The sequence below is a fragment of the Salmo trutta genome, chromosome 32 (assembly GCF_901001165.1).
Source record: "Salmo trutta chromosome 32, fSalTru1.1, whole genome shotgun sequence".
Taxonomy (NCBI): Eukaryota; Metazoa; Chordata; class Actinopteri; order Salmoniformes; family Salmonidae; genus Salmo; species Salmo trutta.
In genome coordinates this window covers 6,541,642-6,601,719 of record NC_042988.1, presented here as the reverse complement: position 1 = coordinate 6,601,719, position 60,078 = coordinate 6,541,642, and the positions used below count along the sequence as shown (strand labels likewise).

The following is a 60,078-nucleotide window of genomic DNA, read 5'->3' as shown; positions in this document are numbered from 1 at the left end:
GGTTTGTTCATGCGTCGCGCCGACAGAAATAAACATCTCTCTGGGAAGAAGGGCGGGGCTGTATGCTTCATGATTAATGACTCATGGTGTAATCATAACAACATACAGGAACTCAAGTCCTTCTGTTCACCTGACATAGAATTCCTTACAATCAAATGCCGACCATATTATCTCCCAAGAGAATTCTCGTTGGTTATTTTCACAGCTGTGTATATCCCCCTTCATGCAGATACCACGACGGCCCTCACGGAACTTCACTGGACTCTAGGACGCTGCATTGTAGCTGGGGATTTTAACAAAGCAAATTTGAGAGCAAGGCTACCAAAATTATATCAGCATATTGATTGCAGCACTCGATCGGGCAATACACTGGACCACTGCTACTCTAACTTCCGCGATGCATTCAAGGCCCTCCCCCACCCTCCCTTTGGCAAATCCGACCACAACTCCATTTTGCTCCTACCGTCCTATAGGCAGAAACTGAAACAGGATGTACCCGTGACTAGAACCATTCAACGCTGGTCTGACCTATCGGAATCCACGCTTCAAGATTGTTTTGTTCACGCAGACTGGGAAATGTTCCGGGCAACCTCAGAGAATCGCATCGATTTATACGCTGACTCGGTGAGTGAGATTATAAGGGAGTGCATTGGAGATGTTGTACCCACTGTGACTATTAAAACCTACCCTAATCAGAATCCGTGGATAGATGGTGGCATTCGCACAAAACTGAAAGCACGAACTAACACATTTAACCATGGAAAGATGACTGGGAATATGGCCAAATATAAACAGAATAGTTATTCCCTCCACAAGGCAATCAAACAAGAGAAATGTCGGTATAGGGACAAAGTGGAATTGCAATTCAATGGCTCAGACATGAGACGTATGTGGCAGGGTCTACAGGAAATTACGGACTACAAAAAGAAAACCAGCCACGTCACGGACACTGGCGTCTTGCTTCCAGACAAACTAAACACCTTCTTTGCCCGCTTTGAGGATAATACATTGCCACAGACGCGGCCCGCTACCAAGGACTGCGGGCCCCACCTCTCCTTCTCCATGGCCAATGTGAGTAAGACATTTAAACGTGTTAACCCTCACAAGGCTGTTGGCCCAGATGGCATCCCTATCCGTGTCCTCAGAGCATGCGCAGACCAGCTGGCTGGTGTGTTTGCGGACATATTCAATCGCTCCCTATCCCAGTCTGCTATCCCCACTTGCTTCAAGATGGCCACCATTGTTCCTGTACCCATAAAGGCAAATATATTTGATCTAAATGACTATCGCCCCGTAGCACTTACTTCTGTCATCATGAAGTGCTTTGAGAGACTAGTCAAGGATCATATCACCTCCACCTTACCTGCCACCCTAGACCCACTTCAGTTTTCATACCGCCCCAACAGTCCACAGACGACGCAATCGCCATCACACAGCATTATCCCATCTGGACAAGAGGAATACCTATGTAAGAATGGTGTTCATTGACTACATCTCAACATTCAACACCATAGTACCCATCAAGCTCATCATTAAGCTTGGGGCCCTGGGTCTCAACCCCGCCCTGTGCAATTGGGTCCTGGACTTTCTGACGGGCCGCCCCTAGGTGGTGAAGGTAGGAAAGAACATCTCCACATTTAATCCTCAACACTGGGGTCCCACAAGGGTGCGTGCTCAGCCCCCTCCTGTACTCCCTGTTCACCCATGACTGCGTGGCCATGCACGCCTCCAACACAATCATCAAGTTTGCTGATGACACAACAGTAGTGGGCTTGATTACCAACAGCGACGAGACAGCCTACAGGGAGGAGGTGAGGGCACTCGGAGTGTGGTGTCAGGAAACCAACCTCTCACTCAACATCAACAAACAAAGAATATAATCGTGGACTGCAGGAAACAGAAGAGGGAGCACCCCCCTACCAACATCGACGGGACAGTAGTGGAGAAGGTTTTAAGTTCCTCGGCACACACATCACAGACAAAGTGAAATGGTCCACCCACACAGACAGTGTGGTGAAGAAGGTGCAACAGTGCCTCTTCAACCTCAGGAGGCTGAAGAAATTTGGCCTGTCACCTAAAACGCTGAAACTTTTACAGATGCACAATTGAGAGCATCCTGTCGGCCTGTATCACCACCTGGTACGGCAACTGCACCGCCCTCAACCGCAAGGCTCTCCAGAGGGTAGTGCGGTCCGCACAACGCATCCCCGGGGGCAAACTACCTGCCCTCCAGGACACCTACAGCACCCGATGTCACAGGAAGGCCAAAAAGATCATCAGGGACAACAACCGACCGAGCCACTGCCTGTTCACCCCGCTACCATCCAGAAGGTGAGGTCAGTACAGGTCCATCAAAGCTGGGACAGAGAGACTAAATCAGCTAGAAAGATGTCGGCATCGATTAATTGTCTCTGGCCCCCTCCCAGTTAGGGGGAGTGATGAGCTCTACAGCAGAGTCTCACAACTCAATCGCTGGATGAAAACTGTTTTCTGCCCCTCCCAAAAGATAGAATTTGTAGATAACTGGCCCTCTTTCTGGGATTCACCCACAAACAGGACCAAGCCTGGCCTGCTGAGGAGTGACGGACTCCATCCTAGCTGGAGGGGTGCTCTCATCTTATCTACGAACATAGACAGGGCTCTAACTCCTCTAGCTCCACAATGAAATAGGGTGCAGGCCAGGCAGCAGGCTGTTAGCCAGCCTGCCAGCTTAGTGGAGTCTGCCACTAGCACAGTTAGCGTAGTCAGCTCAGCTTTCCCCATTGAGACCGTGTCTGTGCCTCGATCTAGGTTGGGCAAAATTAAAAATGGCGGTGTTCGCTTCAGTAATCTTACTAGTATAAAGACCTCCTCCATTCCTGCCATTATTGAAAGAGATTGTGATACTTCACATCTCAAAATTGGGTTACTTAATGTTAGATCCCTCACTTCCAAGGCAGTTATAGTCAATGAACTAATCACTGATCAGAATCTTGATGTGATTGGCCTGACTGAAACATGGCTTAAGCCTGATGAATTTACTGTGTTAAATGAGGCCTCACCCCCTGGTTACACTAGTGACCATACCCCCCGTGCATCCGGCAAAGGCGGAGGTGTTGCTAACATTTACGATAGCAAATTTCAATTTACAAAAAAAAAAACAATGACGTTTTCGTCTTTTGAGCTTCTAGTCATGAAATCTATGCAGCCTACTCAATCACTTTTTATAGCTACTGTTTACAGGCCTCCTGGGCCATATGCAGTGTTCCTTACTGAGTTCCCTGAATTCCTATCGGATCTTGTAGTCATAGCAGATAATATTCTAATTTTTGGTGACTTTAACATTCACATGGAAAAGTCCACAGACCCACTCCAAAAGGCTTTTGGAGCCATCATCGACTCAGTGGGTTTTGTCCAACATGTCTCTGGACCTACTCACTGCCACAGTCATACTCTGGACCTAGTTTTGTCCCATGGAATAAATGTTGTGGATCTTAATGTTTTTCCTCATAATCCTGGATTATCGGACCACCATTTTATTGCGTTTACAATTGCAACAAATAATCTGCTCAGACCCCAACCAAGGAAGATTAAAAGTCGTGCTATAAATTCTCAGACAACCCAAAGATTCCTTGATGCCCTTCCAGACTCCCTCTGCCTACCCAAGGACGTCAGAGGACAAGAATCAGTTAACCACCTAACCGAGGAACTCAATTCAACCTTGCGCAATACCCTAGATGCAGTTGCACCCCTAAAAATTAAAAACATCTGTCATAAGAAACTAGCTCCCTGGTATACAGAAAATACACGAGCTCTGAAGCAAGCTTCCAGAAAATTGGAACGGAAATGGCGCCACACTAAACTGGAAGTCTTCCGACTAGCTTGGAAAGACAGTACCGCGCAGTATCGAAGAGCCCTCACTGCTGCACGATCATCCTATTTTTCCAACTTAATTGAGGAAAATAAGAACAATCCAAAATTTCTTTTTGACACTGTCGCAAAGCTAACTAAAAAGCAGCATTCGCAAATGGAGGATGGCTTTCACTTCAGCAGTAATACATTTATGAACTTCTTTGAGGAAAAGATCATGATCATTAGAAAGCAAATTACGGACTCCTCTTTAAATCTGGGTATTCCTCCAGGGCTCCATTGTCCAGAGTCTGCACAACTCTGCCAGGACCTAGGATCAAGGGAGATACTAAAGTGTTTTAGTACTATATCTCTTGACATAATGATGAAAATAATCATGGCCTCCAAACCCTCAAGCTGCATACTGGACCCTATTCCAACTAAACTACTGAAAGAGCTGCTTCCTGTGCTTGGCCCTCCTATGTTGAACATAATAAACGGCTCTCTATCCACCGGATGTGTACCAAGCTCACTAAAGTGGCAGTAATAAAGCCTCTCTTGAAAAAGCCGAATCTTGACCCAGAAATGATAAAAAAAACTATCGGCCTATATCGAATCTTCCATTCCTCTCAAAAATTTTTGAAAAAGTTGTTGCGCAGCAACTCACTGCCTTCCTGAAGACAAACAATGTATACGAAACGCTTCAGTCTGGTTTTAGACCCCATCATAGCACTGAGACTGCACTTGTGAAGGTGGTAAATGACCTTTTAATGACGTCAGACCGAGGCTCTGCATCGGTCCTCATGCTCCTAGATCTTAGTGCCGCTTTTGATACCATCGATCACCACATTCTTTTGGAGAGATTGGAAACCCAAATTGGTCTACATGGACAAGTTCTGGCCTGGTTTAGATCTTATCTGTCGGAAAGATATCAGTTTGTCTCTGTGAATGGTTCGTCCTCTGACAAATCAATTGTAAATTTCGGTGTTCCTCAAGGTTCCGTTCTAGGACCACTATTGTTTTCACTATATATTTTACCTCTTGGGGATGTCATTCGAAAACATAATGTTAAATTTCACTGCTATGCGGACGACACACAGCTGTACATTTCAATGAAACATGGTGAAGCCCCAAAATTGCCCTCGCTAGAAGCCTGTGTTTCAGACATAAGGAAGTGGATGGCTGCAAATTTTCTACTTTTAAACTCGGACAAAACAGAGATGCTTGTCCTAGGTCCCAAGAAACAAAGAGATCTTCTGTTGAATCTGACAATTAATCTGGATGGTTGTACAGTCGTCTCAAATAAAACTGTGAAGGACCTCGGCGTTACTCTGGACCCTGATCTCTCTTTTGAAGAACATATGAAGACTGCTTCAAGGACAGCTTTTTTCCATCTACGTAACATTGCAAAAATCAGAAACTTTCTGTCCAAAAATGACGCAGAAAAATTAATCCATGCTTTTGTTACTTCTAGGCTCGACTACTGCAATGCTCTACTTTCCGGCTACCCGGATAAAGCACTAAACAAACTTCAGTTAGTGCTAAATACGGCTGCTAGAATCCTGACTAGAACCAAAAAATTTGATCATATTACTCCAGTGCTAGCCTCCCTACACTGGCTTCCTGTTAAGGCAAGGGCTGATTTCAAGGTTTTACTGCTAACCTACAAAGCATTACATGGGCTTGCTCCTACCTATCTTTCCGATTTGGTCCTGCCGTACATACCTATACGTACGCTACGGTCACAAGACGCAGGCCTCCTAATTGTCCCTAGAATTTCTAAGCAAACGGCTGGAGGTAGGGCTTTCTCCTATAGAGCTCCATTTTTATGGAATGGTCTGCCTACCCATGTGAGAGACGCAGACTCAGTCTCAACCTTTAAGTCTTTACTGAAGACTTATCTCTTCAGTAGGTCCTATGATTAAGTATAGTCTGGCCCAGGAGTGTGAAGGTGAACGGAAAGGCTGGAGCAACGAACCGCCCTTGCTGTCTCTGCCTTGTCGGTTCCCCTCTTCCCACTGGGATTCTCTGCCTCTAACCCTTTTACAGGGGCTGAGTCACTGACTTACTGGTGTTCTTCCATGCCGTCCATGGGAGGGGTGCGTCACTTGAGTAGGTTGAGCCACTGACGTGGTCTTCCTGTCTGGGTTGGCGCCCCCCCCTTGGGTTGTGCCGTGGCGGACATCTTTGTGGGCTATACTCGGCCTTGTCTTCGGACGGTAAGTTGGTGGTTGTAGATATCCCTCTAGTGGTGTGGGGGCTGTGCTTTGGCAAAGTGGGTGGGGTTATATCCTGCCTGTTTGGCCCTGTCCGGGGGTATCATCGGATGGGGCCACAGTGTCTTCTGATCCCTCCTGTCTCAGCCTCCAGTATTTATGCTGCAGTAGTTTATGTGTCGGGGGGCTAGGGTCAGTCTGTTACATCTGGAGTATTCTCTTGTCTTATCCGGTGTCCTGTGTGAATGTAAATATGCTCTCTCTAATTCTCTCTTTCTCTCTTTCTTTCTTTCTCTCGGAGGACCTGAGCCCTAGGACCATGCCTCAGGACTACCTGGCATGATGACTCCTTGCTGTCCCCAGTCCACCTGGCCATGCTGCTGCTCCAGTTTCAACTGTTCTGCCTGCGGATACGGAACCCTGACCTGTTCACCGGACGTGCTTGTTGCACCCTCGACAATTACTATGATTATTATTATTTGACCATGCTGGTCATTTACGAACATTTTAACATCTTGACCATGTTCTGTTATAATATCCACCCGGCACAGCCAGAAGAGGACTGGCCACCCCTCATAGCCTGGTTCCTCTCTAGGTTTCTTCCTAGGTTTTTGGCCTTTCTCAGGAGTTTTTCCTAGGGAGTTTTTCCCAGCCACCGTGCTTCTTTCACATGCATTGCTTGCTGTTTGGGGTTTTAGGCTGGGTTTCTGTACAGCACTTTGAGATTTCAACTGATGTACGAAGGGCTATATAAATAAATTTGATTTGATTTGATTTGACTGAAAAATAGCTTATATCTCAAGACCATCAGACTATGAAACAGCACTGTTGGAACTAGAAGCACAAGCATTTCGCTACACTCGCAATAACATCTGCTAACCATGTGTATGTGACCAATAAAATTGATTTGATGAGAAACCTTGCCATGAGCGGATGGCTGCCAAGTGGACCATTCTGCTCTTCATCGTGGCCTGCTGAAATGGCTGCTGTGTGTGGATGCAGGCCTGCCAGCATTGACCAAAGACCTCAAGAACTGGATCACAGTTTTTATGCCGCAAGATTTTGGAGCAACCCCCTGCTCCCCACACCACTGGCAGAACATGCGCAACCTTGTGCCATAGGTTGGCGTGGTAGATGGGGCCCTGGCACTCTGTAAGATGTTAACAACAGAGAGCTCAAGATCTAAACCAGACCATTTTCGCTGTTTAGTGGCCAGACCCACAGCTCTAGGCGGGAGGGATTTGGATGCCACAATGTGCCCCCCACCTGTGACAATAGGTCCGACCTCCGAGGTATTTCCCATGATGTCCCCGCTAAGAGTGACAGAATGGTGCTTAACCAGTGGCATCTCGGCCATCTCAGGGCAAGTAGAAGGACCTGGTGGCCCGCTTCCCTGATTCTGTCCAAAGTTGCTGGAATCAGCAGGATCAGGGGGGAAGGCGTATAGCCTCTTCCTCAGGGGGGGTTGGATATTGAGAACCAGAGGGGACACTGTGTGTTCCTCTCTTAGGCAAACAGATCCACCTCCACTTCCCTAAAGAATCCTCACATGCAACTCATATTCAGGGATGTAGTCTCTTCTCCCCTTCCGGATGGCCTTTTCTGGACAACATGTCCACCACAGTGTTCAGGATCCCTGGGAGGTGTACAGCTTTTAGTGACGCCAGATTCTTCTGTGACCACAAAATAATTGTATGTGCCATCTCGAGGAGGCGGATGGAACCCAGACCCCCTTGGTGGTTAATGTATGCTACCACTGTGGTGCTGTCTGTCTGTACCAGCACATGTTTGTCCCGCCTTTGTGGGAGAAATTTGAGTAGTGCTAGCCGGACTGCTCAACATCAGCATGTTGATGTGGAGTTTGGACCAGCTGGGGCTCCATGTCCCGCTGCCCACCCTCCCCCTCAATACTGCTCCCCAACCTGTCAAGGAGGCTTCTGTTTGAACCTGTTCCCTCCATTGGACTTTGCCCAGGCGTATCCCGCCCAAAAGTAATTTCAGGGATCGCCATCTTGCCAGTGCACTTGTGCATTCCTTGGACACAGTCAGGCGACAATACCTGTGTTCCTTGGGATGTAAACCCTGAGCATTGAACCACCTCTGCAGGGGTCTCAAGTTTAGAAGGCCCAATGGGGTCAAAATAGAGGCTGAAGAGAGGAGACCCTTCAGTCTCTGACACTGAAGAACAGTCACCTTCTGGTCTTGGACCAAAGGATTGAGGTGAACTACAATTTTCTGGACTCGCTCTTCGGTGAGGTGAGCCCTCATTAGAGACGAGTTGTCCGCATGCCCACAAACATTACACTTTGTGTGGGGACCAGGTGGCTTTTTTGCATGTTCAACCTGAGGCCAATCTTTCAGATGTTCTTCAGGAGAAATGTTATGTCTGCTGCCTGTTCTCGTGACTGAGTGCAGATTAGCCAATCGTCTAGGCAATTTAATACTATCATCCCTTGTGATGTTAGGGTTGCTAGAGTGCCATCCATGCATTTTGTATATGTTCTTGGTTCCAGGGAGAGGCAGAAAGGTAACACTTGGTATGCTATTCCATTGAATGCAAAGCGTAGGAAATTCCTGTGAGCTGGGTGGATTGGTACATGGAAGTAGGCATCTTTTAGCGCAACCGTGGTGAAACACTGGCCACAGATAGCATCTTGAAAGGGAGGGTTTTCAAGCACCGGTTGAGAGGCCTCAAGTCCAGAATGGGGCGAAAGCTGCCATTCCATAGAACCCACTGTGCTATTCTGATGATTCAAGTTTACTGATTTAATTATTCTCAAGCAGGGAGGCAATCTCCAGTTGGAGAGCTTCTCTTTTCATGGAGTAGGCTGTTGTAATCGTCCAAATCCCTCTGATCTGTGGTGTCCAGCATCAGAACTGGAGTTTGTGCCCCTGTAGTTTTGTATCCGGCACCCAGGGGAACTCCACAAGCTCCTCCCACGTTGCCTGATGGATGTGGAAGATGTGGCCGACGCTGGGGCCACACCCATCAGGATGACTGAGGGGGCCCGACCTTCTTCGGAGCAGAGGGACGATGCTTGTTATGCCGCTGCCTGTGCTGGTGGTGGCGCCACTCTGATCCGGAGCCTGTTGACGTGGCTGATCAGGGCATGGCTGGTTTGGGGGAGGGCTCAAGCAGCCTTTCAAGGAAGGGGAGAACTGAGGTCTAGACTGCAATGGTCTCTGGGTAGGGTAACGTGGGGCAGTGTGACTCATGAAAGACTGCAGCTTTGCCGTTTGGCCCAAAATGGCGTCTACACCAGGACCAAAAACTTGACCTGGGGAGATGGGGAGCTCCATAAAGGGTTTCTTCATGGAGGCCTACATATTTGTCTGTGAGAGCCAAAGTGGTTTGCGTGACGAGATAACCATAGACAAGGCTTTGCCATTAGCACGTGACATCTCAGCGTTTTAAGAGGGAGAGGAGTGTGGACACCTGAGTCATTTCAGCCATCAGCTCAGGGTCACCGTCAGTGGACAGACGAGCTATCAGGCCGTGCAGGTATGCCTGCAGCAGAGTGGTCGCATTCATGAGGTGAGGCACCATGGCCAAGGTCAGGAAGGTGTCCTTTAAGTGGTTGTCAGCAGCCCGATGAGGTCCCGGAGGACAGCGGGGAGACCTACCAATGATTTCCTTGTCTGGGAGGACCATGGCTGCAACAATGGGGTACATGATGGGGTACTGGTCCAGTCCCAACTCCTCGGGAAAAGCCATGAAGGTCCAAGGCTTGCACTGGCTTGAGACATGGAACCTTGAGTTCACCTTAGCCCAAGATTGATGCAGTTCATGGGAGAACTTGGGGCACTGAGGAATGTACACTCTGCCCGGCCTGCTGTTTAGGTAGGTGTGGATTGAAATCCAGAGCTTGCAGAACCCTAGAGAGGAGCTCCTGCATATCAGCTGATGAACAGGGCACTTCACTCTCAGCCCTCTCTGATCCGTGGTTCGTTGACCCAGAACCGGCCTCAGAGGTCTCTTCATCTAGGTCATTACCAGCAAGGATGGAGATAGGATCCTGATGCTGTCTTAAGTCTTTAACAGAGCCTGTTGGGGCTGAGAGAGTGGAGCTGAGAGAACAGAGAGGCTGCCTGGGCCTCCAACTCATCCAGAGTAGGTCCGCTGTCCTTCTTGGACTGCTTGGTAGGTAGGCCCACCGCTGAGGAGGGTTGTTTATGCTTGAAGCCGCTCCCAGAACCTCTAGCATTTGTCTCATTCATTATAGCTAATCGTGCTTCATAAAGGCATGAGCCGAGAGTAGCACAATACATGCAGCTGAAGGGGGAATCCACAGCCTGAATGGCATGCTCTAAACCTAGGCACATCATACAGGTAGAATGGGCATCATCCGAAGCCAAGCCAGCATTGCATGTATCGCAGTAGTATGGCATGGATAATCTTCTCCCTGTCTAGACAGAAGCAGAAATACAGATATGTTTTATAGACCAGATAATCTGTATAACACAAACTTGGGTATGATATGCAAACAACAAATGCTGAAAGCAAGGGTACCAAAGAAATGTCTGCAGCATTGAAGGTCACAGTGGCCACCATCATTGTTAAATGGAAGAAGTTTGGAACCACCAAGACTCTTCCTAGAGCTGGCCGCCCAAACTGAGCAATCGGGGGAGAAGGGCCTTGGTCAGGGAGGTGACCAAGAACCCGATGGTCACTCTGACAGAGCAGAGTTCTGCTGTGAAGATGGGAGAACCTTCCAGAGAACCTGCAGCACTCTACCAACCAGGCATTTATGGTGGAGTGGCCATACGGAAGCCACTCCTCAGTAAAAGGAACATGATAGCCCGCTTGGAGTTTGCCAAAGGCACCTAAAGGACTCTCAGACCATTAGAAACAAGATTCTCAGGTCTGATGAAACCAAGACTGAACTCTTTGGCCTACAGTGAAGCATGGTGGTGGTGGCAGCATCATGCTGTGGGGATGTTTTTCAGTGGCAGGGACTGGGAGACTAGTCAGGATCAAGGGAAAGATGAATAGAGAAAAGTACAGAGAGATCCTTGATGAAAACCTTCTCCAGAGCGCTCAGCACCTCAGACTGGGGTGAAGGTTCACCTTCCAACAGGACAACGACCCGAAAAAATGACACTAAGCACACAGCCAAGACAACGCTTCAGGACAAGTCTCTGGATGTCCTTGAGTGGACATGATCCCGATCTAACATCTCTGGAGAGACCTGAAAATACCTGTTCATCAAAATAAAGTTTTTAATGAAAATATGTAAATTATTATTTAACTATGTTGGTAACCCATTGTATTAAAGTGATAATGCCCTCGAAACCAGTGTTTGTAGGATATATATTGCCATGGTATGGCTGCCCCCAGACTATTTCATCCTTCCACAAGATGTAGTGTGGACACAAATCTAGGATTTGGTCGTTCGTTCTATCGGTTCGGTTGCTGGAGACGCAACCGAGTCGTTCAGTCTTTTTGTTCTGTATCTATGGACGAGACCCAGTCGTTCATTCTCAATGTTCCATTGCCATACTGGCTGGCATAATTTTTATCCCTTCCTTGAAAATGTGCTCACTCGTCAGGACACTGTTGTTCAGAGCGAAGGAGCTAGCCAACAACACAGCTAACACAATCTCTTCAAACTGAAGCTGGAAACACTGCAAACTAGCTGAACTTCGTTTCGTTTCTTTGTACAGTACCAGTCAAAAGTTTGGACACACCTACCCATTCAAGGATTTTTACTATTTTCTACATTGTAGAATAATGGTGAAGACATAAACTATGAAATAACACATATGGACTCATGTAGTAACCAAAAAAGTGTTACACAAATCAAAATATATTTCATATTTTAGATTCTTCAAAGTAGTCACCCTTTGCCTTGATGACAGCTTTGCACACTCTTGGCATTTTCTCAACCAGCTTCACCTGGAATGCTTTTCCAACAGTCCTGAAGGAGTTCCCACATATGCTGAGCACTTGTTGGCTGCTTTTACTTCACTCTGCGGTCCAACTCATCCCAAACCATCTTAATTGGGTTGAGGTCGGGTGATTGTGGAGACCAGGTCATCTGATACAGCACCCCATCACTCTCCTTCTTGATCAAATAGCCCTTACACAGCCTGGAGGTGTGTTGGGTCATTGTCCTGTTGAAAAAAAAAAGATAGTCCCACTAAGTGGCAACTAGATGGGATGGCGTATCGCTGCAGAACACTATGGTGTGGTAGCTATGCTGGTCAAGTGTGCCTTGAATTCATGGCCAGAAACAAAAACTTTCTTCTGAAACTCGTCAGCCTATTCTTGTTCTGACAAATGAAGGCTATTCCATGCCAGAAATTGCCAAGAAACTGAAGATCTCGTACAACGCTGTGTACTACTCCCTTTTACAGAACAGCCCAAACTGGCTCTAACCAGAATAGAAAGAGGAGAGGGAGGCCCTGGTGCACAACTGAGCAAGAGGAGTACAATAGTGTCTAGTTTGAGAAACAGACACTTCACAAGACCTCAACTGGCAGCTTCATTAAATAGTACCCGCAAAACACCAGTCTCAATGTCAACAGTGAAGAGGCGACTCTGGGATGCTGGCCTTGCTCAGTCCTCTTGTTCAGTTGTGCACCGGGGCCTCCCACTCCTCTTTCTATTCTGGTTAGACCCAGTCTACGCTGCTCTGTGAAGGGAGTAGTACACAGCGTTGTACAAGATCTTCAGTGTCTTGGCAATTTCTCGCAAGGAATAGCCTTCCTTTCTCAGAACAAGAACAGACTGACGAGTTTCAGAAGAAAGTCTGTGTTTCTGGCCATTTTGAGCCTGTAATCGAACCCACAAATGCTGATACTCCAGATACTCAACTAGTCTAAAGAAGGCCAGTTTTATTGCTTCTTTAATTAGAACACCCGTTTTCAGCTGTGCTAACATAATTGCAAAAGGGTTTTCTAATGATCAATTAGCCTTTTAAAATGATAAACTTTGATTAGCTAACACAACGTGCCATTGGAACACAGGAGTGATGGTTTCTGATAATGGGCCTCTGTACGCCTATGTAAACTCAGCAAAAAAAGAAACGTCCCTTTTCAGGACCCAGTCTTTCAAAGATAATTTGTAATAATCCAAATAACTTCCCAGATCTTCATTGTAAAGGGTTTAAACACTGTTTCCCATGCTTGTTCAATGAACCATAAACAATTAATGAACATGCACCTGTGGAACGGTCGTTAAGACACTAACAGCTTACAGACGGTAGGCAATTAAGGCCATAGTTATGAAAACTTAGGACACTAAAGAGTCCTTTCTACTGACTCTGAAAAACACCAAAAGAAAGATGCCCAGGGTCCCTGCTCATCTGCGTGAACGTGCCTTAGGAATGTCCGTACTGTGAGACGCCTAAGACAGTGCTACAGGGAGACAGGATGGACAGCTGATCGTCCTCGCAGTGGCAGACCACGTGTAACAACACCTGCACAGGATCGGTACATCCGAAGATCACACCTGCGGGACAGGTACAGGATGGCAACAACAACTGTCCGAGTTACACCAGGAACGCACAATCCCTCCATTAGTGCTCAGACTGTCCGCAATAGGCTGAGAGAGGCTGGACTGAGGGCTTGTAGGCCTGTTGTAAGGCAGGTCCTCACCAGACATCACTGACAACAACGTCGCCAATGGGCACAAACCCACCATCGCTGGACAAGACAGGACAGGCAAAAAGTGCTCTTCACTGACAAGTCACGGTTTTGTCTCACCAGGGGTGATGGTCGGATTCGCGTTTATCGTCGAAGGAATGAGTGTTACACCGAGGCCTGTACTCTGGAGCAGGATCGATTTGGAGGTGGAGGGTCCTTCATGGTCTGGGGCGGTGTGTCACAGTATCATCGGACTGAGCTTGTTGTCATTGCAGGCAATCTCAGCGCTGTGCGTTACAGGGAAGACATCCTCCTCCCTCATGTGGTACCCTTCCAGCAGGCTCATCCTGACATGACCCTCCAGCATGACAATGCCACCAGCCATACTGCTCGTTCTGTGCATGATTTCCTGCAAGACAGGAATGTCAGTGTTCTGCCATGGCCAGCGAAGAGCCCGGATCTCAAACCCATTGAGCACGTCTGGGACCTATTGGATCTGAGGGTGAGGGCTAGGGCCATTCCCCCCAGAAATGTCCGGGAACTTGCAGGTGCTTTGGTGCAAGAGTGGGGTAACATCTTTCAGCAAGAACTGGTAAATCTAGTGCAGTCCATGAGGAGGAGATGCACTGCAGTACTTAATGCAGCTGGTGGCCACACCAGATACTGACTGTTACTTTTGATTTTGACCCCCCCTTTGTTCAGGGGGGGTCAACTATTTAATTTCTGTTAGTCATACGTCTGTGGAACTTGTTCAGTTTAGGTCTCAGTTGTTGAATCTTAAGTTCATACAAATATTTACACATGTTAAGTTTGCTGAAAATAAACGCAGTTGACAGTGAGGACGTTTCTTTTTTTGCTGAGTTTAGATATTCCATTAAAAAAAATCAGCCGTTTCCAACTACAATAGTAATTTACAACATTAATTATGTCTACACTGTACTTCTGATAAATTTTCTGTTATTTTAATGGACCAAAAAAAGTAGCTTTTTAAAAAACAAGGACATTTCTAAGTGACCCCAAACTTTTGAACAGTAGTGTATGTACCCTATATTTTATATATGATTCACTTAATTTTAAACAGTGCAGCAACTGTGTTTTGAATTAATTTGGCAGTTGTCTGTTTTTTCTTCTGATATGAGGGTTTAGTGTTGTCACATTCACATAAGGACACAAAGTGTTCAAAGATCCAGCCCAAACTGTGAGGACAATAAGAATTAGAAGTCACAACATGCCCCTGACAATTACACACGAATTCTCACATCAAATGCCTAACCAAAATAAGTTAAGAAAAGAAAAATGTGGTATAACCTAAAATTCTGTTACCATAAATATAGGCTAACACATACTAGATTTATGACCATCTATGTAAAAAGTAGACACGTTGTACATTGAAGTCTTCACATTTACTTCTTGTATAACCAAAGTTAAAAATTGACCCCAAATAAGAAAAAGTTGTACAAAGGACTACTGTATATGGTAAAAATTGTTATACTTTGGAAAAAAAACAATACTGCGAACTTTGTACAGTAGATGCCATATTTTTATTATACAAATTAAACAAAGTGACATCCTGCAATCGAACTGACAAACTTCTGTTATTAACACTAAAACCGAACTGCACTTAGAAAAACCCCTTGACATTTCGTGGGCCTACATCTCATAAGGTCACACCAAGGCAACTACAACTACATGAAAATTATGTTTTGCTTACAGTTTCATGGTGCATTAGAAGCAAGTTTCATTGTTTTAAAAGTCCCTTAGAAAATGTCTGGCAGTGGCAACATCTACAAGACAATGTTGCCAGGCTGCAATCCCCTAAGTAGGAGCATACAACTCAACCATAGTCCAATTCTAACCCGAATACCTCAAACATTCTATCCTTCTAATCTTTATTAATAGATTAATATTGCATAGTTTGTAACACCTTTATTGGACATCTTGAATATTAACATAGGCATACTGTATTCATGGACTCTTGAACAGTGACCTCTTTCACAATGACACATTCATCCAACTAGGCAAAAACCTTCAGTCAAAATCAGTAAAACCCTCCATATTTTGTGCAATTTGTAGCTTCCTTTGTGATTCATAGTGTCCCGTCCCTGCTATTGATCAGCAACTCATTCAACAGTATTTCCCTTAGTGCTCATCTCTACCCGTCTCTCCACACATCACACTTGCTTCCCCTTGCCCTCAGAGATGACATGCTCCGGGGCAGCTCTTTTGAACCATTCAGACCATGACCCGTCATACACAGACACTGACCCTGAATGTCCCAGCAGGTGAGCAGCCAGAACCACGTGGCATGCAGTGACCCCTGACCCACAGGTTACCCAGAAAGGTTTCTCCAAGTCCACCCCTGACTCTCGGAACATTTTTGCCAGCACTTCAAGCTCCAACTCCTTGCCTGAGGCATCCATGAACTTGGCAAAAGGCATGTTGATAGTACCAGGAATGTGGCCAGGCTCAATGTCTGTGTGTGAGAGAAAGAAAGAAAATTATAAGAAGAGCAGTAAAGAGAGGGGATAGAGAAAGAGGGAAGGGAGATTTTATTTAAAAAAATAATTTGGGCAAAATATGATGTCCTGACATTATAAAATCATATTAGCAAAAATGTATAATACCATCAAATGTAATCAATTCTAGGAGGCCAAAATAAATCTTATGCTTCCACTGACCCTCTCTTGGTTCTGGTTCGGTTCCCCGGAACCTGCCGGGGGATCTTGCGTCAATCACTTGCACCTGTTTGGTCTCGATGTTTTTCAGCACATCTTCATACGACTTGACCCAAGAATGATTGGCGGTCGCCTTGAAATCCGCACGTCCTGGCTTGGTGTATTCTGCAGTGACTGGATGCCCCTCGGCCTGCCAATTCTTCATACCCCCGTCCAGGACCGATACAGAATTGTGCCCAAATAATCGGAACATCCACCACACTCGGGGTGCGCTGTATGACCCAAAATCGCTGGTATCGTACACTACTACATGTGTATCGTTTCCTATACCTAAACCCCCCACATACTCTGCAAAGTAGCTTGCAGTTGGGAGCATATGATCCATCGAGGAAGTTTTGTCGGAGCATTTGTCAATATCAAAGAACGAAGTTCCAGGTATGTGCTGTTGGTTAAATTCCGAATTTGCATCGCGTTTTAATTTCGCTAGATACCAGGACGTATCCAGAATTCGAAGATTCGGTCCAATAAGGTTGCTTTTTATCGCATCTGCAAGCCATTTGGCTGAAACAAGCGTCCGGATTTGTGCCGCCATGATTGTCCTTATCTTGCACTCTGAATCAGGGTTGCCAGGTCTGCGTCAAAATCTGGATAATGACAAGTCAAAACCCGCTCATAAGGCCTGAAAAGTAGTCCCAGGAAGAGAGGAGTTGCAACATTTAGCCAATAAACCCATTTTCCTACAACGTCATCGAGCGAAGAAGTAATCTCGATTTAACTTCTAACAACTTTAGAAGCAAAATTGGGTTTTCCATCAAAATAATAATTATTGCAAGCTAATGTGACTAAATAAAGGAATTGGAATATGTCGCAAGAGAAAATATAATTCGCCCTTTTTACACTTTTCTGACAATTGTGCCGTTATTACAGTACAAGTAAAACGTTTTCCTATCAATGATATCTTTGTATATTTTCATATACAGTACCAGTGAAAAGTTTGGACACACCTACTCATTCAAGGGTTTTTCTATATTTTACTATTTTCTACGTTGTAGAATAATAGTGAAGACGTCAAAACTATGAAATAACACATATGGAATCATGGAGTAACCAAAAAAGTTTGAAACAAATCAAAATATAATTTATATTGAGATTCTTCAAAGTAGCCACCCTTTGCCTTGATGACAGCTTTGCACACGTCTTCACTATTATTCTACAATGTAGAAAATAGTCAAAATAAAGAAAAACCCTGGAATGAGTAAGTGTGTCCAAAGTTTTGACTGCTGTATGTGCCAGATGTAAAATGAAAGAGGCAAGATGTAAAATGAACAATTTGCTTAATTCAAATTGCTTGCTTAATTCAAATTGACAGTCCTTTACTCAACATGAATAGTGAGGTGATTTCAAGGTGAGAAATGCTTCTGTTGCCCAATTATAGGCTACTGAGGATGGGATCGTAATTTCAATAACTTAATCAAATATTAATAATATGGATATGAACTGAATAGGCCTATGCTTGTCAACAACAGCCATGGTTTTTTAAAATCTGTAGCCTAATCAAGCTGACTGTTACCTTCAATCTAATGCATTCTAACAGCTGATCGGCAATTACGATAGAACTGTGACCATGATCACAATTGATAACTTCCAATTTCATGAACTAAACATGGACATTAATAATTACATTTTTTATTTTTGCATTTCACCTTTATTTAATCAGGTAGGCCAGGTAGGCAAAAGAGCAAGATGATAAATAACAATATGAGGATGAGGTAGTTGGGTGTGCTATTTACAGATTGGCCGTGTACAGGTACAGTGATTGGTAAGCTGCTCTGACAGCTGATGCTTAAAGTTTGTGAAGGAGATATAAGACTCCAGCTTCAGTGATTTTATTTATTTATTTATTTTGCAATTCGTTCCAGTCATTGTCAGCCGAGAACTGGAAGGAAAGGCGGCCAAAGGAAGTGTTGGCTTTGGGGATGACTAGTGAAATATATCTGCTGGAGCGTGTGCTATGGGTGGGTGTTGCTATGGTGACCAGTGAGCTGAGATAAGGCGGGGCTTTACCTAGCAAAGACTTATAGATGACCTGGAGCCAGTGGGTTTGGCGACGAATAAGTAGTGAGGGCCAGCCAACGAGAGCAAACAGGTCGCAGTGGTCGCAGCACTATGATAGACTACATCCAGTTTGTTGAGTAGAGTGTTGGAGGCTATTTTGTAAATGACATCGCCGAAGTCAAGGATCGGTAGGATAGTCAGTTTTATGAGGGTATGTTTGGCAGCATGAGTGAAGGAGGCTTTGTTGCGAAATAGGAAGCCGATTCTAGATTTAATTTTGGATTGGAGATGCTTAATGTGACTCTGGAAAGAGAGTTTACAGTCTAACCAGACACCTAGGTATTTGTAGTTGTCTACATATTCTAAGTCAGAACCGTCCAGAGTTGTGATGCTAGTCGGACGGGTGGGTGCGGGCAGCAATCGGTTGAAGAGCATGCATTTAGTTTTGCTTGCATTTAAGAGCAGTTGGAGGCCACGGAAGGAGTGTTGTATGCCATTGAAGCTTGTCTGGAGGTTTGTTAACACAGTGTCCAAAGAAGTGCCAGATGTATACCGAATGGTGTCGTTTGCGTAGAGGTGGATCAGAGAATCACCAGCATCAAGAGCGACATCATTGATATATATATACAGAGAAAATAGTCGGCCCGAGAATTGAACCCTGTGGCACCCCCATAGAGACTGCCAGAGGTCCAGACAACAGGCCCTCCAATTTGACACACTGAACTCTCTCTGAGAAGTAGTTGGTGAACCAGGTGAGGCAGTCATTTGAGAAACCAAGGCTGTTGAGTCTGCCGATAAGAATGCGGTGATTGACAGAGTCGAAAGCCTTGGCCAGGTCGATGAAGACGGCTTCACAGTACTGTATTTTATCGATGGTGGTTATGATATCGCTTAGGACCTTGAGCGTGGCTGAGGTGCACCCATGACTAGCTCGGAAACCAGATTGCATAGTGGAGAAGGCACGGTGGGATTCAAAATGGTCAGTGATCTGTTTGTTAACTTGGTTTTCAAAGATTTTAGAAGGCAAGGCAGGATGGATATAGGTCTATAACAGTTTTGAAGAGGGGGATGGCCCTCTTCCCTTTTGAAGAGGGGGATGGCCACGGCAGCTTTCCAATCTTTGGGGATCTCAGACGATATGAGAGGTTGAACAGGCTAGTAATAGGGGTTGCAACAATTTCGGCGGATAATTTTAGGAAGATTTGTAGGGATCCAGATATTGCAGCCCTTTCAGAACATCAGATTTCTGGATTTGAGTGAAGGAGAAGCGGGAGGGGGGCTTGGGCAAGTTTCTGCAGGGGGTGCTGAGCTGTTGGCCGGGGTAGGGGTAGCCAGGTGGAAAGCAAGGCCAGCTGTTGAAAAATGCTTATTGAAATGATCGATTATCGTAGATTTATCGGTGGTGACAGTGTTTCCTAGCCTCAGTGCAGTGGGCAGCTGGGAGAAGGTGCTCTTATTCTACATGGACTTTACAGTGTCCCAAAACTTTTTGGAATTAGTGCTACAGGATGCAAATTTCTGTTTGAAAAAGCTAGCCTTAGCTTTCCTAACTGACTGAGTATATGGTTCCTGACTTCCCTGAAAAGTTGCATATCGCAGGGGCTATTCGATGCTAATACAGAACGCCACAGGAACCATATACCAGGTGAACCAAGGGCTATATCACTTCTTAGTTCTACATTTTTTGAATGGGGCATGCTTATTTAAGATGGCGTCTGGAAGCACTTTTAAAGAGCAAACAGGCATCCTCTACTGACGAGATGAGGTCAATATCCTTCCAGGATACCCGGACCAGGTCGATTAGAAAGACCTGCTAGCTGAAGTGTTTTAGGGAGCATTTGACAATGATGAGGGGTGGTCGTTTGACCCCGGACCCATCCCGCATGCAGGCAATGAGGCAGTGACCGCTGTATCCTGGTTGAAGACAGCAGAGGTGTATTTAGAGGGCAAGTTGGTCAGGATGATATCTAAGAGGGTGCCCGTGGTTACGGATTTAGGGTTGTACCTGGTAGGTTCCTTAATAATTTGTGTGAGATTGAGCGCATCTAGCTTAGATTGTAGGACGGCCGGGATGTTAAGCATATCCCAATTTAGGTCACCTAACAGTAGGAACTCTGAAGATAGTTGGGGGGCAATAAATTCACATATGGTGTCCAGGGCACAGCTGGGGACTGAAGGCATTCTATAACAAGCGGCAATTGTGAGAGACTTGTTTCTGGAAAGGTGGATTTTTAAAAGTAGAAGCTCGAATTGTTTGGGCACAGACCTGGATAGTATGACAGAACTCTGCAGGCTATCTCTGCAGTAGATTGCAACTCCACCCCCTTTGGCAGTTCTATCTTGTCGGAAGATGTTATAGTTAGGGATGGAAATTTCAGGATTTTTGGTGGTCTTCCTAAGCCATGATTCAGACACGGCTAGGACATCAGAGTTGGTGGAGTGTGCTAAAGCAGTGAATAAAACAAACTTAGGGAGGAGGCTTCTAATGTTAACATGCATGACACCAAGGCTTTTACGGTTACAGAAGTCAACAAATGAGAGAGCCTGGGGAATGGGAGTGGTGCTGGGGGCTGCAGGGTCTGGGTTAACCTCTACATCACCAGAGGAACAGGGGAGGAGTAGGATAAGGGTATGGCTAAAGGCTATAAGAACTGGTGGTCTAGTGCATTCAGAACAGAGAGTAAAAGGAGCAGATTTCTGGGCGAGGAAGAATAGATTCAAGGCATAATGTACAGACAAGGGTATGGTAGGATGTGAGTACAGTGGAGGTAAACCTAGGCATTGAGTGACGATGAGAGAGGTTTTGTCTCTAGTGGCACCAGTTAAGCCAGGAGAGGTCACCGCATGTGTGGGGGGTGGAACAAAAGGGCTATCTAAGGCATATTGGGCAGGGCTAGGGGCTCTACAGTTAAATAAGACAATAATCACAAACCAAAACAGCAATAGACAAGGCATATTAACATTCGGAAGAGGCATGTGTAGCCGAGTGATCATAGGGTCCAATGAGTAGCACAAGATGAGTCAGGGAGCCAATTTCGTAGTCGCTGCTATTCTAGGCAAACTGGAGACACGGCGATTCAGACAGATAGTGGGCCGGGGCTAGAAGATGGGCATCCGGCGACGTCGCAACAGAAGAGCCTGTTGAGACCACCTTGGACAGTTACGTCGGCATACTAGTCATGATGGATCGGCGGGGCTCCGTGTCGGCAGGAAAGGGTCCAAGCCAATTGGCAAAAGAGGTATTGTAGCCCAATAATTGTCTGGTGGACCTCTTTGGCTAGCCAGGAGAAGGGCCTAGCTCGAGGCTAGCTCCAGACTAACTGGTGCTTGCTTTGGGACAGAGACGTTAGCCAGGAGTAGCCACTCGGATAGCAGCTAGCTAGCTGCGATGATCTGGTGTAAAGGTTCAGAGCTTGCGGTAAGAATCCGGAGATGTGGTAGAGAAAAAGCAGTCCGATATGCTCTGGGTTGATATCGCGCTGTGCAGACTGGCAGGAATTGATCGGGCTGAGGCTGGCTGATGTCCGAGTTAATGGTGAGGACCGCTAGCAGTGGCTAACTGACTTAGCTGGCTAGCTTCTGAAGGTGGTCCCGGTTCTAAAGTATAAAAATAGCAGATCCTTACCTCATTGGGTGAGACTGGTTGCAGGAGAGTATATTCGGTCCGTAGATGGAAAGTGAGATTAAAATATATACTAAATATATACGAAGAAAACGATATATACACGGGACAGGACAGGACGGGACAAGACAAAACACACGTCCAACTGCTACGCCATCTTGGAACAAGATCTAATAACACAAGTCTACAACAACAATAAACTGAAGTTTTAGGCTAGTGATTAAATCAGGGTAGGCTACACAAGTGGCACAAATTGATTTGCAGTGATTCCAGTGATATTGTAATTTCAACATATTTATTGTATAAAATGGTAGGCTACTGTAGCCTACATAGGCATGTAAATGAATAGGCTAATTGATGACCAATAGATGCAAGTGTGTCATTGTCAGTTTTGCTGTGGACTTTTTCCTGTTCCACAACTTCCATTTCAAATGTCCACTTAGCACTCGAGACCCAAGAGCTGAGCCATATATAGTCCTTCGCTTGATATGGTTTTCTGTAAGCAAAATCGACATTAGAATGCAGTTTAAACCACCTCCGAGCGAATTTATCTAATGCGCTCTAGAGCGCCTGAAGTAGTTTTCATGTGCTTTGTCATCGTTATTTGTTGATACGCATCAGTTTTAGCGCGTTAATATGTTTTATGGAAAAGAGGTTGGAAATAGGTGTCTCCATAATAATAATCTAAATAGCCTACGTACAACTGGTTAAAAGTTGTCATGATGTGCGCTCTTGCTGCTCTTTCCCAACCACTCTCTCTGTCAGAAATAGGCTGCCTCACTGCCTGATAGTCAGCAGCAGCAGGTCACAGTGAAATATATATTTTTTATGAATTGCCATGGCAGCCAAAAACCAGCGACTTGCGACGAATACATTTTCAAAGTTGCCTAATTTGACAGGAAAACTAAGATCATGGCAACCCTTCTCTGAACTATTATGCAATTTGATGCATGCACGTGATACCAGTATGAACCTTCATTAGCTTTCACTGGCCCTTCATTCTGTAGGTCATTTGTGGAACTGTAAACGTGTACCATTTTGATTTGAAGTCTAATATTGTTCCACTTTTTCCACACAATTATGAGACAGAATGGGTCATGATTTCCAGCTATTTATCAAAATCTGCACATTTCTTAATAACATAATGCAATATTGCATGTTTAGTGTTTTTTCTGACCCATTTTATGCAGGCAACTTCACTTTCACCCCTGCATGTCCAACAAATCACCTGTAGAGGGAGTCCCTATGTATGTCACTTTTCTTCTATTGTTTATACATAGAGTACAATTTGGTATTTACAGTATTATGATCCCCATTAGCCGCTGTAAAAGCATCAGCTGCTCTTCCTGGGGTCCACATGAAACATGGCATACTACAATGTACAGAACATTATTAGTCAAGGACTGAAATAAATACATTTAAAACGTCACACATAGCCTACATATGAGTACATACACACAATATGTTGGTCTAATTCATAGTACAGTGCAAATTACAATACAAGATATATATAAAAAGGCTGTCTCTTCACAGTCCCCTTTGTGCAGTAAGGTCTTCTTTTATCCGTTTTTTAAAACTGGTTTTATTGTTAGCTTGAGTTACCTAGGGTGACAGAGAGTTCCATGTAGTCATGTCTCTATTTAATATTGTTTCTCAGCCTCTGTTCTGGACCTGGGGACTTTGAGGAGACCTCTGGTTGCATGTCTTGTGTTGTACCGATGACTGACCGAACTGTGTGCCAACTGTTTGAACAGACAGTTTGGTACCTTCAACACATCAATACCTCGCACAAAAACTAAAAGGGATGCAATCAATATCTCCTCAACTTTGAGCCAGGAGAGACTGAAATGCATGTTACTGACACTCCCTCCATGTACATCTAAGTGTGATATGTGCTGCATTGTTCAGGACCAACTGCAATTTACCTACAGTGTATTTGGAAAGTATTCAGACCCGTTGACTATTTCCGCATTTTGTTACGTCACAGTCTTATTCTAAAATTGATTATTTTTAAAATCATTAATCTACACACAATAACCCATTAATGACAAAGCAAAAAAATATATATTTTAGCACATTTATATATAATTATTTTTTTAAATAACCCATTTACAAACAGTAAGTATTCAGACCCTTTGCTCAGTACTTTGTTGAAGCATCTTTGGCAGCGATTACAGTCTCGAGTCTTCTTGGGTATGACGCTACAAGCCTGTCACACCTATATTTGGGGAGTTTCTCCCATTTTTCTCTGCAGATCCTCTCAAGCTCTGTCAGGTTGGATGGGGAGCGTCGCTGCACAGCTATTATCAGGTCTTTCAAGAGCTGTTCGATCGGGTTCAAGTCCGGGTTCTGGCTGGGCCTCTCAAGGACATTCAGATACTTTTCCCCAAACCACTCTTGCATTGTCTTTGCTGTCTGCTTAGGGTTGTTTTCCTGTTGGAAGGTGAACCATCGCCCCAGTCTGAGGTCCTGAGCACTCCAGAGAAGATTTTCATCAAGGATCTCTCTGTACTTTGTTCCATTCATCTTTCCCTCGATCCTGACTAGTCTCCCATTCCCTGCCGCTGAAAAACATCCCCACAGCATGATGCTGCCACCACCATGCTTCACCGTAGGGATGGTACCAGGTTTCCTCAAGATGTGATGCTTGGTGTTCAGTGCAAAGAGTTAAATCTTGGTTTCATCAGACCAAAGCATCTTGCTTCTCATGGTCTGAGTCCTTTTAGGTGCCTTTTCTGCAAACTCCAAGCGGGCTATCATGTTCCTTTTACTGAGGAGTGCCTTCTGTTTGGCCACTCTACCATAAAGGTTCTCCCATCTTCACAGAGGAACTCTAGAACTCTATCAGAGTATCCATCGGGTTCTTCTCTCAGACGAAGGCCCTTCTCCCCCGATTGCTCAGTTTGGCTGGGCGGCCAGCTCTAGGAAGAGTCTTGGTGGTTCCAAACTTCTTCCATTTAAGAATGATGGTGGCCACTGTGACCTTCAATGCTGCAGACATTTCTTTGGTACCCTTCCTTTTAGCATTTGTTGTTTGCATATCATACCTAAGTTTGCTAATCTTGTCAAAAAAAAGTTATTGAAGTGGTTGGCAATATCAAAGGGTTTTGTTATGAACAAGCCATCTGCCTCAATGAAGGATGGAGCCAAGTTTGCCTTTTGTCTAATTTAATTTGAAGTACTCCAGAGCTTTTTACTATCATTCTTTTATAAAATTAATCTTTCTTCTATAGTCTAGTTTATTTTTGTTTAGTTATAATTTCTAAATTGACTGTATGTTTGCCAGTCTGCTGCCTTGTCAGACTTATTTGCTATTCCCTTTGCCTCATCCCTCTCACCCATACAGTTTTTCAATTTGTCATCTATCCATGGGGATTTGGCAGTTCTAACAGTCCATTTCTTGATGGGTGCATGCCTATCAGTACCTGGAAGAAGCAGTTTCATGAATGCTTCAAGTGCAGTGTCTAGATGTTTCTCATTACACACATTAGACCAACAAATATTATTCACATCTTCGACATAGGAATCGTTGCAACATCTCGTTTGAACGTTTATACACAAATGTAGGTCCAGTCTTTGGAACTTTGGTCATAGAAGTAATGTAAATCTATCAGTGGGGAGTACAGTAACAAACAAGTAATCAAACTCCAAAAGGGTGTTTGTAAAAATCAGTTTGCTCTTATTGATACCATATTACAACTCTGTTCTACTGCACAGTATGTAGTTAGACCTGGAATGTGTTGAGCAATGGATATGTGCCATGGAGAATGATCATGCCATCATCCGATGTACCCATGTGAGAGATGGATAACACTGTACCCAGTTCTCTCTGTGTGTTTCCAATAGCCCATCTGAATCCTGCCTGGGTCAAACTCTGCAGAGAGGTGATGTTGGGCTGCCTACCCTGTGGGAGATGGCCTCAGCTGTGGGAACGTGTGCTTTGTCATGGGGCTCTGATTACATGCTCAATGCTTGGCTTGTGCGTAGCTCATCGTCTGGGCAATTGAAATAAATGACAAACCTGATCCCTGGCCTGCCTCTATTTGTTAAATTCTAGGCTATTTGATAAACTTCTGCTTATTTCACAACTTGAGGAATTTAGTGATTTGCTGAATTCTGAGGTCTTTACCTCAACTGACCCTTTGACTATAAATGAACTTAAATGTTATCTCAGTGTTTATGAACCTAAAGTCCACAATCCTGCACAGTCTTTCAAAAGTGCAAGACTACTGTGTTTCTCAGGTATTTTTTCAGGCAAAAATATTTTCCCTCAGGGAGACTCTTGGTGATGGAAGAGATTTAGGAGAAGATTGTTTTGGGAGTTCCACTTCTTACAAACCATTCCTACTGCTGTTTTTCTATTTAGGCCCTACTCAAAGCATTCTAGAAGTAAGAATAAGGCAAAAATATGACACAGCAACAATTCAATTTGAATGGTAATAATACCACAAAGTACACAAGATTTACATGGTTTGATGTCTGACGAAGACAGCGTTTATTAATGCCTTGGTAATAGAGGAAACAATTAAAATGATCATCCATATAAAAAAAACACAATAGTATTTGAAAATTCAGACAAAAGTATGGTAATCAAGTGTTTTTATAATCATACACAAAACATCAATTTTCTTAAGTTTAAGTTTCCTCTTTAAGGAATACCTGGGATAGGATAAAGTAATCCTTTTACCCCCCCCCCCCTTAATAGATTTAGATGCACTATTGGAAAGTGGTTGTTCCACTGGATATCATAAGGTGAATGCACCAATTTGTAAGTCGCTCTGGATAAGAGCGTCTGCTAAATGACTTAAATGTTAAATGTAAATGTTAAGTTCATATGGGTTGGGGGCAGTTTTTCGTCGTCTGGATGAGACGCGTGCCCAAAGTAAACTGCCTGTTACTCCGGCCCAGAAGCTAGGATATGCATATAATAGAAAACACTAAGGTTTCCAGAACTGATAAAATAATGTCTGTGAGTATAACAGAACTGATATGGCAGGCGAAAACCTGAGGAAAATCCATCCAGGATGTGGGATTTTTTTGATTTGGGTATTTTCAATTGAATACCTATAGAGTATCTAATGGGTTAGGACCCAGATTGCAGTTCCTATGTCTTCCAGTAGTTGTCAGTCTTTAGACATTATTTCAGGCTTGTTTTCTGAAAAATGAAGAAGAATGAGACCTTTGTCAGTTGACTGAGGAAGAATGCAGAGCTGGTTTTGCGCGCGTGACCGAGTGCGCGCCCCTCGTTGTTTTTCCTTTCTATTGAATACGCTATTGTCCGGTTGAAATATTATTGATTATTTAGACAATTGACAACCTGAGGATTAATTATAAACATCATTTGACATGTTTCGAAGAATTTTACCGATACTATTAGGATATATTCGTCTGCATGTATTGACCGCCTTTGAGCCAGTGGATTACTGAACAAAACGCGCCAACAAAACTGAGTTTTTGGGATATAAAGAGGGACTTTATCGAACAAAATGAACATTTATTGTGTAGCTGGGACTCTTGTGACTGCAACCATATGAAGATCTTCAAAGGTAAGTGATTAATTTTATCGCTGTTTCTGACTTTTGTAATTCCTTTACTTGGTTGTAAAATGTTTGTATGCTTTTGTAAGCAGAGCGCTGTCCTCAGATAATCACATGGTATGCTTTCGCCGTAAAGCCTTTGTGAAATCTGACAAAGCAGCTGGATTAACAAGAAGTTAATCTTTAAGCCGATGTATAACACTTGTATTTTTTATGAATGTTTATTATGACTATTTCTGTATTTTGAATTTGGCACTCTGTAATTTCACCGGATGTTGTTGAGGTGGGCTGCTAGTAAAAAGGGAACGCCTGCGCTAAAAAGGTTAAATACGCTAGAGAAGTGTTCACCTTGACCAAGAGAGACAGGAAACACAGGGATAAATACCTCGGGGACTAATGAGGAAAACAGGCGATACCTGGAGGCGTTACAGCCCCCCCCGCCCCCCCATGGTGTCTCTAGCGGGTACTACCAGGTACTGGAAACCTCTGCCCCGTGGTCGAACACCCAGGAAGCGTTTCAGCATGTATGCCGGATGGCCATCGATGACACAGGGGGGAAGGATGGGCCTGGAGACAGAAGACAAAGGGCTGTGAGACACAGGCTTAATCCTAGACACATGGAAAGTAGGGTGAATACGGAGGGTACGGGGTAACACAAGATGGATAGAAGTGGAACTAAGGACTCTAGAGATGGGAAAAGAACCAATGAAACGGGGGCACAGTTTGTGGGACTCTCCTCCCCCCCCCGAAAGGACAGGTCCCGGGTGGAAAGCCAAACCCTCTGCCCAATGCAGTAGTGGGAAGCTGGAGTCCAGCTGATGTCCGCTTGTCGACGATACCTGGAGTTGGTCTTGAGAAGTGCCGCCCGAGCTCTTCTCCAGGTATGTCGACAGCGGTGGAGAAACATCTGGGCCGAGGGTATGTTGACCTCCTGCTCTTGTTCTGGGAAGAGTGGAGGCTGATACCCCCATAGAGCACTCAAAAGGGGAGAGTCCCATGGCTGAACAGGGAAGGGTGTTCCGGGCATACTCCACCCAGACCAGTTGTCTGCTCCAGGTAGTGGGGTTGGTTGAAACCAGGCATCTTAGGGTGATTTCTAGGTACTGGTTAGCTCGCTCCGACTGGCCGTTGGATTGGGGATGGAATCCGGAGGACAGGCTGACCGATGACCCAATAAGGGTGCAGAATTCCTTCCAAAACTAAGACGAGAACTGAGGACCCCGGTCGGAGACCATATCCACCGGGAGTCCATGGATCCGAAAGACGTGCTGCACCATAAGCTGGGCTGTCTCTTTGGCAGAGGGTAGTTTGGGGGGAGGGATGAAATGGGCGGCCTTGGAGAAAGGGTCCACAGTTGTCAGAATGACAGTGTTGCCATCAGACAGAGGGAGCCCAGTGACAAAGTCTAGAGAGATATGGGACCAGGGACGATGAGAGACAAGTAGTGGCTGAAGGAGGCCAGAAGGAGCTTGCCGTGGAGTCTTGTTCTGAGCACACACTGTGCACGCGGCAATGAAGGCAGAGACGGCAGGAACCATTGTGGGCCACCAGAAACATTGTCGGAGGAAGGCTAGGGTACGACGGGAACCTGGATGGTAGGTCAGCCTGGAGGAATGAGCCCATTCTAGGACCCGGGACCGGACTGAGTTAGAGGCAAACAACCGGTTAGCCGGGCCCCCTTCAGGTTCAGGTTGGGAACATTGTGCCTTGCGGACCAAGGTTTCAATACCCTAATCTACTGAAGCTGCAAGGCCTGAGGTAGGGAGAATGGTTTCAGTGACCGAGGGTGTGGCAGAGGAACTGTATAGGTGGGAGAGGGCGTCAGGCTTCACATTTTTATACCCTGGGTGGTAGGAAATAGTGAAGTTGAATCTTGTAAACAATAAAGCCCACCAGGCCTCCCTGAATTTAAGGTGCTTGGCTGTATGGAGATATTCCACGTTTTTATGGTCGGTCCAAACCAAGAATGGCTGTTCTGCTCCTTCCAGCCAGTGCCTCCCGTCTTCCAGCGCCATCTTGACCACCAGGAGTTCTCGGTTGCCTACGTCGTAGTTCCTCTCTGCAGGATTGAGACGATGGGACAGGAAGGCACAGAGTTGGAGCTTTTGGTCCTGGGCAGATTGCTGGGACAGGATGGCACCCACTCCAACATCAGAAGCATCAACCTCTACCACAAATTGACGGGACGGATCAGGATGGGTGCTGTGGTGAACCGATGCTTCAGGTCCACGAAGGCTCTGTGAACGGTACTTTGGGAGAGGTGAGTGCAGAGAGGGGGCCCGCCAGGGTGCTGTAGCCCCGAATGGAATGTCGGTAGAAGTTAGCAGTGGTCCCGTGTGGCTCAGTTGGTAGAGCATGGTGTTTGCAACGCCAGGGTTGTGGGTTCGATTCCCACGGGGGGTCAGTACAGAAAGGGAAATAATAATAATAATGTATGAAATGTATGCATTCACTACTGTAAGTTGCTCTGGATAAGAGCGTCTGCTAAATGACTAAAATGTAAATGTAGCAGACCCCAGGAAACATTGTAACTGCACCCTGGACGTAGGTTGAGGCCACTGTACCACTGCTTTCTTGTCAAGGTAGATGAACACAACGGTTTAGCATGTCCCTGAGCACATTGTTTACCAGAGCCTGGAAGACAGCGGGGGCGTTGGTGAGTCCAAACGGCATGACCTGGTACTCATAATGTCCGCTGGCTGTGTTAAAAGCTGTCTTCCACTCATCTCCTTTGTGTATCCGAACCAGGCGGTAGGCATTCCGAAGGTCCAGTTTGGAAAAAATGTTAGCCCCCTGGAGAGGTTCGAAATCCGAGGAGAGGTAGGGGGGGTAACGATTCTTGATTGTTATATAATTCAGACCCCGGTAGTCAATGCACGGACTTGTCCTTCTCCACGAAGAAAAACCCTGCGCCGGCAGGAGATGCAGTAGCCAGAGAATCCTCAATGTACTCCTCCATGGCCTTGGTCTCCAGGCCGGATAGAGAATATAGCCAACCACACCACCTGGTGCCTGGGGGGAGATCAATGGTGCAATCATAAGGACGGTGCGGGGGAAGAGAAGTAGCCTGTGCCTTACTGAAGACCTCCAGGAGGTCATTTAGGCAATGAGAATGACAAAACGGGCTCCAAACCAGGATGGAGCTCGTCGTCCAGTCAATAACATGATTGTGTTTCTGAAGCCAAAAAAGGGGATTTTTTTTAAATTAAAAAATAAATAGATGAGGAGGAACTGTAAGGTCTCACTGTGGTTTCCTGATACCCTATATGAACGGCCACTGTGCTATGGGTGACTCTTCCAATAGAGCGGCCGTCCAGTGCCCTTGCATCCATGGGGACAGAGAGAAGTTGATTGGGAATACCTAATTCAGAAACCCTGGTAGCATCCATAAAACTTTCATCAGCCCCAGAGTCAATGAACACCCTGGGAGACTTAGACTGGTCTCTCCACAGCAGAATCACAAAAAAAGGTGGACGGGTGATGGAAGTTAGGGGACTCTCAGTCTGGCTCACGAGTACTTGTACCCACTAAAGAGGGTTTCTTAACTGGGCAAGTGGCTATATAATGTCCCACCCCTCCACATTACAGACAACAGTTAGAATTCAGCCTATGTGAGCGTTCCCCAACTGATAACCTAGCTCTTCCCAGTTGCATGGGCTAAGGAGTATCCAACTCACCCGTCGCCGATGGTTCTTTGGGAACCTCTGGTGTTTTCGGTTATCCTCGGAAATACAAACTTCGGGAATTTCCGGATTCCTTCAGACGGGCACCAGCATCAGCAGAGGAACGAATGTTCCCAAGACCTGACCTCCTCTCACACCGGCGTTCTCGTAGACGCCCATCAATCCTAATTGCAAGGGCGATGAGGGAATCGAGGTCCCGTGGTATTTCCCGAGCTGTGAGCTTGTCCTTTATCCCCTCCGACAGTCCTTGGAGGAAGGTGTCAAAAAGAGCCTCCGGATTCCAGGAACTCTCGGTGGCCAATGTGCGAAAATCTACTGCGTAGTCTGCCACACTACGGGAGTTCTGATGTACCTGCAGTAGTTTGAGCCACCACCCTCCCGGGCACCGGAGAATCGAAAACCTTAATCACTTCTGCCATAAATTCCTCCAGGCTATTGCACACAGAGGGTTTCTGCTTCCACACAGCCGTTGCCCAGGAGAGCCCTTCCGAACATTAGCATGATTAAATACGCCATCTTTGATCGGTTCGATGGGAACGAAGAGGGCTGGAGTTCAAAAATGAGGGAGCACTGGGAAAGGAAAGCCCAACAGGTACCAGGATCCCCCCCGCATAACGCTCCAGAGGTGGTAAGCGGGGTTTTCGAGAAGCCGGGGTAGGTTGAACAAATCCACTAGTAGTAGAAAGGTTACTGGGTGGTTGGGAGGTCTCCGAGGTGGTGGGCTGACTATGAGCTAACTTACTGATTTGCTCCATTATAGCCTTGAACCTTTGGTCATGGTGGAAGCCCTTCCAAAAGGTCCAGCAGGAGCTCCTCATGCCTCCCAATGGTGGCTCCCTGCAGGGAGATAACGTGACGGAGCTGGTCCAAGTCTGCCGGGTCTGTCATGGCCAGTTTGTATTACAAGGGCACAAGGTGAGACCCTAATGCAGACACAGGAGGCAGATGGTTGAGCTCCGACATTTATTATAACAAAAGGGGTAGGCAAAAGGCAGGTCAGGGACAAACGAGAGTTCATAAACCAGGTCAGAGTCCAAACAGTACCAGGAGATAGGCAGGCTTGAGGTCAGGACAGGCAGGGGTTCAGTGATCAGGTCCGAGTCCAAACAGTACAAGGGGATAGGCAGGCTCGAGGTCAGAACAGGCAGAGTGGTCAGGCAGGCGGATTCGGCATCAGGACATGCAAGGGCTAGGAAAAAACAGAGACTGGGGAAAAATAGGAGCTAGGAAAACCACTGGTTAACTTGGCAAAACAAGACGAACTGGCACAGAGAGTCAGGAAACACAGGGATAAATACACCGGGGACTAATGGGGAAAACAGGTGACACCTGGAGGTGGGTGGAGACAATCAAAAAGACAGGTGAAACAGATGAGGGCGTGACAGAAAAATGTGGTATAACCTAAAATGCTGTTACCATAAAGAATATAGGCCTACACATACTAGATTGATGACCATCAACGTAAAAAGTAGACACGTTGTACATTGAAGTCTTCACATTTACTTCTTGTCTAACCAAAGTCAAAAATTGACCCTGAATAAGAAAAAGTTGTACAAAGGACTACTGTATATGGTAAAAATTGTTATACTTTGAAAAAAATACAATACTGAGAACTTTGTACAGTAGATGCCATATTTTTATTGTACACATTAAACAAAGTGATATCCTGCAATCGAACTGACAGAAACTTCTGTTAATACTAAAACCGAACTGCACTTAGAAAAACCCTTTGACATTTCGTGGGCCTACATCTCATAACAAGGTCACACCAAGGCAACTACAACTACATGAAAATTATGTTTTCCTTACAGTTTCATGGTGCATTAGAAGCAAGTTTCATTATTTCAAAAGTCCCTTAGAAAATGTCTGGCAGTGGCAACATCTACAAGACAATGTTGCCAGGCTGCAATCCCCTAAGTAGGAGCATACAACTCAACCATAGTCCAATTCTAACCCGAATACCTCAAACATTCTATCCTTCTAATCTTTATTAATAGATTAATATTGCATAGTTTGTAACACCTTTATTGGACATCTTGAATATTAACATAGGCATACTGTATTCATGGACTCTTGAACAGTGACCTCTTTCACAATGACACATTCATCCAACTCAGCAAAAACCTTCAGTCAAAATCAGTAAAACCCTCCATATTTTGTGCAATTTGTAGCTTCCTTTGTGATTCATAGTGTCCCGTCCCTGCTATTGATCAGCAACTCATTCAACAGTATTTTTCTTAGTGCTCATTTCTACCCGTCTCTCCACATCACACTTGCTTCCCCTTGCCCTCAGAGATGACATGCTCCGGGGCAGCTCTTTTGAACCATTCATACCATGACCCGTCATACACAGACACTGACCCTGAATGTCCCAGCAGGTGAGCAGCCAGAACCACGTGGCATGCAGTGACCCCTGACCCACAGGTTACCCAGAAAGGTTTCTCCAAGTCCACCCCTGCCTCTCGGAACATTTTTGCCAGCTCTTCAAGCTCCAACTCCTTGCCTGAGGCATCCATGAACTTGAAAAAAGGCATGTTGATAGTACCAGGAATGTGGCCAGGCTCAATGTCTGTGTGTGAGAGAAAGAAAGAAAATGATAAGAAGATCGGTAAAGAGAGGGTCTCTCTTTACCGCTCATTTAAAAAAATCATATTAGCAAAAATGTATAATACCATGACATGTAGTCAATTCTAGGAGGACAAAATAAATCTTTGCATATGCTCCCACTGACCATCTCTTAGTTCTGGTTCGGTTCCCCGGAACATGCCGGCGGGTCTTGTGTCAATAACTTGCACCTGTTTGGTCTCGATGTTTTTCAGCACATCATCATATGACTTGACCCATGACTGATTGGCGGTCGCCTTGAAATCCGCACGTCCTGGCTTGGTGTATTCTGCAGTGACCGGATGCCCTTCGGCCAGCCAATTCTTCATACCCCCGTCCAGGACCGATACAGAATTGTGCCCAAATAATCGGAACATCCACCACACTCTGGGTGCGCTGAATGACCCAAAATCGCTGGTATCGTACACTACTACATGTGTATCGTTTCCTATACCTAAACCCCCCACATACTCTGCAAAGTAGCTTGCAGTTGGGAGCATATGATCCATCGAGAAAGTTTTGTCGGCACATTTGTCAATATCAAAGAACGAAGTTCCAGGTATGTGCTGTTGGTTAAATTCCGCATTTGCATCACGTTTTAATATCGGTAGATGCCAGGACGTATCCAGAATTCGAAGATTCGGTCCAATAAGGTTGCTTTTTATCGTATCTGCAAGCCATTTGGCTGAAACAAGCGTCCGGGTTTGCACCGCCATGATTGTCCTTGTCTTGCACTTTGAATCAGGGTTGCCAGATCTTCAACAAAATTGTAATCCAATGACTAGTCAAAACCCGCTCAAAAAGCCTGAAAAGTAGTCCCTTTTTCTTTTCCGCAGAAAGAGAGCAGTTGCAACATTTGGCCAATAAACCCCTTTTTTCCCACAACGTTATTGAGCGAATTAAGAAGGAATCTCGACTTAACGTCTAACAACTTTAGAAGCAAAATTCGGTTTTCCATCAAAATAATAATTCTTGCAAGCTAATGAGACTAATAAAGGAATTGGAATATGTCACAAGAGAAAATATAATTTGCCCTTTTTACACTTTTCTGACAATTGTGCCGTTACTACAGTACCAGTCAAAAGTTTGCACACATACTCATTCAAGGGTTTTTCTTCATTTTTACTATTTTCTACATTGTAGAATAATAGTGAAGACATCAAAACTATGAAGTAAGACATATGGAATCATGTAGTAACCAAAAAAGTGTGAAACAAATCTAAATCTATTTTATATTGAGATTCTTCAAAGTAGCCCCCTTGATGACAGCTTTGCACACATCTTCACTATTATTCTACAATGTAGAAAATAGTTCAGCTAAAGAAAAACCCTGGAATGAGTAGGTGTGCAATTTAGAAATAGTCCAAAAACCAGCAACACGCAACCAATACATTTTCACCAGTGACATCATTTTCAAAGTTGCCTAATTTGACAGGAAAACTAAGATCATGGCAACCCTTCTCTGAACTATTACACAATATGATGCATGCAGGTGATACCAGTATGAACCTTCATTAGCTTTCACTGGTCCTTCATTCTGTAGGTCATTTGTGGAACTGTAAACGTGTACCATTTTGATTTGAAGTCTAATATTGTTCCACTTTTTCCACACAATTATGAGACAGAATGGGTCATGATTTCCAGCTATTTATCAAAATCTGCACATTTCTTAATAACATAATGCAATATTGCATGTTTAGTGTTTATTCTGACCCATTTTATGCAGGCAACTTCACTTTCACCCCTGCATGTCCAACAAATCACCTGTAGAGGGAGTCCCTATGTATAATGTCACTTTTCTTCTATTGTTTATACATAGAGTACAATTTGGTATTTACAGTATTATGATCCCCATTAGCCGCTGTAAAAGCATCAGCTGCTCTTCCTGGGGTCCACATGAAACATGGCATACTACAATGTACAGAACATTATTAGTCAAGGACTGAAATAAATACATTTAAAACGTCACACATAGCCTACATATGAGTACATACACACAATATGTTGGTCTAATTCATAGTACAGTGCAAATTACAATACAAGATATATATAAAAAGGCTGTCTCTTCACAGTCCCCTTTGTGCAGTAAGGTCTTCTTTTATCCGTTTTTTAAAACTGGTTTTATTGTTAGCTTGAGTTACCTAGGGTGACAGAGAGTTCCATGTAGTCATGTCTCTATTTAATATTGTGTTTCTCAGCCTCTGTTCTGGACCTGGGGACTTTGAGGAGACCTCTGGTTGCATGTCTTGTGTTGTACCGATGACTGACCGAACTGTGTGCCAACTGTTTGAACAGACAGTTTGGTACCTTCAACACATCAATACCTCGCACAAAAACTAAAAGGGATGCAATCAATATCGCCTCAACTTTGAGCCAGGAGAGACTGAAATGCATGTTACTGACACTGTCCCTCCATGTACATCTAAGTGTGATATGTGCTGCTTTGTTCAGGACCAACTGCAATGTACCTACAGTGTATTTGGAAAGTATTCAGACCCGTTGACTATTTCCGCATTTTGTTACGTCAGTCTTATTCTAAATTTTTATTTTTTTTCATCATTAATCTACACACAATAAACCATTAATGACAAAGCAAAAAATATATATTTTAGCACATTTATATATAAAAAAATTGAAATATCACATTTACATACAGTAAGTATTCAGACCCTTTGCTCAGTACTTTGTTGAAGCACCTTTGGCAGCGATTACAGTCTCGAGTCTTCTTGGGTATGACGCTACAAGCCTGTCACACGTATATTTGAGGAGTTTCTCCCATTCTTCGTAGCAGATCCTCGCAAGCTCTGTCAGGTTGGATGGGGAGCGTCGCTGCACAGCTATTATCAGGTCTTTCAAGAGATGTTCGATCGGGTTCAAGTCCGGGTTCTGGCTGGGCCTCTCAAGGACATTCAGAGACTTTTCCCCAAACCACTCTTGCATTGTCTTTGATGTGTGCTTAGGGTTGTTTTCCTGTTGGAAGTTGAACCATCGCCCCAGTCTGAGGTCCTGAGCACTCCAGGAAGATTTTCATCAAGGATATCTCTGTACTTTGTTCCATTCATCTTTCCCTCGATCCTGACTAGTCTCCCATTCCCTGCCGCTGAAAAACATCCCCACAGCATGATGCTGCCACCACCATGCTTCACCGCAGGGATGGTACCAGGTTTCCTCAAGATATGACGCTTGGTGTTCAGTCCAAAGAGTTAAATCTTGGTTTCATCAGACCAAAGCATCTTGCTTCTCATGGTCTGAGTCCTTTTAGGTGCCTTTTTTGCAAACTCCAAGCAGGCTATGATGTTCCTTTTACTGAGAAGTGCCTTCTGTTTAGCCACTCTACCATAAAGGTTATCCCATCTTCACAGAGGAACTATAGAACTCTATCAGAGTATTCATCGGGTTCTTGGTCGACACTCCGACGAAGGCCCTTCTCCCCCGATTGCTCAGTTTGGCTGGGCGGCCAGCTCAAGGAAGAGTCTTGGGGGTTCCAAACTTCTTCCATTTAAGAATGATGGCGGCCACTGTGACCTTCAATGCTGCAGACATTTCTTTGGTACCCTTCCTTTCAGCATGTGTTGTTTGCATATCATACCTACGTTTGCTAATCTTGTCCAAAAAAAAAGTTATTGAAGTGGTTGGCAATATCAAAGGGTTTTGTTATGAACAAGCCATCTGCCTCAATGAAGGATGGAGCCAAGTTTCCTTTTGTCTATAATTTAATTTGAAGTACTCCAGAGCTTTTTACTATCATTCTTTTATATCATTAATCTTTCTTCTATAGTCTAGTTTATTTTTGTTTAGTTATGTTTTGTTATGATTTCTAAATTGACTGTATGTTTGCCAGTCTGCTGCCTTGTCAGACTTATTTGCTATTCCCTTTGCCTCATCCCTCTCACCCATACAGTTTTTCAATTTGTCATCTATCCATGGGGATTTGGCAGTTCTAACAGTCAATTTCTTGATGGGTGCATGCCTATCAGTCCCTGGAAGAAGCAGTTTCACGAATGCTTCAAGTGCAGCGTCTAGATGTTCCTCATTACGCACATTAGACCAACAAATATTATTCACATCTTCGACATAGGAATCGTTGCAAAATCTCGTTTGAACTTTTATACACAAATGTAGGTCCAGTCTTCGGAACTTTGGTCATAGAAGTAATGTAAATCTATCAGTGGGGAGTACAGTAACAACAAGTAATCAAACTCCAAAAGGGTGTTTGTAAAAATCAGTTTGCTCTTATTGATACCATATTACAACTCTGTTCTACTGCACAGTATGTAGTTAGACCTGGAATGTGTTGAGCAATGGATATGTGCCATGGAGAATGATCATGCCATCATCTGATGTACCCATGTGAGAGATGGATAACACTGTACCCAGTTCTGTGTGTTTCCGTGTGCCCATCTGAATCCTGCCTGGGTCAAACTCTGCAGAGAGGCGATGTTGTGCTGCCTACCTTGTGGGAGATGGCCTCAGCTGTGGGAACGTGTGCTTTGTCATGGGGCTCTGATTACATGCTCAATGCTTGGCTTGTGCGTAGCTCATCGTCTGGGCAATTGAAATAAATGACAAACCTGATCCCTGGCCTGCCTCTATTTGTTAAATTCTAGGCTATTTGATAAACTTCTGCTTATTTCACGACTTGAGGAATTTAGTGATCTACTGAATTCCGAGGCCTTTACCTCGACTGACCCTTTGATTATCAATTAACTTAAATGTTATCTCTGTCACATCCTGACCAGTAAAGGGGTTATTTGTTATTGTAGTTTAGTCAGGACGTGGCAGGGGGTGTTTGTTTTATGTGTTTCGGGGTTTTTGGTTAATGTTCTGTTAGTATAATTCTATGTTCGTTCTAGTTTTTCTATTTCTATGTTTAGTTTATTGTGTTGACCTTCAATTGGAGGCAGCTGTTCCTCGTTGCCTCTAATTGAAAGTCCTATTTAGTAGGGGTGTTTTTCCATGGGTTTTTGTGGGTAGTTGTTCCAAGTGTAGCTGTGTGCCTCACAGGACTGTTTTCTCGTCGTTGTTTTGATGAAGTGTTTATTTTGGTTTTCTTCATAATAAAGAAGATGAGTATTCACATTCCCGCTGCGCCTTGGTCCTATCCTCACGACGAACGTGACAATCTCAGTGTTTAGGTTCATAAAGTCCACAAACCTGCACAGTCTTTCAAAAGTGCAAGACTACTCTCTCTGTGTTTCTCGGGTGTCACGAAGTGTTGTGTTGTTGTGAAGTTGTTGCTTCGATTGTGATCTTGTGCATTTTCAGGCAAAAATATTTTCCCTCAGAGAGACTCTTGGTGATGGAAGAGATTTAGGAGAATATTGTTTTGCGAGTTCCGCTTGTTACAAACCATTTTTACTCCTTTTTTTCTATTTAGGCCCTACTCAAAGCATTCTAGAAGTAAGAATAAGGCAAAAATATGGCACAGCAACAATTTAATTTGAATGGTAATAATACCACAAAGTACAAGAGATTTACATTGTTTGATGGCTGACGAAGACAGTGTTTATTAATGCCTTGGTAATAAAGGAAACAATTAAAATAATCATACATATAAAACAAACTACAATAGTATTTGAAAATTCACACAAGTATGGTATTCTCAAGTGTTTTTATAATCATACGCAAAACATCAATTTTCTTAAATAGGCCAGAGAAGTGTTCACCTTGACCAATGTGTTATGTTAGCAAATATCTTCTCTCACTTGTTTAGACAGTTGAGATGCCTGTGAACAGTAATTATTTTGTGTGAAATGTTAAGAACTATTGTGTGAATTGTACCAAGTTATTAAGAGTTTTACATTGAAGGATTTACAGACAGATACTTTCAAGAATTACAGACAGACCGATGGTTCTACATGTAACAAAATCTTGCTTTGGAAAAAAAATAAAAAAATTGGTTCAATTGGCTTGTCTATACAGTACCAGTAAAAAGTTTGGACATACCTACTCATTCAAGGGTTTTTCTTTATTTTTACTATTTTCTACATTGTAGAATAATAATGAAGACATCACAACTATGAAATAACACATGGAATCATGGATTAACCAAAAAAGTGCTAAACAAATAAAAATATATTTTATATTTGAGATTCTTCAAAGTAGCCACCCTTTGCCTTGATGACAGCTTTGCGCCCTCTTGGCATTCTCTCAACCAGCTTCACCTGGAATGCTTTTCCAACAGTCTTGAAGAAGTTCCCACATATGCTGAGTATACCACCCCTATCTTGTCACAACACAACTGATTGGCTCAAACGCATTAAGAATAAAATAAATTCCACAAAAGTACTTTTAACAAGGCACACCTGTTAATTGAAATGCATTCCAGGTGACTACCTCATGAAGCTTGTTGGGAGAATGCCAAGAGTGTGCAAAGCTGTCATCAAGGCAAGGGTGGCTACTTTGAAGAATCTCAAATATAAAAGATATTTAGATTTAACACTTTTTTGGTTACTACATGATTCTATACATGTTATTTCATAGTTGTAATGTCTTCACTATTATTCTGAAATGTAGAAAATAGTCAAAATAAAAAAATAAACCTTGAATGAGTAGGTGTGTCAACTTTTGACTGGTACCTTTGTATATTTTCATATACAGTATCATTGATTTGGAAATACCTCCACTATTTGTTGCCCTTCCTCATCTACACAATCAGCAACGTTTCAACACACAGTCACTGCTCTCTCATAACTGAGACTCATTTCTTGTTCCTAATGTTTTTGTATACTTTCAGAGTTTTATAGATAGGCTGTCTCGCTTTCTATGCATCCCTTAGGACGTTCAATGAAAGAGCTGACAGTTAGGGGAACTTTTTCATCAGTCTTTGGGTAACTAATGGGTTAAGGATATTTCAAGGCATGTATTTCCTGGCCTTCATACGGGGTATAATATGTATGTCTCTGATGTCATTATGCTGAAGCAGCCAACACAAGTAGCGTTCTGTGCCCATACCCCACCCGCTAGTGAGTAGAGGAATGACCTGCCGCATGTTGATGTACCACTTGTAGGATTCTTCTGGGACTGCGTGATGTCTGAGGGCTTCTTGCACCATCTCAGGGTTGGAGTGACGCTCCCCAAGACCCAGAGTCTCCCCCAATCCCAAGAGGAGGTCCGATGCTTTTGCCTTGCGTCTGCCCGAGCCCTCCACATATGCTTGGTAGAAAGCCACTCCCAGGTGGTCCATCTCTGTCAGCCAAACAGCGCCTCCGTACTTCTCAATCAAAACCCGTTCTCCTTTGCGGGTTAACTTCCTGCCAAACTGTGGCTGGCCGTCCTGTACCCACTCCAAGCAGTCTGTCGAGGGCATCATAGGGATGGCCTTGTCCAGAGTGACTCTTGGGAGAGGGGTTCCTCCCTCTAACTTCTCCAGTAAGTCCTTGACATGTGAAAGGGTCCCAGCGGAGTTCAGGATGATGTTGGAGTGTTTCTTCAGCATTGCGTTGGTGAGATGAGCCACGTATCCCTCAGCTATGTGCATGGCAGTATCCATGTCGCCCAGGAGCTCACACTCAACATGGTAGAACTGGTTAAGATGAGTGGCATCTGGATCTTCTCCCCGAAAACTTGGCGATACATAGTATGTCCCTGGCAAGTTCTCTTGGAAACGCAAGAAATACTCCAGCACAAATTGCATGGAGTCAGCCAAGTACACATCCTGCCCCAGCAAGTTGACGTAAACGGGCTCGGAGTCTGATCCCAGGCCCATCGGAGAGGAGATTGTGTCAGTGGTGAGAGGAGTCAGGGCGTACGCATACTGACAGGTGTTGTTGAAGTACTCCACTGTGTTGTGGAAGAGGGTATTTTGAATTTGAAAGAGATTACGGTACCACTGGCTCTTGATGGCTAACATGGAGTGGCTCTGTGGGTCCTCCCAGGAACGAGGAGGCCTGCAAAGTGTGATTTTGGTGTGGATTTCCTTTAGAGTTTCAGGGCTGGCGGGAGGGCCATCGGCAGATGAGACGTAGCCGGGGTAACTTTGGAAGTACTCTGGGAACACCTCAGCAGGCTTGTCACCACGTGGAGGAACCAGAGGGATCAGCTTGACATGGGCATAATCAATCTCAGAGCCCTCAAAGATGAGTGCAACACCTCGAGCATGCATTCCTTCCTCCAGCAGTCCAGCCACCCTACGAGTGGCCAGGATCAGTGATGTGTAATCAGTCTCTTCCAGACGGAAAATGTTGCTGGACAGCGGTTTACGTGGCACTAGAACTGTGAGTCCAGGTGTATTAGGGTAGGGAGTGAGGAAAGCCACATGATCACTGTCTTCCCACACCCGCCACTGTTGCTCCTCCCCACGCACGATACGGCAGAACAGTCCATTGTGGGAAGGATCTCCTAAGAAGTCATAGCACGATGGTGCGTTAGGCGTTGGCAGCTTGTCTCGAATCTTGGCCTGAACCTGGTCCAGATCTGCATCTTCCCAGCGCGGACCACTCTTTGAGGTGCAGTAACCTGGGTCATAGGGCTGAAAGTCCTCCTCCCCGGTAGGTTGGGGGCGCCAGTTGGTTTCCAGGCCATGAAGTGGTAGCACTCGGATATGGGCCGGCTGCTCGGGATGTGGGTTAAATACTAGGGCGCAACGCTGTACCCCCAGTCGTTCGCATAGCAGGTTTGAAACAGCCCGTGCACCTTGCAACAGTGCTAAGAAATCTGGTACAACCAGTTGAAAGATGCTGCTTGGCCCACTCAGAGTCTTTTGGGTAAGGATGGTGGCACCTGGTGTCCAAGGGTTGGAGTGTAGGTGAGCAACTAGTTTGTCAGTCTCCCAGATCACATTGAAATAACTCTTCATGGGTCTCAGGACTTCAACACGTGCAATGCCACCAACCATAGAAGCTACAAACAACACCCCAACATTGGTTTCAACAACAGCATCCCCTTTTGCGTCTACAGCAATGATTCCAGCACAGCTGCCCTTCAAGTTCTCAGACATGACTTCTCGACACGCCGCCCTAAGGCTGTAGCCTTTATGATGGTAGAGACTGGCCACTTTTTGTGCAACTGTGTGCCTTAGAAACACATCTCCATCACCAGAGCAGGTTACTGCAAGCTTGTCATCAGCAAATATACCTGCTCCCACTACTGCTGTGTCCCCAACTTGACCCTTCCATTTTCCCACCAACCCACCTGTGGACGTTGCAGCAGCTAACCTACACCATCGATCCAAAGCAACAGCTCCCACTTTCTGTGGATGGTTGTTCTTGGAGGCGTTGCCAGTACTGAGTTTTGCTATCAGCTCTCTGCGACGGACATCAGTTTGGAAGTACTCCGCCCTCATAGGCTTCTCACTCTCTTCTAAGCCTTGCAGAAACTCTTCTGCACCTTCCCCTACTAAGAGTGAGTGTACACTCTTCTCCATGACCTGTCTTGCTGCTTTCACTGGGTTCTTCACACTCTGCACACAAGCCACCGATCCAGAGTTCATCCCATTTCCATCTACTATGGTCGCCTCCATCTCATTTTTCCCATCTTTGTTGAAAACAGATCCCTTCCCTGCATTGAACAGAAAGCAGTCCTCAAGAGCTTGCACACTCCGCTGCACTGCGTCAAGACTACTGCCTCCTTGTTGTAGCACTTGTGCTCCGAGGGTCAGAGCTGTCTGGAGAGCAAATTCAATGACGCCTACCACCTTTGTATTCAGCATCATCTCCTCCCCAGCTCCACCATGGATCACCAGAGTGAAGTTTGGACTCATGTTGGAAGCAGAGTTAGAAGGAAGTGTTGACTTAGACATTGTCTTGCCTTGTTTTTGGCCTGCTGGACTGATACTTTTGTGAATTTCCCCTTGGGAGGATCCATTCCTTCTTCCTGCTTGTCCTTGTTGCAGCAGACACTCCATGGCTCCCATTTGTCCGGCGATGGAATATCTGACAGCGAGAAGCATCACCAGCTTCATATTTACTTTCAGGCTATCTTGAAACTTCCCCAACACTGTGGCAAAGGTGCCTTTCCCATTGAGCACCATACGGACCCGGTCTCTCCTCCCCAGGTAGGTTACAGCAAGTTGGTCTTTAGCATACACATTCCCTACAGCAAGCTCCACTCCCTCCATCAAATCCTTGCCAGTAAGGTAAACAGAGGGGCACCCAAAGGGGTCAAGAAACTTCTTGAGAGGGTTGTCTGGAGACATGGACCAGCGTAGGGTTGCTAGGTGAGGGCCCACACCATGTCCACTTTTAGTGGCTTTAATCAGGTTCTTGTGCTCCAGGAAAGCCACATGGAACAGAGAGAGCAGTTCGTTCGTGTATCGAGGGTTGTTGTCTGGTCCGATGCAGGATTCCAAAGCACCGATGAGCTGGTAGGATTGCATGGTGAGGGAGTATGTCGGATCGCAGCGGCCATGCTTGTAGTGACGCATATGGGTAGGGGTTACAAGAATGTGGCTGGCAGCAGATTCCCCAAGAGTCTGCCTCAGGGAGAGCTGCAAGGAAAAGTTGATCCAGGCATCGTACAGGCCCCTGTGATCCCGGAGGGTAGCAAAGACATCTGGGTAAGAGAGAACCTCAAATGTGATGATAGGATGAATTGCTTTAGGGGAGGACTTTGGGGGGTCTGTTTTAGTTATACCCTGTAGTGGGAATGCTAGGGGGCTTGGGGAGGAGGAATCAGCCTTGTTAAGATAGGCTGACCCATTGCTTCCTGTGTTGGCCTGGACTAGGTCTACATTAAGAGACTCAGAGAGATACCACACAGTCTCAGCCACTAACCCAGCCACCATTCCATCCAGTGCACTGTGCTCAAACACCATCCCTGCTGTGCTGTCTTTGAATACCACCAGGTTCACCACCTGTAGAAAAAGTATAGAAAAATAGTTGACCTAAAGAGGAACCTATGTTTTCAAGTCTTGTGTCAGTGAGTTAATAAACTGAAGTTTGTTGGGTGCAATTACGTATGTCTGATGTGCAGTAAAGATCCACTTACAATTTGATTCAATATTGAAAAATTGATTTAACTCCATTATCTTGGGTATATTTTTGTCCACACAGAAAATCAATACCATATCCTCATCCAGTAACCTGATGAATCCGGTTGATTCACTACGGCGTCACTGTACTGTATTGTAGTAGTTGTCATCCACAATTACAGTACCACAAACATCCCATACTGTACCTTGTCATAGTATCTCAGACAGGGCCCATCTCCTCCTCCCAGTCTGACAGCGTTAAGGGTGTCTGCCAGATCAGCTGGTGGATTGCAGTCTTCCAGGGAGAGAGCCACCACAGCACTCTCCATCAACCCCAGTGAGGCGGCCGCTGCCCCACCTGCTCTCAGGATCTCCTCCCTCACAGCACTCCAGGCTTGCCGCTGCAGGGCAGAGAGGCCGCAGATGGCAGAGGGCTCGTTGTTCTTGGCAGCTCTATGTTGGCTCATCACATAAACCACTTGTCTGTAGATGTCAGGGAAAGGTAGAGGGGACATAGGCCCGCCTGGGCTGGGATGCTGCAGTATGTTGACTGAAAATACCCCTCTAGCACAGATTACGATGGCATGGAGGCAGTCTGGGTACACCTGTAAAACAAATAGCACATTAAGAAGTAGGAGATAATCACATTATATGAAAATAAGATAAGGGAGTATGATGAATTGTTATCATTATCATCAGAGATGGTGTATGAAAACACAAAAAAACACTGAGTACTCCCAAAGCTTACTTTAATCTCATCTTGGGTCTTCCCAGGAATGCGGCTGGCAGCAAACACCTCTGATTGCTGTGTGCGCTCAGTTTGCCCCTCGCCCTCTACCAGCGAAGGCTCACTATATATCTTGGCCACAGCCCAGAGCAGAGCAGCAGCCCTCTCCAGTTGGGCACACTCCTTCTTGGCTCTGGAGGGGGGCAGGACAGCGGGGATGGCTGTCGAGGTGGGCAGGGGGTCGGTACATGAAAGCAGCCGGTTCTTGAATTGCTCTGTCACCCAGTTCTCTCGGCCAGAGGCGGCAGCCGCCAAGCACTTTTGGGCCTCCTGCAGGACCTCCCTCTGTTGGCTAAGGGTGTTTTTGAATTGAGAGTAGAGCTCGGGGCTCAGGGTGAGCTGGAGCACACGGCCTGCCTCTTGTAAGGTGACATCTAGCTCTGGAATAGGGTAATCGAGAAGTGCCATCCTGTCCTGTCGATAGGGGGAACCTAATGCAATGAGAGAGCGAGGACGCACAATCAATTGAGTTAAGGTAAAGACACTCAGGTAATTTGCCCTGATATTCTCTTTCAACCATAGTTACTGTAATACATACTGTATTAACTTGTATGATTACAAAGGCTATAATTCAATTAGGCTAATCATATTATCTAGGAGAAGAGCTCATGAGACCCACAGAGGACTCTTTATGGATTCATTTGGCTGATGTGAATGGACAGTACCCTTAGTTTGTATGCCAGATCATCGGTAATACAATACCTCCTGTAAGGTCAATGTATCCTTTTGAGATACATTGTGACTTCTCCTTTATCACACTGTGTGTGAGTGGCTGCTCTACATTACCCTCATCCCTTAATGATAAGAATTAGCATGGTGTTTGTATTGCTAGTTGTCATGGGAATATGTCTCATTCTGCATGACCCTGTTGAGGTAATTAGATTTGTGCTGATAAGCCTAGTCAGTCGCTCTTTACAATGCTGCCTGTTTTTCATTCTTCTAAGGCCAGATTCAAGTTCAGCTATGCCTATGACCTTGTGATTACCAGGTAGTTACTAATTATTCTAACTAAAGGAAGTTACAATTGATAGGTTTTATGTAATACCACCTCTATAAACCACATAGGTAATATATAAGTTCAGAAATACATTCAACTGTAGAATTTAAGTACCAAATTGTAAAATTTACCATAAAAATAAACGAAACACAGTTGTGTCACTTTTGTCAAAATGGAGCTTCATTAAAACCAGTTATCAGCAAACTAAACCAGCTTATAAGATGTCAAAATCATGTCACAGAATACATTTTTTGGAGAAAAAGTGGTTATTTTGAATTTTCTCTCTTGTATTATGGAAATTCCATTTTTGCAATTAACTTTTGAATGTGATAGCAGCTCTCTTCAAGAGATCTGTTCACAATCTCAGGGCAACACAACCAAAATATAGGGTGTGTAAGGGTTACAATGTGTAAGTTCCTCAAATGTGATTGTGACAACTCCACTGACAACCAATGCTATTAACCAACTATTTTGCATGCCTAAAATACATGTAAAATAACAACACAGCTGTTATATTAAAAACATTTTCCCCCTGCCTGAGGCAACTTTTTGTCATCAAAGTTGCTAAGATCAATTGCAATGATTTAGACAATAGTAGAGTAAATCATTTAAGTTTACATACATTGTCAGTGGTATGTCCTGAAGTCCCTACACCCCTCAACAGTATAAGCAAGGAGGCTGCCCTCCACTAAAGAATGTATCATACCACAATGACTCATTCAAGCGTGACTAACTTTAAAACATGTATTTCAAGAAAGACCAATATACACATCTGGCTCAGCTTTGTGGGTGAATTATTTTTGCAAATTTTAGGTACACAAAATACCACTATGATCAACAACACAAGCACTCACAGATACGTTGCTCTGGACATTACTCTGTAATTAGGCTACACATAAGTAGATAAAGTTGTGTTATTCCTACAGCCATTGTTGGTACGTGTTTAAGCTCATAAAATGTCATTTATAAAAGTAGAAACTAGTTTACCTCAATACCGAAAACACTCCCAAGATATGCACGCTCCGTAAGATGCAGCGAAAGTCAGTGAATAGCAAGTTTTGTTGTACTACATAAACAAGGGTTGGCAATAATATGTACCTAGTGATTCCAATTAAGCAATTACATTCCCTGTCTCTCAATAGACGCTGGGTGAATCTGAGGCAGCCTCTCACTGCAAATACTCTCCCTAATGGAATGGCTAATGTCAATGTTCAACAAATGTTGGAACTCTTTTTAAAGGTTTTTCAGGTGCATCATTAGTTTGATGCTCTATTTCACCCAAACAGTCATTGACAGTTTTCCACATGACCATTTAACCCTTGTGACTGAACATTAAATGCACTTTAACTGGTTTCGAAAATGTCTCCTGGTACATGCCTCCTGGTCTCTATAATTAGATTTGTAGCAACAGTAGAATAAGAGGCATGAGGCTGAATTAGTAATGGCTGTCTCTCGCAATGTCTTATGTCTTATAGCTCAGTGAATATTTGTATTATCTTATCCCTAGGGCTCCCGAGTGGCACAGCGGTCTAAGGTACTGCATCTCAGTGCTAGAGGCGTCACTACAGACCCTGGTTCGATTCCAGGCTTTATCACAACCGGCCGTGATTGAGAGTCCCGGGGGTGGCGCACAATTGGCCCAGCAATTTAGCAAACAGAACATGTCTCAAGTTATCATACAGAGGGCAATAAAACACAAAATGGGCTTCACTTTCTATTAACCCAAGATCACACAAGGGATTGTGTCGGATCTTAGCTGCTCACAAACTGACCAATATAGTACATATTAATATGAGTTTGTTTAATTATATGTGTTTAATTTATCCTTGTCTTGTCCTTGTAATCAGTGATGATGCTATAGGTGATAAAACAATTTCCCAAATTCGGATTAATAAAGTAATACTCTACTCTCCTCTAACCTACCCTACTCATATAGTCTTATTACATTGGCTTATGATCTTATTCACATATGTTTTCTTATTAGACTTCTTTATAAAATGCTTTATTCCATCATAGAAAGGTGTATAGGTTTGTAGGCTAAATAAGATTGAGTGCTGTAATGTCACATTTCTCAACCATAAAAATTGTTCAAACCGGATGTAGTAATTCCAGTGCAATAATAAGTAGCCAATAGCTTCCGGTTTGTCATTCTGACCCCGAAGCGAGGGGGAACTGTGTCTGTAGTACTTATAAGGAGAAACCTTTGAAATCGTTTCTCAAACGTAAGTTCAGCGTTCTCCCTTGACGATGTAAAATGTTGTTCTGTCAATATCGTATATTTTTATTCAATTGATTGTGAGTATCAGCTCCTCAATGTGCAAGGTCAGCATCGTTCGGAGGCTAACGTTACTGTAAAAAGCTAATTAACGTTAGCTCGCATGCTAGGCTAGCCTTAAGTGATTTTTTTGTATTACTATTAGCCAATCAAAGGGAACAATACTATTGATACTGGTTTTGCTATTCTAGTATAGCTAATTGTTAGCTCACTTATCGGACAATCTACACGGGCAACAGCAGCTAACGTTTTGTAGCTAAATTGCTCAGGGCTGTTCTGCTGGACGAGTGCTAACGTAAACTATATAGCTAGCTAATGTCAGATGAAAGGGGTTAGTAAGCTAGTTCAGTATCTTGGTGTATCTTATGTGTTGCTCTGGTCTGACACGGCTAGGCTGCATGCAGACTAGACAGGCATAACATAGCTAATGTTAGTTAGTTAGCAAATGAACTTGACTTGCTGCTGGTTGGGTATCATTTGTGGGAGGTTCCAATGTGAATCTGTTCCAGAAACTTCGTAAAGTACAAGGATGCCAACAAACAACGCATACAAAGTAGCATGATCAATTCACCAAGCTAACTAGCTCCCGATTAGGCATCAACTCACCACGTAGCTTATTCTTAATGTTTGTCCATAGGCTACCAGAGTGAGGATAGACATTTTTTTGAATAAACGTGGTGAGTGAAAAACCTGACACAATTTCCACGCCCTACCCGGTATCTTATTCTGCCGCTGTACAACTTTGTATGCGTTGTTTGTTGGCAACCTTGTTATTTTTGGAACAGATAACTGTTGGGACTTTCCACAAATTACACTCACCCCTTGCTGCTAGCTAGTAGTACCAATAATCGGTATAACGACCACCGAATCGGCAACAAATGATCAGTCTTATCTCGTCATCCACAAAGGTTATCTAGCTAAATATGCCCAATCGTATCAAGTAGTTAAGTTACTGTTCAGGATGAGTATAGCCTAACTTGATCCATGTTGTCCTTCCACTTCACCAGTGGCAGATGCCTAGGTGACAGTGTTCGAAAATCGCTGCTAATACTGCCCTTTGCGTAATGATTACCTATTCTATTGAAATAAATAAATAAACGTCCTTCTATCTCTCCTCACAGGAGTCCTCCCCTCTCCATGTGCATCCCTAATGGGCGGCTGGTCTCGTAGTGCGGTGCTGGAGCTGTACCGAGCACTGCTCCGTGCAGGGCGCCACCTTCAGTACACAGACCGCAACTACTACCGGCGCGCCGTTGCCGGCGAGTTCCGCCGCTGCCAGGCCCTGACCGTGTCGAGCGACAAGGAGGCCGCACTGAAGAGGGGCCAGTTCTTCCTCAGCAGTAGACTGGGGGGGTTGATGTAGGTGGGGGTCAACCATCCAACACCACCTTTGGCAAGACGTGCTTGTGTCAGACCACTAACAGGTAAACGATTCAGCTAATTAACTGACCAACTATCCTTTTGCAGAAATAAGTTAATAATGCATATTTTAATAATAAAAGGTAAACAGTCCTCGAGTTATGGTAATAGAACGCAGGACTCTTCACATCTGAATCAGTACTTTCTTTGTTCTTTCATCATTTTTCCCCTTCTAACGCTACATTCACAAAGACAGAATGGCGGGAGTGAACGGTGACCGTAAAGGAAAGAAGGATGACGGGATGGGCGCGGCCGTTGACTTTTTGCTCTCTAATGCCAAGCTTGTGCTTGGGGTCGGAGGAGCTGCCATGCTTGGCATTGCAACACTAGCAGTCAAAAGAGTAAGTTAGTCTCTAAGTAAGATCATTGCAATTCTGTTCTTGTAAATGTTATGTACATTCTTTGTCCGTTGTGCCAGTTCAGTTGTAGGCTAAATGTGATCACCTCTCACTGTTTGGCATCTGATCTCTACATCAGTAATTTTACTGTTTTTAACCACGAGTGGAAGACGTGTCCATTACATGAAACACTCTAATGGACAATAAAGCTTTTCAATTCCATCTCCTTTCAGATGTATGACCGTGCCATAAGTGCTCCGACCAGCCCTACTAAGATGGAACCATCAGGGAAAAGGAGTTGGGAGGAACCAAGCTGGATGGGCTCGTCACCACGGGTACTTAACCACAACATGAGGTCAACAGTGAGCAGGTCACTGCAGACTCTACCCACCTCCTCCAGCTCCTTTGAACCAGGTATGGTACGCTAATGTATTTAGGGTGTCACACACAATGTTCTGCATTTACAACTATCAACATTGCTCATTTAACCTCTTACATCTAGATGTTCCGCTAGCGAAGCATGTCAAACGCTGTTTAAAATCAATTTTTATGCGATTTTTTTCTCGTAAAATAGCGATAATATTCCGACCTTGAGACGTTGTTTTTGTTCAAAGACTGAAAATGTAAAATGGACTCTTCTCGTGCATGCGCGCGCCTGTGTCATTGTTCTCAGATCGACCACTATCCAAATGCGCTACTGTTTTTCGCCCAGGGACTGCAGAGTCATCATTCTCCGTTCTGGCGCCTTCTGAGAGCCTTTGGGAGCCTTAGAAAATGTCACGTTACAGCAGAGATCCTCTGTTTTCGATAGAGGCTATAGAAGGCCAAGAAATGGTCAGAGAGGGTACTTCCTGTACAGAATCTTCTCAGGTTTTGGCCTGCCATATGAGTTCTGTTATACTCAGACACCATTCAAACAGTTTTAGAAACTTTAGGGTGTTTTCTATCCAAATCAAACAATTATATGCATATTCTAGTTTCTGGGCAGGAGTAATAACCAGATTAAATCGGGTACGTTTTTTAATCCGGCCGTGAAAATACTGCCCCCTATCCTAAACAGGTTAACAGAGTTACAATCGTGCCGTTAGCTCACCCCACAGCGTGAAACGTTGCCAATGGCGCTGCCAAATTGGTACTTTTTTCGGTGGTGCGACTGGTTAGTACGTTGTCAAGCAGGACGGTTACGTGTGTTGGCAAGGCAGAGGATGCGAGATCAAGTACCGGTAAGGACTGATGAGCGTGGAAGCTATACTGCTAAGCAGCAGAGGGACGCCTGTTACACTCACACTTGCGCACATCACACACATATTGCCTATCTGTGTTCAGAGCGAGGCCTGAACAGTAACACTTGGGATTGATGTAGCAGGTGTTCACAGTGGGGTGGTAGTGTGTTTCAGATGGTTTGACCTCATCTCTGTGCAGTGTTTTCTAATCCTTGGCTGTGTCTATTGACGACAGGATGGCTGATGTCAGGATGGCTGTACTTCCTGTATTGTGGGTGATGCTACTGACTCTGTGCTTGTTGTAGGAAGCTATAGGATCGTTCCATTTGATTTCAATCCGTTTTTGACCGCACCTCTTTTGATTTAAACTAAACTTTCCATACTTACAGTGAGGGGGAAAAAGTATTTGATCCCCTGCTGATTTTGTACGTTTGCCCACTGACAAAGAAATGATCAGTCTATAAATTTAATGGTAGGTTTATTTGAACAGTGAGACAGAATGACAACAAAAAAATCCAGAAAAACACATGTCAAAAATGTTATAAAATAATTAGCATTTTAATGAGGGAAATAAGTATTTGACCCCTCTGTAAAACATGACTTAGTACTTGGTGGCAAAACCCTTGTTGGCAATCACAGAGGTCAGACGTTTCTTGTAGTTGGCCACCAGGTTTGCACACATCTCAGGAGGGATTTTGTCCCACTCCTCTTTGCAGATCTTCTCCAAGTCATTACGGTTGAGGCTGACGTTTGGCAACTCAAACCTTCAGCTCCCTCCACAGATTTTCTATGGGATTAAGGTCTGGAGACTGGCTAGGCCACTCCAGGACCTTAGTGCGCTTCTTCTTGAGCCACTCCTTTGTTGCCTTGGCCGTGTGTTTTGGGTCATTGTCATGCTGGTGTAACTGATGTGAAATGGCTAGTTAGTTAGCGGTCGTGCGCGCTAATAGCATTTCAATCAGTGACGTCACTCGCTCTGAGACTTGAAGTAGGGTTTCCCCTTGCGTTGCAAGAGCCACGGCTTTTGTGGCGCAATGGGTAACGATGCTTCGTGGGGTGTCAGTTGTTGATGTGTGCAAGGGTTCCTGGTTCGAGCCCGGGTTGGGGCGAAGAGAGGGACGGAACCTACACTGGAATACCCATCCACGACCCATTTTCAATGCCCTGGCTGAGGGGAGGAGGTTCTCACCCAAGATTTGACGGTACATGGTCCCATCCATGATCCATTTGATGCGGTGAAGTTGTCCTGTCCCCTTAGCAGAAAAACACCCCCAAAGCATAATGTTTCCACCTCCATGTTTGACGGTGGGGATGGTGTTCTTGGGGTCATAGGCAGCATTCCTCCTCCTCCAAACACGGGGAGTTGAGTTGATGCCAAAGAGCTCCATTTTTGGTCTCATCTGACTACAACACTTTCACTCAGTTGTCCTCTGAATCATTCAGATGTTCATTGGCAAACTTCAGACGGGCATGTATATGTGCTTTCTTGCTTTCTTGAGCAGGGGGACCTTGCGGGCGCTGCAGGATTTCAGTCCTTCACGGCGTAGTGTGTTACCAATTGTTTTCTTGGTGACTGTGGTCCCAGCTGCCTTGAGATCATTGACAAGATCCTCCTGTGTAGTTCTGGGCTGATTCCTCGCCGTTCTCATGGTCATTGCAACTCCACGAGGTGAGATCTTGCATGGAGCCCCAGGCCGAGGGATATTGACAGTTCTTTTGTGTTTCTTCCATTTGCGAATAATTGCACCAACTGTTGTCACCTTCTCACCAAGCTGCTTGGCGATGGTCTTGTAGCCCATTCCAGCCTTGTGTAGGTCTACAATCTTGTCCCTGACATCCTTGGAGAGCTCTTTGGTCTTGGCCATGGTGGAGAGTTTGAAATCTGATTGATTGCTTCTGTGGACAGGTGTCTTTTATACAGGTAACAAACTGAGATTAGGAGCACTCCCTTTAGGAGTGTGCTCCTAATCTCAGCTCGTTACCTGTATAAAAGACACCTGGGAGCCAGAAATCTTTCTGATTGAGAGGGGGTCAAATACTTATTTCCCTCATTTAAAATGCAAAACAATTTTATAACATTTTTGACATGCGTCTTTCTGGATTCTTTTGCTGTTCTGTCTCTCACTGTTCAAATAAACCTACCATAAAAATTATAGACTGATCATTTCTTCGTCAGTGGGCAAACGTACAAAATCAGCAGGGGATCCAATACTTTTTTTCCCTCACTGTATTTGCCCATGGTTGAAGTGATCAGAAAATTACTTTTTGGACCTGAATGCCAATACAATCAGGAGATGGAGGGGCTTGAAGTTGACCAATTTTTGCATATCCCAACATACCATGAGGCGTCCATGTATTCATCACTTGAAAAGATGAACGGTTAAGTTTGATGTAATTTAAAAGCTTGAAACCAGGGTTGCCAAACTATTATAAATTGTAGGAAAAATGTGTACTGTTTAATTTTAGATTTAGTTACATTTTTGCCTATTATGACGCTTAGACCCTAATGTATATCATCTGACGTGTATGTGTTGTGCCTGCCATCGGTTGAGACACAGTATACTCATGAATACAGGGTGGGTGTCATTTTAATCATAGAAATATAATTCATAGAATGGACCTTTCCCTTCAGACAACTGCAATTTAGCTGTTACACCATTTGAAAGTAATTGATTTGAAATTGTACATTCCAATTACTACCATGAAGATGGCTGAAGGTCCACCCACCATCAAATGTCAATTTAAATAGGAATGTCTTGTCCACATCACCAACAAACTATCATGGTCTAAACACACTAAGACAGTCATGAAGAGGGCACGACAAAACCTATTCCCCCTCGGGAGACTGAAAAGATTGGGCATTGGGTCCTCAGATCCTCAAAAGGTTCTACAGCTGCACCATCGAGAGCATTCTGACTGGTTGCAGCGCTGCCTGGTATGGCAACTGCGTGGCCTCTGACTGCAAGCCACTACAGAGGGTAGTGTGTATGGCCCAGTACATCACTGGGGCCAAACTTCCTGCCATCCAGGACCTCTATACAAGGCGGTGTCAGAGGAAGGCCCTAAAAATTGTCAGACTCCAGCCACCCTAGTCATAGACTTATCTCTGCTACCGCACAGCAAGTGGTACCGGAGCGCCAAGTCTAGTACCAGAAGGCTTCTTAACAGTTTTTATCCCCAAGCCGTAAGACTCCTGAACAGCTAATCAAAGGGCTACCCAGACCCCTCTTACACTGCTGCTGCTCTGTTTATTATCTATGCATAGTCACCTTAACTACCGGTACCCCCTGTGTATATAGCCTCGCTATTGTTATTTTACTGCTGCTGTTGAAATATTTGTTACTTTTATTTTTTTAAATAACACGTATTTTTTCTTAACTTCTTAAAGCATTGTTGGTTAAAGGCTTGAAAAGTAAGCATTTCACTGTAAGGTCTACACCTGTTGTATTCGGCCGTATGTGACAAATAACATTTGATTCTATCTATATTTATGATTTTAATAGGTTTCCTATGGAAGATTGACATTGTAATTTAAAACTGATATTCCCATTCAAGTCCATATTTTCTGTGTGGACCTCCAACTGATTAGAAAGTTGAAATGTCAATGTTATTCCCATTTTAGTTACACCTACTCTGCATTCAAGTGCATGCTGTGTCTCAACTGATGGCAGTCTCAACATAAACCATACTTTTTTTTATTTTAAAGGAATGACCAAATAGTTTGACAATCCTGTTAGTAAGCTTTTAAATTATATCAAACTGAGCCATTTTATATTTTCAAGAGAGACATACAGTGGCTGTCTCATGGTATGCGTCATGGATCACAATTTGGCCACCTCTCTCCTGAATGTTTTGGCATTCAGGTCAAAAAAGTACTTTTCTGACCACTTCTACCATGGGCAAACATGAATGGAAAGTTTAGTTCAAATTACAAGGGGTGCGGTCAAAGCTATTGAAATTGAATGGAACGACCCTATAGTTTTGTTAGTAGAAACCCACTAAATAGACTCAGACGGCTAGTTTCTATTGAGCTCCATCAGATATTTGTTATAAAGTTAAAAATACCTCAAAATCTGTGGTATTTTGGGTGGTTCTCTTATGCCGGGTGTACACTACACAACTTTCAAAAATGTAACATTGCTGAGCCTCTCACATTTAACGACCGTCTTTCGTGTCGTTTCTTTGGCTTCCCAACGTATTAGTGCTCAAGCTAAACGATGTGGCGCGAACCGGGGGGGGGGGTCACACACTACAAGGTTCTTCACTTGGTTGTGAGGATTCTCCATACCACGCTGTCTCGTGAAAAACGAAACGTGTCTGATCTCAACTAAAAAAAATGGTGTGGTGTACGTCCGGCTTTAGTAGTAGGTTACTCCCTGTAGGAGAGGATAGTCTGTAAAGCAGCCCCTCTCGTGGTACGTGTTCCCATTAGTTGGGTTTGATTTCCTGTCGTCACCCAATATCCGTACTTTTGTTCTTATTTACCTCCCTTTCAACATATTTGTTTCATTATTAAAGTGTCTTGCGTCATCAGAATGCCCAGCCCACATGGGTTATATGCACTGTATATGCGATAACCCATACCTGCATATTTCTAACCTCTGCCTGTCGTGGCTGTATCCCACTCAGACTGCATGCGGAGGGCGGCGGGGCGGGGACGTAGCGCTGCAGGGGAGACCGATCTCTTCCGGGCCAGGATGCGCCTCTCCTTACAGGAGAAACTGTGGGAGTTCTACCAGGAGCGTGTGGCCATCCCCGCTGAGGAGCAGGCCACAGCCCGCCGGGCTGCCCTGGACATCTGCGCAGAGCTGAGGATCTTCCTGCACGCCAAGCTGCCAGATATGCCTCTCCGGGAGATGTACCTCAGCGGCAGCCTCTACGACGACCTGCAGGTAATAAGAGAGTAGTAGTAAACTTTATCCCTCCGGGGGAAGGGATAAAGGGTAAAGATATCACTTCACAGGCCATTGGCTTAGGAGTGTTGTGACTAAAAAACAATGCTTTTTACCTCAGTGCCTGTCTCTGGGTTTGAAATGTTATGATTTTACAAGAATAACACGATGTGCGCTCTGACTCTCTAACCCACTCTTTCGAAGGTGGTGACAGCAGATCATGCTCAGCTCATGGTCCCTCTGACCCTGGAGAAGAACCTGTGGTCGTCAGTCCCCGGGGAGGACACCATCATGAATGTTCCGGGCTTCTGGCTGATTCGCAGGGAGAACCTGGAATACTTCCCCCGAGGCAGCAGCTACTGGGACCGCTGCATGGTAGGAGGCTACCTCTCCCCCAAGTCTGTCCTGGAGGTGTTCGAGAAGCTGGTGGCCGGCTCCATCAACTGGCCGGCCATCGGCAGCGTTCTGGACTACGTGATCCGGCCGGTGGTTCCCTCGGAGACACTCACCCTGGAGGTCCAGTACGAGACAGACCGCCTTCTTTACGTGGACTTCCTGCCTCTGCTGGTGATGGACGACGGCGCCTCGCTCATCGCCAAGCCACACAGGCTGGCTGCGGAGCGCCATGAAAACCTGTGGCGGCAGAGTTTCCGCGTGGCGGAGACTGCGCGCCTGCGGGCTCTGGACCAGGAGGACGGGGGCTGCCGCTGCGCTTGTCTCAAGGTGACTAAAGCCGTGTGCAAGCTGAACCCGGCCCTGGCGCGCCTGTCGGCCAGTCAGCTGACCAACGCCATACTGCTACTGAGCGAGAAGGAGGGCGACTGGACCCAGGAGGCGCTGGCTGACCGCTTCCTGCAGTTGCTCCGCTCGCTAGTGGGACACTTAGAGGCCGGGAGGCTCCCCTGCGCCCTGGTCCCCAAAGTCAACCTGTTCTGTGAGCTGACGCCAGTGGAGGTGGATGAGCTAGGATACACCCTCTACTGTTCCCTCTCTGACCCAGAGGGACTCCTAAGGACTCCTCAGTCTAAGTCTGGTCACGGGTTCTAGGGTTTAGGACAGATGGTATATAATTCGAAGGTTCCATAAATTCCATACTGCAGAAGAGGATAGGATATGTAATTCATATGTGCTTCAGACATGGACCATGTCCCCTGTGACCATGTCGCTGTGTGATTGATTCAACATCACGTCTCTGGAGTCCCTGTTTCATCGATCAATATGTTTCTCTTGTACTTTTCTTTTTATTTGTGTAATTATGTTTGTGATAAAGTAGAAATGCAAAATCAACCACTTTAGTATGGGGGTTTAACAATGAATACAGGATCATCCAAATACCAGTTAAACCTCAGATGATGAAACCAGTCTCTTCATATGGTCCCTATGCTGCACGTAAGCCGTTTTATAAATAGTACTGTTCAGAGGGGTATACTTTAAAGCATGATCAAGGAGTTAGCCAACTAACTTGCCTAGATATCCTGAAATAACTTCAAATGGGCTTGGTCTAATTGACTTAACCAAAAATAAGTTTAGCTTAATGAACCAAAAAAAAATCTAGTTATTTTTGTTTGTTTATCAAAGTTGAACCTGTTTTGGAGTATATCCCTTGGGGTAGGACTGTGTCTGTTGAATTGGGGATTGCTTCGTTGGCTAATATGTTAACATTATTATGTAGCCAGTTTGGATTGAATCGTATCGGGGGGGGGTATATATGTTTATTCATTATAATTTGTGGGAATGGAAATTGGGGTTTATTTGAAAGATATTTTGGTAGCTCCATCCTCAGATTGCAGGTCTTTCAAACACTGAGATTATGATGGGTAACATTAGTTTAATGCTAGTTCATATCATGTCTGAACAGGGGCGTGAAAGAGATCTCTCAGTCAAATGAACAAGCCTCCATAATCGGCTCAAGTATTATTGTTCTCTACATTTATAGCTTACTATTAAGCTGAGACTTGGAGGCAGGGTGCTTATTACACTCTGCCATGAGATGCCAGTTCAGATGGACAGATAGTTTGGTGACACCGTCAATACTGCCGCCCCTAACAAGGTAAATGGTCTTAAGCACTGTTGTGGTCCACTAGGAAATAAGACCAGTGAGTGGAACATGACAGGGGGTTGTTCTTCTACTGCAGGGTACTTATAGTACTGTAGCCTGGTATCGTACAGTTTGTGCTGTAGCCAACTCTTCTCGTTGTCATGTATGGCATTGACATGGCAAGGCTAGAAGAGTTGCTTACAGTACATACAGTATGGGACCAGGCTACACTTAGCCTACTCTACCGCTCTAACTGTGTAAATGGATAGAATGTAATGTTGACCATGTGAGCCGCCGCAAAAGCAAATAAATTATTGTGGTATGACTGAAATCTTGACATTCTTGAGTTAAAAAAACAACTTTATTTAAAAAAAAAAATTGTCTAGATTTCTTGAAGTTTTTGAATTTGGTTATAGTTCTGAAATTGTAGCAAACTTTGCAAGGGTGGAGGCTGCTGAGGGGAGGACGGCTCATAATAATGGCCGGAATAGAGTGGTATCAAACACGTTCATGTGTTTGATTCCATTAACTGCATTCCAGCCATTATACTCCATTCCAGACGTTATTATGAGCCGTCCTACAATCAGCCTCAGCTGGTGGAAACGCCCACTAAAAAGCCTAATGTATAAATCACAGAAACCTAATGTATAAATCACAGAAACCTAATGTATAAATCACAGAAACCTATCTTCATTGTATTTTAAGTTGCGGATGATTTGTGTGTTTTCTAGGACTTCTCCCACAAAGTTGTTGAATGAAATAATGTTGAGAAATAAGAATATATACTTTTGTTAGGAATGTGTGCCGTTTGCATGAGTAAGAATACCAATGTAGAAAGTTAATCATACGTTGGGTTATTGTTATACACCTTCTCTGTACTGTCTGTTTATGACATCAAATATGTCTTGTGACGTTAAGATAAGATACTTGACCTATATGTTCATTCATAGGTCTTTGTTGGGTAAAACTGGTTGTTACATACCTTGTATGAAACAAATCTGGCATGACTTCCTCCCACTCATAACACACAATGGTTGGTTTGCTTTTTTTCAAATTACATTTTGCGATAGTTAGGATGTTAAGCTGAGAGCGAATTTATCAAAGACAGTTGCTGTGGAAAAAAATAATTTGTTTCCAGTTGCAAATACAGTATTTGTCAGTTTGGCTCTCAAGTCTGGTCTTGCTTCAATGGCCTTACTGGTATAAGGTAACTGTTGCTCAGTCATGATATAGTGTCTTCAGAAAACATTCATACTCATTGACTTCTTCCACATTTGTGTTACAGCCTCAATTTAAAATCGATGAAATATATATTTTTCTCACCCATCTACAGACAATACCCCATAACTGACAAAGACAAAGCATGTTTAAGAAAATTCAATATTTTATTTAA

General features: G+C 44.5%; 4 protein-coding genes across 5 annotated transcripts; 1 reads left to right on the top strand and 3 right to left on the bottom strand.

Annotated features, from left to right (window-relative positions):
* Positions 1-15,153: 15,153 nt before the first annotated feature.
* Positions 15,154-16,935, bottom strand: LOC115170928 (3-mercaptopyruvate sulfurtransferase). Its single transcript, XM_029727311.1, has 2 exons — positions 16,310-16,935; positions 15,154-16,104 (listed from the first exon to the last, which is right to left on the bottom strand). The coding sequence occupies exons 1-2, from the start codon at positions 16,896-16,898 to the stop codon at positions 15,803-15,805; spliced, it is 891 nt and encodes a 296-aa protein (XP_029583171.1). The 5' UTR covers positions 16,899-16,935; the 3' UTR covers positions 15,154-15,802.
* A 15,886-nt stretch (positions 16,936-32,821) lies between these two features.
* LOC115170927 (3-mercaptopyruvate sulfurtransferase-like) lies at positions 32,822-34,547 on the bottom strand. The gene is made up of 2 exons (XM_029727309.1): positions 33,935-34,547; positions 32,822-33,772 (listed from the first exon to the last, which is right to left on the bottom strand). Exons 1-2 carry the CDS (start codon positions 34,521-34,523, stop codon positions 33,471-33,473), a joined length of 891 nt encoding a protein of 296 aa, XP_029583169.1. The 5' UTR covers positions 34,524-34,547; the 3' UTR covers positions 32,822-33,470.
* A 5,779-nt stretch (positions 34,548-40,326) lies between these two features.
* Positions 40,327-47,700, bottom strand: LOC115170926 (uncharacterized). The gene is made up of 4 exons (XM_029727308.1): positions 47,488-47,700; positions 45,465-45,934; positions 44,923-45,321; positions 40,327-44,599 (listed from the first exon to the last, which is right to left on the bottom strand). The coding sequence occupies exons 2-4, from the start codon at positions 45,909-45,911 to the stop codon at positions 40,661-40,663; spliced, it is 4,785 nt and encodes a 1,594-aa protein (XP_029583168.1). The 5' UTR covers positions 45,912-45,934; positions 47,488-47,700; the 3' UTR covers positions 40,327-40,660.
* Positions 47,701-48,629: 929 nt separating this feature from the next.
* Positions 48,630-59,851, top strand: mief1 (mitochondrial elongation factor 1). Of its 2 annotated transcripts, none has more exons than XM_029727307.1 (6): positions 48,630-48,722; positions 49,897-50,199; positions 50,391-50,535; positions 50,766-50,946; positions 56,385-56,647; positions 56,852-59,851. In XM_029727307.1, exons 3-6 carry the CDS (start codon positions 50,392-50,394, stop codon positions 57,692-57,694), a joined length of 1,431 nt encoding a protein of 476 aa, XP_029583167.1. In that variant the 5' UTR covers positions 48,630-48,722; positions 49,897-50,199; position 50,391; the 3' UTR covers positions 57,695-59,851. The 2 variants fall into 2 exon arrangements, with proteins under 2 accessions (XP_029583167.1, XP_029583166.1); XM_029727306.1 differs by having other exon boundaries at positions 50,387-50,535.
* The last annotated feature ends 227 nt before the right edge of the window (positions 59,852-60,078 follow it).

Excerpts from the sequence above, each read along its gene's own strand:
- LOC115170927 (XM_029727309.1), bottom strand. The coding sequence starts at position 34,523 with ATGGCGGTGCAAACCCGGACGCTTGTTTCAGCCAAATGGCTTGCAGAT. Across the intron at positions 33,773-33,934 it reads CGAACCAGAACTAAGAGATG|ACATTGAGCCTGGCCACATT; the intron begins GTCAGTGGGAGC and ends TCTCACACACAG.
- mief1 (XM_029727307.1), top strand. The coding sequence starts at position 50,392 with ATGGCGGGAGTGAACGGTGACCGTAAAGGAAAGAAGGATGACGGGATG. Across the intron at positions 50,536-50,765 it reads CAACACTAGCAGTCAAAAGA|ATGTATGACCGTGCCATAAG; the intron begins GTAAGTTAGTCT and ends ATCTCCTTTCAG. Across the intron at positions 56,648-56,851 it reads GCCTCTACGACGACCTGCAG|GTGGTGACAGCAGATCATGC; the intron begins GTAATAAGAGAG and ends ACTCTTTCGAAG.
- LOC115170926 (XM_029727308.1), bottom strand. The coding sequence starts at position 45,911 with ATGGCACTTCTCGATTACCCTATTCCAGAGCTAGATGTCACCTTACAA. Across the intron at positions 45,322-45,464 it reads AGACCCAAGATGAGATTAAA|GTGTACCCAGACTGCCTCCA; the intron begins GTAAGCTTTGGG and ends TTTGTTTTACAG. Across the intron at positions 44,600-44,922 it reads GTCTGAGATACTATGACAAG|GTGGTGAACCTGGTGGTATT; the intron begins GTACAGTATGGG and ends CTTTTTCTACAG.
- LOC115170928 (XM_029727311.1), bottom strand. The coding sequence starts at position 16,898 with ATGGCGGCACAAATCCGGACGCTTGTTTCAGCCAAATGGCTTGCAGAT. Across the intron at positions 16,105-16,309 it reads CGAACCAGAACCAAGAGAGG|ACATTGAGCCTGGCCACATT; the intron begins GTCAGTGGAAGC and ends TCTCACACACAG.